This window comes from Talpa occidentalis, unplaced genomic scaffold, assembly GCF_014898055.3.
Source record: "Talpa occidentalis isolate TD23 unplaced genomic scaffold, MPIMG_talOcc4v2.1 talOcc4.17, whole genome shotgun sequence".
Lineage (NCBI taxonomy): Eukaryota > Metazoa > Chordata > Mammalia > Eulipotyphla > Talpidae > Talpa > Talpa occidentalis.
This window is the reverse complement of record NW_023601754.1, coordinates 50362613-50431616: the sequence shown is the minus strand read 5'-3', so window position 1 is coordinate 50431616 and position 69004 is coordinate 50362613. Positions and strand designations below refer to the sequence as shown.

Here is a 69004-nt window from a genome sequence, read left to right as displayed (position 1 = left end):
GCGCCCGGCTGGCGTGGAGCGAGGAGGAGGAGGCTCGGGAGGAGCGCGCGTGGAGAGGCCAGCAGAAGCCCTGCAGGAGCCAGAGGTCCGCGGAGGACGGCCAACCGGGGGTGACGAGGTCCCATTTGCAGACGCTTCGGCGACTGGGGAGCTGATGGGACGGAGTCTCAAAGCCATCGCAGTTCCGCGCACGGTGGACCGTCGCCACCCGTGGGTGAGCGTCATGAACTGAAGTTCAGATGCTCGCGCTCAGCAACACGCCACGTCTGGAAAGGGCTCGACTTTGTGAACGTTCTGTTTTTTAGGACTTGGGAGGGCAAGAGAATGACTTCTCTAAGAGACCGTTAGCTGCAGCGGCCTGGGGTTCAGGCGGAGGCTGTGGCAGGAGGCTGGGGTTTGAGGCCAGCCCTCTTGGCATTCGGAGGCTGGTGGAGTCACAGGCGCAGGCTGCACTGAGAGCTCGTGCGGAAGCCGTGTGTGCCTTTGGGGTCGGAAAGTCCTTGCAGGGTATGTGCACCCTAGGAAATGTCTCACATTGGGGCCTGTGGCACGTAAAACATCTTGCTGCCCCCCCAAAATCTGTGACCTGCCACAGACTCCCCTTCACTCAGAGATGTCCTGCCCCCTCCTTGACCCTGAGGCAGCCCCGGAGCTCTGGGTCCACAGCTGAGCAGTGACGTGGCTCCGAGGCTGAGGTGTTTGCAACATGGCCAGACGGGCGTCATCGCAGGAAGAGGTAAAGGCTCCTAGCCGGTTCCTGGGGAACCTTGTCACAAGGGGCTGGGGAGCAGCTGTCAGACTCCCTGCTCTGACTGAGCCTCGGGTCAGGGTTCTGGCAGCCCACTTGGCTCCCACAAGAAGCCTTAATTGGCTACCACTAACGAGACTTCAGTAGGGAGACCTTGGCACGCGCGCACACAGCTCTTGAGCCCACAGGGAGCCCTGCCTGCCCCTCTGGACATGAGTCTCAAAGGCAGCCTGGGAGGAAAGCTGTGCTTCCTTTTGTCTTTTTTTTTTTTTAAAGATTTATTTATTCGCACAAGAACTGGGGTACAGGCCAGAGATGTGGGGGTGAGAGGATTCACCAGAGACAGAGCGGGGAGCGGAACAGGCAGACCTCCTGAAATCCACTGCTGAGGGGAGCAGCGGGGAGACAGGAGGGGTCTGCTGCGCCTGGGCGGGGATGGAACTCGTGCTGCAGAGGCTGCGGACAGCTTCATAGCTTGCGTCTTAACCCCTTGCGCCACCAGGGAGGCCCCTGTCTTTTTTTTTTTTTAATGATTTATTTATTCATGCATGCAAGAGCCAGGGTAGGGCCAGATGTGCGGGAGGGTGAGAGGATTCACCAGAGACACAGTGGGGAACAGAACAGGCAGACTGACTGAAATCCACTGCTGAGGGGAGCGGTGGGCGAGACAGGAGAGGTCTGCCGCGCCATGTGGGTATCTCGCCAGCCGGTCAGGATTGAACCCGTGCTGCAGAGGCTGCGGACAGCTCCACAGCGCAGCGCTCAACTGCCTGCGCCACCGGGGAGGCCCTTTTGTCTTGCGAAAAGCCCACCCTCCCTCCTGGCCTTCCTGTCTTCTCCTTTTTCTCAGATTTCTCTGAACATCTCTCCATGTCTCTGAAGATCTCCTCTGTCCTGACCCCTCAGCTACGTAAGGCTACAAATGGAATAAACACCTAAGCAGATCCTACGCGTGACTGGAGGCCATCCTGGCCCCAACTCGGGGCCTTTTCTCCTCTTTTAGGAAACAGTGAAGTTTGGCCGCACTTTATTCGTTGAGGTCTCCTTGGCTCGGGGTGGTTAGCGTCTCCTGAGAGGTCATCGAGTCAATAATCCCGCCTGGGGTCAGCACCATGGACAGGTCTGAGTCACGGGGAGGCTTCGTGGGCGTGCTGTGACTGCAGCACCGTGGACAGGTCTAGCCTGGGCTGGTCCATCAGGAAAACACCAACGTGACGGGGGCGAAGCATTAACCTTTTCCATGGCGATGACCCCTAAGGTGTGGACGTGGAAGTGATGCATTGAAGGGTTTTTACATGTGACTGAGGCTTTTCACAATCTCTGAAGATGGGGAATGGCACCTCCCTGGTGGGGGATAACACAGAATCAGCCGGGCCAGACATCAGGGACCACCTGAACCGAGGACTGGCATCAGCACCGACGCAGAGGGGCGCCGCAGAGCTGAGCCGACCTCCACCTTGCGGGGCCGGTCTCTGCTTTCGTCTTTTCCCGACCCCTTGCTCTCTCCGTGTTCTGCCCGTCAGCAAGAGCATCTCGTGTTCGTCTTTTCTCCCTCGTTTTGCTTAGATCAGCCCTTCCGGCTCCATCCATGTTGCTGCCAAGGGCATGACGGCAAGTGGGATTCCACTGGTGGACACCGCGTCTCCTTGGCCCACTCGTCTGCTTGGGGGCACTCGGGAGCTTTCCATCGCTTCGCCACGCGCGTTCTTGCTGGAAGCCTGAGGAAGGCGCCCCGCGGCCAGCCGTGCAGGGCTGGTGCAGCGTGCGCCTCACAGCAGGAACCTCCTCTCACAGGGAGCACCTTGTTTCCACGCGCCCCGTGAGTGGGGGCCCTCCAGGCTCAGCACCCCGCTCCTGCACGCAGCCCCCGTGCGCCATCTTCACGTGACCCAGAAGCCGCGCGTCTCCGCGGGGTAGTTTAGGTCGTACGTAGGAAAAACCAAGTGTTTCACAGTCCTGGACAGAGACACTGCCGGGCAGACCACAGATGTCGCGAGGCGGCCACACCAGCGCCTGCCACACACCGCCCGCAAGGGAGCCGTGGAGGGGCAGGCGGCTCCAGGCCTCTGGGGCCTGGGCAGCGGGCCCGAGCACAGCATGCGTGGAGTCGAGTGTGTGCGTGTGTGCACGTGTGTGTGCACGAGTGTGTGCTGCCCTCCACAGACGCAGAGGATGGACTCACAGCTCACAGCCCGGACTCGGCCCTCGGGGGGACTTACCGTCTCTCCCCACGGAACCTCCCCCTGGGGCTTCTCCCCGCTGCCGCCCGAGGCCCCTCCGTGTCCGCGCTCCTCAGGCTGCGGGCGGGCCCGCGTGAGGCGAGGACACTGGGGGACGGAGACGCTCTCGGCGTGCAGGGCTCACCCTGAGGCACCGTGTGCGTGGGCAGGGCCGCTGCCGCCAGAGACACCTGCGTGGCCGCCCCCCGCCCTCCGCCGCCGCGTGGCAGCTCAGCCCCCGGGTCCCGGCACAAGAGACCACGACGGGCCCCGGGGGCTGAGTGCCAGGCCGGCGTCGCCCCCCAGAGTGCCACGCAGCGAGGGGAATCCTGGTCGCCGGAGCTCCCCGCTGGCCAGTCTGGACACCCGCGCGCTCTGTGGAGCCACGGAGAAGGCACCTGCTGTCCTCCCCGGCTGGCCGTGCAGGCGGCGTCCCGGGGCCGTGCCCTCCTCGCGGCCTGAGCTCGCTCGGGTCTGGCTCTTGCTCCACAGCCTGCGGGTGTGGCCCTCTGGTGGAGGGCGGGGCGGGTGCGGCGGGAATCAAAGCCTCCCTCTGAGCGCAGCCCACCCCACACTCGCAGGGCGCTCCCGGGTGCCGCGCCGGAGCAGGCGCTCAGAGAGACGGTCGGGGAGCGCTACCTGCCGCGGGGCGAGAGGAAGGCGGAGGCCCGCGTCTTCGGGGAGCCCCACGCGGGGGCGAGGCGGGGGCGCGGCGCAGGCTGCGCCGGCCGGCCTCCTTACTGAGGGAACAATGGTCCGGCGGCCCTGGCGGGCGGAGGGCACAGGGACGGGGGAGGGGACCCGGGGGACGCGCTCTGCCATCCGCAGGGTCGGGCCGCCCCCGGCACCTCCCAGCCGCGCGCGACTCGGTGGCCCGGCTGCTGCTGTCCCCGAGGCCGCGCTCCGGGCCCCCCGTGCTTCGGTCTTAGCCACAGGCGCCCCCGGCTCAGCTTCTTGGGTCCCTGCTCGTCGGGGGGCCTCGGCCCCCGCGTGTTCCCGGCCCCACCTCGTGACACGTGGTTTTTGCGGCGCGACGCAGCTTCCCGCTCCCGGGGGATGTGAGCGGCGCCTGGAAGCTCCGGCTCCGCCCCGGCGACGCAAGGTCCCCACCTGGCGCGGGCGCGCAGACCCGCGGGCGGCACCGCTCGGGATGGGCAGGCCCACGGGGAAGGGGCCGCGGCCCAGGGCAGCCGCCAGCCGGTCCCGCGCCCTCGCCCACCGCCTCCGAAGTCCGTTGCCGGTGCCCGCCGGCCGTTCCCGGTGGGGGCCGGAGAGGGGCCGCCTCGGGGGGCTGGTGGGTCCAGGTCCTCGCTCCCCCGTCCTGGGCTTCCTTCCCCGGGGCGTCCGGGCAGCGTGTTCCCCGGCCCCCGCGGCGGCTGCACCTGGGGGTCAGCACAAGAGCGTGAGGCTCCCTGTGCATTCGCCGCCCCGTTTCTCCCTCCCCGGAGCGCCCCCTCCACGCCCCCTCCGCCCGGCGTCCGGCCTCCCTTCACACGAGCCCGGAGCCCTGCGCTGGACTCGGTCAGGAGCGAGAAGACGCCGGCAGAGGGGGACACGGCCTGCGCCGGGCCCTGCTCTCACCCCCTGGAGGTCGGAGACTTGGTGACAGACACAGGCGGGGAGGCCTGAGGGCCGGGCGGGTTGGGGGGAAGCCGGACTCTGGGTCCAGCTCGGGGTTCCTGGACAGTGGCTCACTGGGGTCATTTCTGCGATGGTGGCTGGGGTGGAAGCCCTGAGGGGCAACGTGGAGGGGAGTGAGGGTCAGAGGAGCTCAGACAAACCCTGGGGGCCTGACACTGTGTGAAGGGGGAGCCCCAAATGCGTCTGTGGGGGACCCGGCCCTGGCCGCTGGCCCGAGTGGCCGTGATGAAGACTCAGGTGCTTCTGTCTTTTCTTAAAGATTCATTTTATTTATGCGTCCAAGAGCTGGGGTGCCGGCCAGATGCGCAGGGGCGTGAGAGGATCCACCAGGGACAGAGCGGGGAGCAGAACAGGCAGACTGAGGAAACCCACCGCTGAGGGGAGCAGCGGGGAGACAGGAGAGGTCTGCAGCGCCCTGTGGGCATCGCCCTGGCCGGGGATGGAACTCGTGCTGCACGGCTGCGGACAGCTTCACAGCGCTGACACCCCCTGCGCCCCAGGGAGGCCCCTAATTCCTCATCTTTAGGCCAAATCCTTAAGGGACTTCCAGACCCTGGGCCAGCCCACCGCACCCGAGTCTCCAGCACCTCCTGCCCCCCCCCTTCCCCCCTGCGGCGCTGCCACTTCCTCTCTGCCAGGCGGGGGTGTCTCTGCCCCTCTCTGCTCACCCCCCTCCAGCCGAGCACCACCGCGGCCTCCCAGGGCACAGCCTCAGCCTCCATCCCCCCCGCCTCACATGGCGCCAGGGTGGGCTCTCCCTGAGATGTCACCTCGATCCCCGCACTGCCACAACACGCCCAGCCGCCCCACGCAGCTCCCCGCCCCCGCACGGGTCCCCAGTGACAGGTCCTCTCCTGTGGGGGCGCCCCAGCCGCTCCCCCACTGCAGCCTCCAGGCGGGAACTCGCTGCCCCAAGCCCTGGCCGCCCCAAGCCCTCGCCCTTCAGACGCTTCCGTTCTGGCATCACCCCCACTGGCCCTGGCACACAGTAGGTCCTCAGAAAACATCTGGGGAAATGAGGAAGTGGCCTGGCCCTGGTGCCCAGCAGGTCAGGAATCCTGGGGTTTGACTCTCCCCTGCACTCTGGATGTCACCCGGGCTTCAGCACACAGTGGGTCCTCAGGAAGAACAAGTCCTGGGGTGAAAGGATGCACGGTGAGCATCCACAGCACTAACCCTGGGGGGGCCTCCAAGTCAGAAACCAAGCCACCTGGTTCTTTCCTGTGCCATTGGCACACAGTAGGACCTCACGAAGCCCCCCCCACACACACACACAGCTGAATGCAAGTTCACGCAGCATCCACACCCTAGAGTCGTCGAAGGTGAGCAACAACGCACAGTTGTCTCCTCCCAGGGCCGCGGACACCATCTAGGTCTCAGCACACCTTCAGAAATGCTGGACGATGGAGCTGAACGCACCCAGGCCCCGAGCGCAGGGTCACAGCCGCAGTCCAGAGCCTCCTCTGGCCCACATTTCCCGCCCCTGCCTCCGCACACAGTGGGTGCTCAGGAAATGCCAGCTGGGTGGTGAATGGGTGAAATGAGACCCCCGTTTCCAGGGGCAGATTGCACTCCGGCGAGAGCCAGCGCCCTCTCCCGACGTGGGAAGGAGCTTTTCTCTCTCGGGCCGCCCCTCACTGCGGCGTCCGCCTGAAGCTCCTTCCCGGGGTGTTTTTCTCACATCGGCACCCGCGGGTCTGCGCCCGTCCCCCCGAGGGACCAGCGCAAACACCGACGGGCACGCGGCGGCCCACGGTCGCCCTCTCTCCCCCTTCCAGCCGTCACCGCCCTCGGTGCCGCGGAACCCCCGGGCCCTCCCGAGGCCGGCGCCGCGGGCTCCTGCGCGCTCCGACTGGGTGTGCTGGGCCGGACCGGGCCGCGCCGTCCCCGCCGCTCCTGAGCCCGCGGGGAGCGCCCGGAGGAGCCGCCCCGCCGTGGAGCCGCCCCGGGACCGTGCGCGCGGCTGCGAGGCTCGCGTCAGAGGGGGGTCCCGGCACCCCCAGCCGAGCGGACGCCGGCGGGCGCGGAGGGCGGCCCTGTCCCCAAAGGCGCGCGCAGGGGGGCGACCCCAGGGGAGGGCCCGAGGCCACCGCCCCGTGGTGCTCGGCAGGAGGCCTGACTTCGGGGCCCCACCTGCGCCCCCAGCCCCCAGGCGGGCGCCGGACACCCGCTCCCCAATTCCTGCCGTCGGGGAAGGGACGTACCGGCCGCCTCCGCCCCCGCCTCCCAGGCCCGGGGCCATTGGGTCGTGTCCCGCGTCCCCGCGTGGCTCGTGCTGGGGCGCGCCGACCCCCCTCGCCCCGGCCGCCGGGTCTCGGCGTCTCCCGCGAGCGCGGCCGCCCGGACCCGCCAGAGCCGCGCGCGAGGCGGAGCCGGGCGGGCGGGGGGCCCGTGGGCGCCCCCTGGCGGCCGCGCAGACGGCGCCTGCCGCCCCCGCGCCCACCCGCGAAGGGGGCGGATCTGGCGGCGGCGCCCGGCGCGCGGTTCCGGGAGGCCGGGGCGCGCGGGCGGGCCGGGCCGGTCGGGCGGGCTGTGCGCGGGGCGTCCGGCGCCGGGGGTTGTGGGCGCAGGTCAGTAGGGGCGCGGGCAGCGCTCGCGAGGGGGCTGGGGCTGCGCGCAGCGCGGGTCGACCAGCTCCCCGCGGGGGCCGCGCCTCCTCCCGCAGCCGCCGGGACCCCCCGCCCGGGACCCCCGCAGCCCACCCGAAGCCGGGGCGCCCAGCCCGCCCGGAGCCCCCGCGGCCCGCGGGCCCTGCCCGGAGCCGGCACCCTGCCCGGGCTGCATCTCCGCGGGCCCGACCGCCGCGCCCCGCCCCGGGGGAGGGAGCCCCGGGGTGCGCGGGACGAGGGTCCAGCCCGCTCCTGCCGCCGCCGCGCCCGGAGGCCGGAGGTGCCGCCGCTGCTCGCCCCAAGTCTCCGGCAGGAGCCGCGGGGTCGGGGGCCGCGAGCCCCGGGTGTCTGGAGCCGGAACCGGGCCGGGGGCCGAGTCGCGAACCCGGAGGCGCCGGCCGGGCCAGGGCGGCTGAGCCGGGCCGAGAACCTGGGGCGGGGGCGGCCGCGGGGGGCCGGGCGAGCCCCGCGAGGAGCGAGCTACGCGCCGAAGCCCGCGGAGGGGCCGAGGCCGCGAACCGGGGTGGGCGCCAGGGCTGAAGCCGGGCGCGCGGGGCCGGATCCCGGGATCCCGCAGCCGCAGGTCGCGCGTCTCCGGCGGGGTCGGGCCGGAGCCGCCCTCGGGAGGGTCGCGGGGGAGCCGGGCGGGCAACGCCCCCGGCGCGGAGAAGCCCCCCATGGCCGAAGCTGGACGGCCCCGCCGCGGGGTCCCGGCCCCCGCGCCGCCCCCCCCGCGGTCGACCAGCAGCCCCGGGGCGGGGAAAGGGGTCGCGCGGGGCGCCGGGGTCCGGGCGGCCGCTCCAGGGGCCCGCGGGGACCCGCGGCTCGGCCCCGCCCCTGGCGCTGAGGTTTTTCTGGCCCCAAATCTGCGCTCTCCGCCGCCAGCGTAGCGGTGGCGCCTCTTCCCGGGTGGAGCCCCGCGCGTTTCTGGCTGGCGCGTGCGTGTCCGGGGGCTCCGTGCTCTGCGCGCCAACGACAGCGCCCCAAGCCCCGCGCTGCGGGAACCAAGTCGTCTTCCTCCTGGGCAGCTGGGCCGAGCGCGCGCTGATGGAAGCGAGCCCGCGTCTGGGGAGACGGCCCTTGGCACGGCTGGGGCGGCCCGGCAAGGCCGTGGGGGCACTTGTGTCTGGGCGCAGTAGGGGTGCTGCTCGGAGGGCGCTGCTGGGGCAAGGCTCCGAGGCTTTTCTGGGGGTTCCCCCAAGGACCTGGAGCAGTTTGTTGTCCTGGTTGCAATCACCAGGTTCTCAAGGTGGCCCTGCGGGGGGCCTGGTGAGGGGGTGCGGGCCGCGAGTGGGGGTGGCGCCCTTGCTAAGGCTGGAATTAACCGGCAGGTTTTCTTGGAGCCTGGGCAGGAAATTGTCAGGAGCCCGAAGCTCGGTGGCCTCCACCAAATCTTTTCTAGAGAAGTGCCCTGGGGTGGGGCCTGCACCCGGGTCCTGCTCTAACAAAAGGCTGCATGGAGCCGGCTCCCCAGAGCCAGGGGCTGCCGCTGGGAAACCCCCACAGCTCATTCCCTGGAGGCTGCTCCCCGGGCTGTGAGGGGGAGCAGCAGGGCTGGGAGGAGGCAGGTGGGCCCGGGGCACCGTGGTGTGCTCTGTGGTGCTGCCTCGGGTGCCCAGGGCCCTTAACTCCCGCTGGTGGCCTTTGCCGTGAGCCCCCGTGGCACAGCCGCTCCCTCTCGTTTGCTGTATGGATGCCCCTGGCAGCAGCACCACGCCAGAGAAAGTTGCCGCGTGCCCTGTGACCCTCTGCAGGGGTCTGGCCTCAGGCCAAGCTGGGGTTGATCCAGTGCCCAGCACTTACGCACCTCGGTGCTGTGGCCCCCGGGCGGGCAGCCAGGGCGCACGAATGCCACGTGCTCTGACCCTGTGGTGCGGAGACAGCCTCGCGGAGTTGGGCCATCAAGGCCTCTGTGGTCGCCGCTGCCTGCTTGGGCACCTCCGGCCATGCTGTGAGCCCCCGGCCCCACCAAGCGCCTGTCCCCGGGCTTAAGCTGTGCTGGTGCTTTTGGGCTCCCCCTGGGATGCAGAGAAAGGGCCCCTTGTGTTCCTACAGCTCATGCCAGGTAGCCTGGGGTTGGTCTTCCTGGCTTTCAGGGCTTGGGGGGCACCCCTGGCTGTGGGTGGGGCTGGTGGATGCCCCCTTGTTCCCGTGGGAGTGTCCTGCAGCCATAGAGCTTTTTGTTGGAAAGAGCCAGTGCTTTGGACCACCCAGGCCCATGGGGCTGTTTGGGGGTCAGAGATGCTGTGGGTGTGTTATGGGAGACACCAGAGAAAAGAAGGGAGCCCCTTGTGTGCCAGCCCCAGCATGGAGGAGCCTGATGTGGGTCTGTAGGGGGTGCTGGTGGGGGCTCCAGGAGTGCCTAACCCTGGGCAGTGCCCAGGCTGCCTCTGCCTCATGGGGGCTACAACAGTGCATTTGGTTCCCCAGAGGCGCCAAGTGGGGGCCTGGGCTTGGTCCCTGCGCTGTGCCTGCAGGTGTCAGGCCTAGACCTGCTCTGAGTGGTGCCAGCAGTGCCCATCTCCCATGAGGGGTGCTTGCCCCTGGAGTTTTGGGTCCTGTGGGGCTGATTTTGGAGTGATGCCCCCAAGCTGGGACCCTATGGGGTGAGTGTGCCTGACTCGGGTGGGTGGTGCCCCATCATTGAGGTGCAGCCCCACAAGTGTGGGAGGCAGGGAGGGCGCCAGAACTGCTGAAGGGGTGGGTCTGAGATGATGGGCTTTGAATCTTCCCTCTACCTGTGGGGTCACCATGGCTGGTGGAAGAGTGGGGGCTGTTTAGTGAAGGGGATGAGAAAGCCCTGAACCCCCAGATAACTGTTCCCCTCTTTGATGCACCCAGGGTGGTCCTGTGTACAAGGGCTTAAGGGTGGCTTCTCCACTGGGGCTGCGGGGCTGCAGCTTAGAGAAGGGGAGTCTTGTCCTGGTCTCCAAGGGAGTTGGGGGGCCTGTGTTGTCCCAGAGCTCCTGGGGCTGGTTTCAGGCTTCCAGCCAGCTTTTGGCTGGGGGGGCCTTGCCGTGCTGGTGCTGCTGCAGCCTGCAGGAGACCAGTCTGGGCACTGAGGGATGAGGGCCCAGCTGGCCCACCTGCCCAGTGCTCAATGGTTCTGCCCCACGGTGCTGTGTGCCCCAGGGCTGTGCCACCTGTGGGGTCACCCTCTGAAAGGGTCTTGAGCTGCAGCCCCATCATGGTGAGGTGGGTGCTGGCCCAGGAGGAGAGCGGGCCCTTGAGTTGTGGTATGTCACGCCCTGGTCTTATTGCCAGGGCTGGGCTGTGAGGGGTGGTGGCTTTCCCCGCAGTGGGCCCCTGTGGGTGCTGCTGCCCCATTTGGGCCCTCAGAGCCGGTGCAGGCCCTCGGGTCTGCCATGGTGCTTTATCAAGTGCCTGTTTACTTGCTTTGGCGCCCGAAACACCACCCGTGGGGGCGGCAGGGCTGTGCCTCCGATGCCCCGGCTGTCCCCAAAGGGGCTGCCTTTGTGCCACAGTGCGGTGACTGCTGGTGGAGATGTGCCCACTGCAAGTGGGGAACAAGTGCCTGGGCAAGTGTGGTGGCGGTTCTGAGGGGCCCCCGGGGCTGCAGTGAGCATTTTGGGGGGAGCAGCATTTGGGGTGCGTGCTGGGGGGCTCTGGTGCCTGCAGACCCCCTCCCCCAGACCTGGTGCAGGCAGGGTGTTGTGCCCACCCCTGGAGGCCGGGAGGGGTGGCCATGTCAAGACAGTTTGAGCCATCTCTTTTCGGGAAGGGGCTGATCCGAGCACCAACTTGGGCGGGCCAAAGCTGGGGGGTCTGTACCATGGCCCGCCGGGAGGGTGCCCTGTCTTGGGTGGCCTGGCTGCGTGGGAGGCCCATTGTCCCCTGCTACAAGTCCGGGGTGGTGCAGCCTCCCGGCCAGGTGTGTACTGGAATGTCCTTGCGCCCCTTTCCTGGAGTGCGAGGTCCCCTCCGGGGTTCAGGCGCCCTGGTGGGTTCATGGTGGAACCGACGTGGGGTCCTGAGCTCCTCAGCTCCTCCTCCTCACTGGGTTGCCGGTGGGGAGGAGGGGCCGCAGCTGCTGGGCCCTGCTGAGGTCGACCAGTTGGCCGGCCCGGGGTGTTCAGCCAGGTCGACCAGATGGCCCGTTCCTGCCGCCACCAGGTGGCGCTGCAGGGTGGATGGGACGGATGGGTGGGATGGGCTGGACGGGACGGGACGGACAGGATGGGCTGGACGGGACAGGATGGGTGGGACGGGCTGGACGGGACAGGACGGACAGGATTGACCGGACAGACAGGATGGGCTGGACAGGACGGACGGGACAGGCTGGACGGGCTGGACGGGACGGACGGGATGGACAGGACGGGCAGGATGGGTGGGGTGGGATGTGCAAGGCAGGACAGACGGGAGACGGGACGGGCGGGCGGGATGGGACGGACGGGACAGGCGGGATGGGTGGGGTGGGATGTGTAAGCCAGGACAGACGGGACGGATGGGATGTGCAGGTCGGGACAGGCTGGACAGGACGGGCAGGGAAGTTCGGGTCAGGACTGGACGGGCTGGGCTGGATGGGGCGGGGGAGGATCGGGTCGGGATGGGGCAAGTTTGGGGGGACGGGGATACGACGCCCCCAGATTTGCATCCTTTCCCTTTAGATGCCTCTTGGGGTGCATTCCTCAGGGGCGCGAGGGGGAGAACCCCCCCATATCAAACCTGCATGTCCTCATTGCTCTTGCATATCAGGAAAAGTCCTTCGAATCCATTCAAGTGACACGAAGGGGACTCCTTTCACCATGTGCTTGGGGTTTCTGGCATGAACCCCATGTTCTCGGCAGAGCAACGCTCTATGTCACCTCCAGTCACAGCTGCTGCGCCCGGAGAGCAAGAATTAGGAAAATAGACTCGTCCTGGCAGGTTTCCCCGTAACCTTCACAGGCCTGGCACGGGCGGGCCAACATAAGACGCACGCAGGGTCAGAGCCGAGTTTGGGATTCGACACATGGAAAATCAGCCTCAAATGTCCACGAGACACACACACACACACACACACACACACACACACACCCGGTCGTGATCCAGGCAGGCCGCAGCCCAGGGCCGGAAAGCTCAGGAAAGCGGCGGAGACGCCACGTTCCCAACAGAGCCGGACATCAAGAAAATGACTTTTTGAGTCAGTCCAGCCCCTAAACACGGGGCGTCCAACTCCAGGACGCTGCCGAGGCTGGTTCCACCACGGGATCATGTGCCGTCAGAGAACACAAAGGCGTCACCTCCACAGTGACACGAGGAGTAGAAACACATTTTCTTCAAACCCAAGACCTAATGAAGGGAAACATCTCAAAGCTGGAGGGAAATGGATGGACCCATCCTGGTGCTTTCTTTGGAGAAGCGAGAGGAAACGGGTCCGACGCTCACAAATGGACCAGAAAGGGAAGGGGACATGCGGACACGAAGGGGAGGATGTTCTAGCCCCAAAACCCATCCTCGGGAGGAATAAAAAACTACCACAGATGCCTGAGCCAAGAGTCGGCCGCCCTCGCCCCAGGACGTGGTCCCTCCACGGCGGCCTCTTCCCAAACGTCAAGGAACCGACCCCTTACAAGCAGGTGAAAGGGAGCGAGTCCTCAGCCGGGACCCCGAACTCCACACACACGAGACTCCTCCGGAAACAAGATGGGGTCCTACGCCCCAAGGACACAGGTCAGGAAGTGACTTTCACTGTGCACCCCCCGAGCTCCCTCCGTCCACCTTCTGCGAGGTCGGGCTGCACCTCCGGCTGGGGGGCACCGGTGACTCCCCGCCCCCCTCCCGGTGGACAGAAAACAGTTGCATCGAGGATGACTGCGTGCAGGGACACAGGGGCAAGGCCTCCCCAAAAGGTTAAACTCAACAAATGTCCCGACGGGTGCTGGGAGGGCACTTGGCCTCAGTGGCCTGTCCTGCTGCTGGCCCGGCCCCTTCCTTGCGGACGTGCAGAACCCTCGACGGCGGCGGCGCCGTGGTCAGAGGACAAGCGCCAGGGGCCTCCCGGTCACCACCAGGAACAGGGGGAGCACACACACCACCAGGACGACGGCCGTCTGCCGGGGCGCTCTGGGGCACTCCAGGAAGCCCCGAGACAGAAGAGGGGGTGACAACGGCGGTTCCCCCCCTTGCAGGACGAGGGTTAGGCCCAGGGATGGCTCGGCCAGGCACGTGCCAAGCTGTTGCGATGCCAGCAGGACCCGACCTGGTGACAGATAAATACACGAGCCGCGTCCAGGGGGCCCGGCAGAGGGCGCGGCCACACGGTCCTGCCACACCCACGCTGCCTGGGGGGCCGAGGGCCACCCCATCGCCCGCGGAGGGAAGGGGAGCTCTCCCTGAGAGGCGGCTCCGCGTGTTCCCCACAGCAAGGCTCGCGGGGCGAGAGGCCGGTCTGACCCAGGTTTCTCCACCCAACCCTCCTCTCCTGAGCCCCGACTGGCGCCCGTCCCCCCGGGGAGGGCGTGGGCCTCTTGCGTTGACTTAGCCCTGGTAGCCCAAAATCCCTGCACCCCACCCCAAAAGCTCCCCGCAACGTCCCCTCGTCTCTGCTTCGGGCCCTTCCGGGCTGCGCGCCACCTGTCGCCGCCCCCCACACACCCCCCGAGGCGGCCCAGCGCCCCCACTCTCAACGCCGTGTTCTGCTCCCGCCCGAGGCCTCTCCCCGTCACCGTCACAGGAAACTCGCCTGAGCTCCGCGGCCTGACAGCGCCTGTCCCGGGGACTCAGCGGGGAGCCGCGAGCGGAGGGGCTCGGCTCCCCGTGGGGAGAGAGGGGTCCGCTTTCCCGCCACTGGCCTCGCGGCCACCCCTCGCATGTGTGGGCGCGGGCGCGGCTGGTGGTGTCGCCCCGGGTGTGGGGGGCGGCCGGGTGGGCGCCTGGGCCCGTGGGCGGGGACACTGGGCGGCCACGAGTGGCCACGAGAGGGCGGGGTGCAGACCGCGGGGAGCCCCTGCCGGCCTCTGTCCCTGCCTGAACCCACGAAGAACCCACCCGCCTGGGACGGCCGCAGATCCCCCATTTCTTGGAAGGAGGCCGCGGGGGGGTGGCTGCGCCTTGGGAGGGGCCGGGGGCCGGAGCGGGGACCCACTTCAAGGCCGGCACAGGCCCTGGCGCGCCCCGCTGTGCGGGGTGGGGTGCCCCGGGGCCGCTCGCCCGCAGTCCCTCTCCCTCCACCTCGTCCAGCCCTCGCGCCTCCCCGCCAGCCGCCCCGGCCCCCTCCGTGCCCCCCACACGCACAGGAGGCAGCGAGGGGCCGTGGACGCGGCGGCCAGGACAACCCTCGTCGACGGCCCCCGGGGCCCCGGCAGCAAAGGCCGCGGCTGCAGCGCCAGAGACACCCGCCCCCGGCAGCCCCCGCCCCCGCCCCCTCCAGCCCGCGGCGCCCGCACTTCTGCCTGCGCCCCCCACCCCGCGCCTGCCCTGGTCGCTCCGGGGGGCCCCAGAACAAGCCCACGGCCCGGAGCTGCCCCTGGAGTCATCTCTGCCCGCACCCCGGGCCGGCCTCTCCCCGCCCCCAAGTCCCTTTCTGACTTGACCCCCCAGAGCCGGGTCCAGCAAAGGCCCGGGACGCCTGCGCGGGGCGAGCGCCCCGGCCTCCGGGGCAGGGGGGACCCGCGCCTGCGGGCAGCCCGTCCCGCCTCACGCCCAGGGCTCGTGCCCCCAAGACAGTCTTGAGGACGTGCTCGGCGGCGCCTCCCCACAGTCAGCAGGGGTGCACGGAGAGTGGGGGGCGGGCGGGGGCGGGTGAGAGCCCGTGACCAGGGGGCAGCTGACGAAGGAAAACTGGATCCACACGGGGGGGGGCGCGGGGAGCACAAGGTTGGGGTGCGGGGGCGGGGAGGGCGGTGGCGATGGGCGAGGGAAGGCGGGTGCAGAGAGGAGGGGCTGGGGGTGGGGGCTGCTGTGCGGGGCCCTCGGGCGTGGGGGCTGCGGGAGCGCAGAGGCCGCTGCGTCCGCCACGGGCGACCGGAGCCGGCGCCTGACCCGCGGGGCCTCCTGGGCCAGCCCTGGGCAGACGGGGCGGGGTTCCCAGGGCGGGGCGTCCGCGGAGGGGAGGGCGCCCCCTTACCTGGGGGTCGTGGGGCCGGGCCTGGCGTCTTCCTCCGCGGAGCTCCGGGCCTGGGGAACGCGGCGTCCAGAGCAGGCAGGTCTGGGGGCGCAGAGAGTGGCCGTGAGGGACCAGGCGGCTGGCGGCGCTCGGCCTCGCCCTCCCCTGCTGCCCCCCGAAAGTTTCAGGCTGGGAGGAGTGGGGGGCCTGGGTGTCCTCGTGCCTGCCCCTCACCTCCGGGGACGGCCCCTCCAGGCCGCGCCGCGCCGCGCCCCCAGCCCACCCGACCAGCAGAAGGAGGCCTCGGGGGCCTCCCGGCTCCCGGAGACGCCCCCAGCCCGAGCCTGTGACCCCGCAGGCCTGCGCGGGACGGGGTCGGGCCGCGGGGACACCCCACGCTCACCCCGCCTGAGATGGACGCCGCCGCCCCCGCGGCTGACGGGCCCGCGCGGCGCAAACGGCGCTGCCCTCGGGGAGGGGGCGCCCCGCGAGCGGCCTCGGCCCGCAGGTCCGTCCGCGGATGGGGGGCCCCCCGCTTCTCGGGTCCACTTACCCGCCTCCCCCCCCCACCCCGGAGCCCGCGCTCCGCCACCCCCGACCGCCAGGGGGCAGCAGCGTCCCGCAGAGACGCGGACACAACCCCCGTCCGCAGAACCCCCAAAACTCCCCAGACGTCGCCCCGGTTCCGGGGAGGCTGTAATGGCGCCGCGGGGCGGCCCGGCCAGAGTCTGAAACAGGGGAGCCCGTTCCTCCCTCAGACGCCCCGGGGTTCCCGGCGCAAACCAGACCTCGGGCGGCCGCAGACCCCGCCCCTCCGCGCCCCCCCCGCCCCCGCGCCCCGCCCCGGGCCGCCGGCCCCGCCCGCGAGGCAGCAGCGTGCGCAGCCCCGTGGGCCCGGCAGGCCCGGCCGCGTCGCGGGCGCGGGGGGCCCGGGGGGGCGGGGTCCGGGGGGCGCTGCTGGCTGGAGCCGTGGGTGAGCGCGGCCCGGAACTGCCAGGGGTGCCGGGAACCCCGCCGTGCGCCCCGCGGCACGAGGGCCGGGGGCTGGCCCCCCATGGCCGGCAGACACGGGAGCGGGGCGCTGCTCGAAGCCACCGGCTGTGGGGTGACTCCCTCCACAGCGGGGCTGCCCGACTCGGCCCGCACCACGTTCGCGCCCTGGGCCGTGGGGGACCCGCCCTCCTCGCGCCCCGCGGCCTCCTCACCTGTCTCCTCGCCTGCGTCGCCCGGGCCGCCGCCTCCACGGCCCCTGGTCCCGGCCGGGGCGCCCAGCTGCTCCCGGGCCCTGCCGTCGCGGGGCGGCGGCGTCCGGGCGCGCTCGGGCTCCAGCAGCGCCGCGGGGCGGGCCGCGGCTCTGCACGGCGGGCGGGCGCCCGAGCCGGCACCCCGGCCCCGGGGCGGGCCCCGAACCTGAGGACCGAGCGACATTTAGTCTTTCGGCAAACGCTCGCCGGGCCCCCGCGGCCGCACCTCCAGGGGCCAGAGACGCGGCCCTGCTCTCCTGGGGTCCCCTCCGGGGGCGCCCACAGACGCCAGGGGTGTCAGGCGCTCGGGGCTCCTCAGGCAGGGAGGGGGCCCTGGGGGGCGGGGGGCGGGGCGCGCGCAGGGCCACGCGGGCAGGTGCCAGGAACCCGCCGTGGGAAGCGTCTCCAGGCGGCGCCCGTCGAGGGACGCGGGTCCCGCGGGCGGAGGCGGACACGGCCTCGCGGACCCGAGAAACAGCCGCTTTTGCTGGCAACGGCTGTTGGGGCCCGTCGGTTCCGTGGACGAAACGGCCGAGAGCGGCGTGGAACAGTCTGGGGGCCCCCCAGCAGACAGCCCGGGGCGCCCCAGATTCCGCGGCGTTTCCTGTCGCCGGCCCGTCCGCCCCTGACGCGGCTCCTCCCCGGGCTGACTCGGGCGGGGGCCGCGGGGGGCCGCGGTAGCAGCGCCCCCGTCCCGCTGCCGGACGGTGCCGCGAGGGGGAGCCCGACCCCAGACCCGCCCGGGGTCTCAGCCGCGCCCGCCCGGGCTGTTGGCGCAGCCGGACGCCCCTCCCCCCGACGCAGGGGCCCCCCGCAGCTCGAGGCTAAGCGCGGGCGCCGCGGGGCGTCGCCGTCTGGGTGAAAGGGAAAAGCCTGAGCCGGGGCGACGGGACGGGCGCGGGCAGGGGGCGCTCAGCGGCTGGAGGGGCGGTGCCCATGCGAAGGGGGGGCTCGGCCTCCCCCGGCCTGGGGGCGTCTCAGGGGGGCCCCTGCGGGGCCACGACTCGGCCTCCGCTGACCGGACCCGCGCCCGCCAGGAGAAATGGCCGCACGTCGGGGGCCGGCCCCGCAGCTCCGCCCCCGTGTGGCCGCGGCTTGTTCCGCCGCGTGGGCCGAGCGTGGGGCTCGGGGAGTCCCCAAAGGGGCTCGTGGCACATCCCCAGAGGGCGGGGAAGGGCGGGCCTGGAGGGGGGTCGGCGCCGGGGCGGGGCGGGGCGGGGCGGGGCGGGTGGGGCCCCGCCCACAGACGGCTTCGCGCTCCGCACCCCGACCCCACGGTCAGGGAAGGCCCCGCCCCGGCGCCGGCTCTGCAACCCCGTCTGGGACCCCGAGCTCCAGGCGCGCGCTCGGCGCACACGCCGCGGGCAGGGACAGCAAAGACCCGACGCGGGCCGGGGGCGCCCGCAGCCCGCATGCACGCCCCCGGGGCGCTGCCACCACAGCCCGCGCCCCCGCCCCCGTCCGCGGAGCGGGCGCCCTCGGGGCGGAGCGGGCGCGGGGACGGCGGGGCCTTCCGGTCCGCGGCTCCGTTTGGGGGTGCGGTCCCCCAAACCGGCGCGCGGGTGCTGGGGCCACACTGGGGCGCGGCGCCCACCCGAGGGGCGCGCCGGCGAGCGCCAGGATCGCGCGTGGTCGCGCAGGGGCCGGACGTCGTCGACACCCGCCCGCCCGGGGCGGCTCTGGGGGGGCCGCAGCTGGGGGGCAGGAGCAGGGGTGCGGCAGGCGGCCCGCAAGGGGGCGCCGACCGCCGGGTCAGGGGCCGGCTTCGCCCATTGTTACTACCGCGCCCTCCCCGGGCCTCAGTTTCCCGTCCTGATGGGGGAGCCACGGCGCCCACCGCGCCCGCGCCGGGAGAGCGAGAGCCGCGGAGCCGGGTCCTGCGCGCGCCGTCACCGCCCTTCGCTTCTCCCGGCGCCGCCAGAGTCCCACAAGCCACCCACGGCGGGGAGCCCCCCTTTCCTTGTGGCTGGTGAAGTGGAGCGGCTCCTCCCGCGTCCCCGCCCCTACCGCCTCCCCGCGCCCAGGGGCTCCGCGGGGCCTCCGGGCTGCCGGCCCCGCCAGGGCTCGGGTCTGGGGCCTTGGCCGAGGCCAAGCGCTGATCTCTTGGGCTCCCCCCGCAGCCCCAGGTGCCCCCGTTCCCGTGCCGCCGCCTACGTCCCAGCCTTGTGTTTAGGGGCTCGGCCCTTCCGGACTTATTTCAGTGGTTTGAGGCGAGGATGGAACTTTTTTCTGCAAATGGATAAACACTTGAGCCGTCCCAGTGACCCAGACAAGCAGCACAACTGGCCCACCGGCAGGGTCCAGCGCACGCCCCCGCGGGCATCTCGGGGAGCCCCAACAGCCCAAGGGCAGATGCCGCGGAAGGAGAAGGGATCGAGGCCTAAAGGGCTTCCCTGTCCTGCTGGGGGGACACGGGCCAGGAAAGTGGGAGCCCGAGACCAGAGCTTAGGGGTGCGCCCATCGTACTGTCGGACCCAAACCCCTTTGTTGAGAGGCGTCTCCATACCTGGACCTGCCGGTTTGGGGCGGTGTGCAGCCAGGAGGAGCCTCCAGGAATGTTGCGTCCGGAATGTTCTAGAAGGAGAAGACCCGTTAGGAGGCTGCTGCAACAAGCCAGGTGGGAGAGGACACGTCTGCAGCGAGGAGGTGGCGAGGATGGAGCTCAGGGGACACATTCGGACTCGCCTCGGAGACGGAGCTGAGGATGCCCTCCCGGAGGAGATGGCAGTGGGGAGGGGAGGGCAGGGGCTGTGGGACGCGTTTGCACTTCTGAGTCCCAGCATCTGTGTGTCCTGCAGGGCCCTGTGTGGGGTGCAGATACATTTTTTAAAGATTTATTTATGCATCCAAGAGCTGGGGTGCAGGCCAGAGGTGTGGGGGTGAGAGGATTCACCAGAGACAAAGCAACAGAACAGGCAGATCTACCGAAATCCACCGCTGAGGGGAGCAGCGGGGAGACAGGAGGGGTCTGCTGCGCCCTGCGGGGAGCTCCCTGGCAGGGGATGGAACTCGTGCTGCAGCGGCTGCGGCCGCTTCATGGTGCTGAGACTTAGCCACTTGCACCACCAGGGAGGCCCTGGAGATATTTTGCGCTGGGAGAAAATCCAGACTCCCTTTGGGGCGTGTTAAACATTTGATGCCCCCCTCTCTCGAAGCTACCAGGCGAGCCTGGTCTACGCAGAGGTAAGTGTTCGGGGTCTTTGGGGGTGGGGGGGGCGGGTGAGCTTAGAAATCTGCCCAGAGGAGCACATGCCTTGAGGCAAGGGCTGCGCTCTGGGAACTGTCCGCGGTGCTGACCCCACGAGGCGCTGTCCGCGCCTCTGTGGTGCTGAATCCCGGGAGCGGCCTTTGCCCAGAACAGGAACTATTCGTGATCCTGAACCCCGGGAAACTGCGCGTGGTCCTGCGCCGTAGGGCGCTGTCCACGCGCCCTGGTGCTGGACATCGGGAACTGGACTTCTCGCGGAGCCGGAACTGTCCGAGGTGCTGAACCATGTGCGGACCCGCGTCCCGGTGCGGCATAGCGGGCGCTGTCCGTGGTCCCGAACAGGCACTATCCTGTTCCGTGGTCCTGAGCCCATGATGCCCCCGCAAAACGGGGTCTGTCCGCGGTGACGAACATCAGGCCGAGTTGCTGGCCGGCATGAACTGCTTATGCTGTCTTTGTACTTTCTCAAAGAACACCTCCCTCAGAAAAACCCGCTGTTGCCTGGAAACAAAGCTCACTAGGATGCGCAGAGCGTGAGATGAAAGCAAATGAGACCAAAACTGCATGTTTTGGCTTTGAGGCCAGGAAGGCCTGGCTACTGCCTGACTGAGACGTAACACAGCCTCCAGGACACCTTTGAGGGGGGCGAGGGACAGAAGGAAGGAGGGAGCTGTGTGCAGGCTTCAGGCTGCTGGTTCTCGGGCTGGGGGAAGCAGGGGTGATGCGGGGTGACATAGAGGTATAGGTGGGATGGCAGGGGATGTAATTGTCAGGCCCTGGCTTTTATGTTGTGAGGTGGGGTAACAAGAAGGATATTACAGAAATGCCCACAAATAGAGAATGGCTGTGTTATGCACTCATTGGAATTATAAACACTTGAAAAAGTGATCCTGTTTTTAAATAAAAGAACAAAGTAAGAATGAACATCAGAGCAAACGCTTGGAGTCTGGGGTGCTCGGTTCGGCTGGGGCCACAGGGACTCCCACATGGGGGACTCAGTGCCCGGGTGCCCACCCCACGGCCTGGAAGCAAGTCCTGCTCCGAGGGGAGACAAATGTTCCCCTGAACCACCAGCCCCGGGCCCCTGGGCCGCCCGGTGCGCATACAAACCCCAGGCCGCCTGCGAGGCATCGCTGGGAGGAGCGGGAGGAGCGGGAGGAACCGGAGGAGCAGGAGCAGCGCCGCCTCCACCGCGCCCTGAAGTCCCGGGAAAAGAAACCGGCGCGGGTGCGTGTGTGTGCACGTGTGTGCGTGAGTGTGTGCACACGCGTGACCCAGCGCGCACACCCCTGCGCCTCAGGAGCGGGCGGGCACCCCGGGGGCCCTGCGGGGGCGGCCGCTCTCTCGGTCGCATGTCCCCGGGCAGGGGCTGCCCCGCGACAGTGTGTGCGTCGTCCCCAGCTGGGGCCTCTGCCGGGGGCCCCGCGCCCCCGCATCTGCTGCCCCACCAACACGGGCGGCGCCCTGGCCGCGCGGGCCAGGGCCGCTCGGCCTCCCCGGCAGGAGCACAGACCCGCGCCGCCGCAGCCGGGGTGACCTGACGTCATCCCAAGAGGGTCAGGCTGTGACGTCACTTTAACAGGAGGAGGGCCGAGGAGGCAGAGACTTGACCGGTGACCCCTGACTGCTCTCGGTGGTTACTTCGTTCCATGGTTCCTGAGATCCTTTGCGGATCTCAGGCCCCCCAAACTGCCTCCCCCGGACTTCCCGTCTGCCTCGCGCTAAGCTGGGGGTTCTGGGGCCCAGACGCCTGGGCGGAGCGTCCGCGGATTCACGTCCAGAGTCTCAGCCTGTTTCCCCGCCTGAAACATGGGGCTGGTCAGGTCACTGTCCTTCCTAGCAGTGGCCGCGAGCCCCTAAACGAGGCGGCCCCACAAAGTGCCCGGAACCGCAATTTGCACAAGGGGCTCTGACGCCCTCCGAGCAGGCCCACGGGAGGGGACAGACGGCCGTCTCCCCCAGCCTGCCCCCACGCCGACCCGTCCCCCCCGGCCACTCCCGCCAGGGCCTACACAGCTTGGGGGAGGGCACCCCGAGCCCCCGCGCCACACTCCGGGAGCACCCAAGCGGGACTCGGTGCACCGAGGCAGAGGCGCAGGGGACACCGTGGGCGGAAAAGGCCGCGGACACGGTCAGGGCGCCAGAGACGCCGCGGCGGGCACCGGAGCCAGTCCACGGGCGCACACGCGCACCCACGCCCTCGTGCGCACACGCGCGCACTCACATGCGCACCCACCCGCGCGCGAAGCAAGGACACGCGGCCACTCAGTCACAACGCGACGGCCAAGCTTCCGCCCGCGCGGGGTGACCGCACCCCCCCAGCCGTCAGTGGCCCCTCTGCACCCCCCAGCCCGGCCCCCCGCCGGAGCTCAGCAGACGCCCCTTAGGTGCGGCGCGCCGGCCCCCCGTCGGGCTTGCACGCCCTGTGCCCGCACACGCTCCGGCCCGCGCGCCCCCGCCCACCCCACGCCTCCCCGGCCGCACGGGGGCGTCGGCCCGCCCTGCCCCTCCTCCCCGCCCGCGACTCACCGCGCGGCTCCGCCGGGACAGTGACCGGTCGCCAGCCCGCCGCTGCAGTGCGCCTGCGCGCCGCCGCCGCCGGACTACACTTCCCAGAAGCCCGCGCGCCCGCCTCGCCCGAGCCCCGCGGCTTCGAGCCGACCACGCCCCCAGCTCCCAGAGGCCTCCGCGGCTCCGCGCCCCAGAGGGCGGCCTGGGGAGGGGCCGGGTCGGCGGGGGCGGGGGCGGGGGCGGGGGCGGGCGGCCGGGAGGAGGGGCGCAGGGAGGGGAGGCGGCAGACGCGCCCGCGGGCGTCCAGGGCGTGTCCCCCGGGCCGGCGTCCCGCGCGCGGACACCCTGCGCGGCCGGGGCGGGAAACCCCGCGTGTGCGGCCTCCCCGGCCCGGCCCGGCCCGCGGGGGTGACCCGCAGGCGCCCCCCCAGGGCACGGGCGACACCGGGGGCGCGAGGGGGCGCCGTCCCCCCAGCTGTCTGGGCCGCCAGGGGCGTCTTGAAGAGACGGCCCCGTGTGCGCGCGCCGGGCCCCAGCCCGAGTCTCTCTGCAGCCCCCCAAGGCCCGGGCCGCCGCCCCGCGGGCCGCCAGCTGGGGCCGGGGCGCGCGGGCGCGGGCGGGGCGCGGACGGGCGTCCGGGCGACGAGGCGGCCCCCGGTGTCTGGAGAGGAGAATCGCGCTTCCCGCCTCAGAAGCGCAAACCGAGGGCCTGGCGGGGCCCGCTGGGAACGCGGACGGCGGCGGACACAGCGGACTCCTCGCTCGAGTCTGAAGCTTCACCCCATTCTGCGACAGCCAGGGGGGCAGCCCGAGGGCGAGGCTCGCTGCCTGAGAACGCGCCCACCCCGCTCCCCTCGCACGCCGCACAGCAGCGCGCCGGTCCCCAAGATCTGACACGACTTACCACAGGGGGTTGGAGCTTTGGGGTGCGAGTGCACAACTTTGAACGCTCTCAGACATCCCCTTTCCAGTAGTTACGATGCTGGCGGGGGGTTTCTTACTCCATTTCTACTCCTCCAGAAGTCTCACCACACCCCACTTCACCTCGGAGAGCCCCTCAACACTGATGCCCAGGGCCTGCTCAGTCCCTCTTTCGCGGTCAAAGACGTCCAGTTCAGACAATAAATTACATGGCCTGTGTTAGCTCAGGCTGCCATGACTGAGGCCCCTGCTGGGCAGCTCCGGCAACAGTTTAGGTCCTCGGGTTCTGGGGTGACAGGTCCGCGGTGCCCACAGAGCGGGGGTCTGGGGCGCCCTCGCCGTACTGTGTCCTCACACCGCCTTCCCCCGCGAGCCTTAACCAGTGGCTTCAGTGTAAAATTCTTTCAACAGCCGCACATATTTTTCCGTGAACAATTCTGGCCCCAATGCTCGAATTTCCAGCTCTGAGTTCTAACTCCCAGAGCGGTGAGAGCCTCACACACACCCTGGACCTGGCGTTCCCTCCCTCCGCCCGCGGTCATCCGGGCCCTGGAGCGCTGGTCACCTCCCAGCAATGCCCCTGGGCGTTTGCCCAGTCACGTCGTCGTACATTCAGAAAATGAAGAGGCGTCTCACTTGCCCTTTCTCGCCTAAACTCAATCTCTTATACCTCAAAAATGTCAAAGATTCTATTTCCTACCAAATTCGGCATTGGCTACATTTCCTTAATTGCAAGTAAAATGAGCAACAGAAGCCAAAAATGCAGCCTTGGAAGGGTAGTGGCAGTTTGAAGAATTACCTTAGGACATTAAAAAACTGGGTGACTCCAAATACGGCAACCAAAAGCCCATCACGCCTTCTGGGAGCTGCTGAGGACAGCCCCGAGGGCCTTTCAAACCCCAAGAGCATTAGGCTGTATAGTGCCGACAGAACCCCATGGGCTAGAGTAAGTACGGCCAGTTGTCAAAGCAGAAATGATGTAGCCAAAACCCGGAAAAGCAGGCAGAGGAAAATAATAGGCTATTTTAGGCTTTATTTTCGGTATTACAATGACTGACTTTATCCTAGAATACAGGTCTGACAACATTCTCCTTTAGCTACACAGAGTTCTTTGTCCCACAGCTGCACAGAACTTTCCTGAATGAACACACCATCCTTAACTTCCCCACAGACCCATTACCCTAATAGTTTCTGTTTAAAAAAAATTTTTTTTTTTGTGGCCATATACACTCACCCACCTTTGCACACTCTGGGCTCTCAGGGATACTAATTTCAGTGGTGGACGCACACAGCAGTTTCTATGACGGGCAATGGAACGGTCATTTTCTACACACTGGATAGCACCAAAATTGGATCGGATCACTCCTCTATGATCTAAAAATTAATCTACTGGTAAAAGTAGACACATCATTTCCAAATCTAGCTTTTCCTGGATTACTAGTGCTACTGGGTAGTTCTAACTGCTTTGTTTCCTCTTCTTCGAGTTGGTCATCAGCTTTGCCCATTCGCAGTGCGCTGCAGGTGTCACCGACTGGTAATAGTGCTAGAATTATGAGGGGTTGTGGCTCTTTGTTACATTCGTTGCAAATTTTCTTTCAGTGTCTCACTTGCCTATAAATGTCAATGAGTCTAAAGTCTACTCCTGGGTGATGCGTACCTTACACCAACAGGACGGAAATAGGTTTTCTTTCATCTTTTAATATTTTAGATATAGACCTCCATTGTTTCACAGTGTGCAAGGTGTAGGTCTCGGTCTTTCCGGAGAGTTGTGTCCCAATGGCATTTGAGCAACCCACGCTGCAATGTAAAATGCTTTCTATCACACATAAGAGGAGCCCCAAAGGCTCCACATGCTCTGCAAAGATCTCCTATTCCCTAGTTTCTAGGCCTCTGTCATCAGACGAGTCCCCAAAGCTCCATTTTCCAGCAGCCAGTGACCTTTAGGAAAGAGCTCCCTTCCCTGAGCAGCAGTTGGGCCTTGGGTACCCCGGGTAACGGGTCTCTTCCAGGGGTGGCGTACCTGCTCAAGGCCAGGGATTTCTCTCACGGTGATGAAAATGTTCTAAAATGAACTGTGGTGATGGCTGCGCGCCTCTGAAAAAACTAAAACACACTCAGCTGCAGTCTTCAAATGGGTGAATTGGGCGGTACATGAATTCTCTCAGTGAGACTGTTACCAATCTCCAAACAGCAGAACTAACAAAATCCCCACTACCCTTTAAATCACTATTGCTAGAACCCCCGTGGCCCTTGCTGAACCAGCAGCTTGACCGTCCTGCCACATCCACAGCATCTTGACTAGCTACCTCAGCAGGATCAAGACTGTCTCCTACCTTCTGTGCCTGATGACTGGCCCTACCTCCGGTCTCACTCCCTGCCTCTAGCGCCACATGCCCTGAGGGTAGGGAGCCCTTCCCGGGGCTCCCGGGCTGCCTCTTTAGAGCATTTCTCAGCCCAGCGCAGGTTACACCTCATCCCGCCCCAGTCTGTCCTTCCACAAGACCCGCGGGAGCAACAGCTTTTGTTCACTTGACATCCTGCTCCATCCCCAGCATCTAAAACAGTCCCTGGCACATTAGTAAATGCTCAGGAAATGTTAACTGGGTGAGCTTCGCACGCCCACTGTGGCACCGCATTCCTTGTTACACCACTGCTCTATGGAGGGTCAGAATCAGCTTCTCTACTAAGAAATTGTGGCATTTTTATGGGAATGCTCAGGAATTTACATCTGGGGGGAGATTTATCTTCACCAGATTGTTCTTTCTATGCAAAGACACACCTAACTTCCCACTTACTCCATTTTCAGTATTGAAGTCTACATTCGTGAGCTGACTGCAGTTTTCCTGTTTCAGAGGTGATCTTATCAGCTTCATGAAACAAGATGGTGCAGTTTGACTCTATTTTATGCTCGAGAACAATGTTCCACAGGGATTGTCTGTGGTGCTTTTTCACAAGCAGAAGTGTCCATTAACTACCCTTTGCCTTTTTTTTCATGTTTATAAATCTGCCAGTTATCTAGCCTAATTTTTGTCTGTTGTTCATCTTCTCCCTTGGCCAACCCTCCAGTCTACCAAATGCTTTTGTTCGAACCGACCTCTTTTCACCTGTAAGCACCAGGCAAGAAGTTCCTCATCAGTAACGCTACATGTCCTCAGAGTCTAAGAGTGTCGAGTCACCGGATACCTTGCTACATCACAGAATCTTTGTGGGAAGGCCCACACTTTCCGTTCGAAGTCTGTTCTTCTTTCCCACCTCACAGGAGAGTCAGAAAGCCTCTGTCGGCTACACCACCGGAGGTTTCTTCGTCTTGACTCACTGCTTCATTTTATCTGCAGCCATAGCTTTACCTTATTGGCACCAATCATATGCCGAGGATTGTGTGCTAAGCCCTTTAACAGCATTACCTAATACGTTCTTCAAGCGTTTGAAATGGGAAAGTAACATGAATATTTATTTTTATTTTTAAAAAATTGAAATGGCTAGTGTTAAAAATACACCTGAAAAGAGTAGGAGGGAAAATGATTACAACATCCCAATGAAATGGTGATGACCTGGACTATGATGATGGGAAATGGACTGGATGGCTTCTAGAAGCTACTTAAGAGTCCTGAATCTACAGGACCTGGTGGCGTGGAGGTGAGGAGGAAGCAATAATCACAGACGACTCTGCAGTATGAACTCGCTGGTGATGAGCAAGGTGTACACTCTGCCTGAAGGCTTTTCCACACTGTCTACACTCGTAGGGCCTTTCTCCAGTATGAATTCTCTTGTGTAGCGTCAGATGGGCGATTTGGCTGAAGGCTTTGCTACACTCCTTGCACTCGTAAGGTTTCTCCCCGGTATGAATTCTTTGATGTAGCGTGAGGGATTTACGATGGCTAAAGGCTTTCCCACAAACATTACATTCGTAAGGTTTCTCGCCTGTGTGACACCTTTGGTGACAAATCAGGGAGGCCCTCTGTCTAAATGCCTTCCCACACTCCAGACATTCATAAGGCCTTTTCCCAGTGTGCAGTCTCTGGTGGTGAACAAGGTAGGAGCCGTCGCTGAAGGCCTTCCCACAGTCGATACACTCGTAAGGCTTCTCACCTGTATGGACTCTCTGGTGTTGAACAAGGTGTGCAATTTGACTGAAGGCTTTCCCGCACTCGTTACATTCGTAAGGTTTCTCTCCAGTATGTATTTTCTGATGCTGCGCCAGGTGTGCGTTCTGGCTGAAGGCTTTGCTGCACTCCTTACACTCGTAGGGCTTCTCCCCGGTATGAACTCTTTGATGGTGAGCAAGGTGTGTGCTCTGCCGAAAAGCTTTCCCACACTCCCTACATTCGTAGGGTTTCTCTCCCGTGTGAACTCTCTGATGAAGAGTAAGTGAGCCACGGTGGCTAAAGGCCTTCCTGCAGATCGTACATTCGTAAGGCTTCTCTCCTGTGTGAGTTCTCTGGTGGACGGTCAGGGATGAGCCGTGACTAAAAGCCTTCCCGCACACGTCACACTGGTACGGTCTCTCTCCAGTGTGAATTCGCTTATGTTGAATAAGTCCTATGTGGTCAGTGAAGGCCTTCCCGCAGTCGATGCAGTCAAAGGGCTTCTCTCCGGTGTGATAGTACCTCCGATGACGTATGAGAGAAGCATTCTGCCTGAAGGCCTTCCCGCAGTCGATACATTCATAGGGTCTTTTCCCGGTGTGAATCCTTCGATGGTGAGCTAGGGATGAACAGTCGCTGAAGGCCTTCCCACATTCAGTACATTCGTAGGGCTTCTCTCCAGTGTGAACGCGCTGGTGCTGGGCGAGGTGTGCAAGCTGGCTGAAGGCTTTGCGACACTGCTTACACTGGTAAGGCTTCTCCCCAGTATGAACTCGCTGGTGTTGAATAAGATGAGCATTCTGGCTGAAGGCCTTCCCGCACTCAGTACATTCGAAGGGCTTTTCTCCTGTGTGCGTTCTCTGGTGTTGGGCGAGGTGGGCACTCTGGCTAAAGGCTTTCCCGCACTCGGTGCACTCGTAGGGTTTCTCTCCAGTGTGAATTCTCTGGTGAAGAGTAAGCGTCGAGATCTTGCTGAACGTTTTCTCACAGTCGTTACATTTCAAAAGTCTCTTCTCTCCACACATGTACTTGTGTTTCTCTACAAAGGAATGTGCTCTCAAGCTTTCCTTGTCTGTGTCCACGTCATATACTCGCACTGCCATGGGAAATGCCTGTTTTGTAGAAGACAACGTATTCAGATGGAAAGCTCTCCCAGATTCGTTAGAGTTGTCTAATTTGTCAATCAGGGTATCTAGATGAGTGATTGTTTCTTGCCTAAAGTGTGCCCTCTGGCTTACCAACTCCCTCTCAAACAGGGCTTCACAATTCCAATTTTCCGCTAATGCAGAACATTCCAGGTCACAGCTTCCAAGTCTTCTCCTTATCACAGCCTGGGATAATTTTTCTTCAGAATCGTCCTGCTTTGGAGTGAATTCTTTGGGTATCTGTACATGCTCCAAGTCTGAAAGATAATAGCAAGACGAGTACTTCCATTATCAGTGTTAGAAAAAATGGAAATTTACAAAATGAAACCATGTGACTCAAACAGATCCAAAGCAGAAAAAGAAAGATATTTTTGACAGTTCTTAAACCTAGGCAGTCAACCGTGCATTTCTGAAACAAACCCTCCTTGGCTGTAATAATACTACCACGTGGCTTTCTATGAAGGTTTTTGTTTTGCGATGTGTCTGTAACTTCCTTTTCGGGTGCTATTTTGGTAGCAAATGTTAGGCTCCTTCATAAACACATTCTTTAAAAGTTCTTTTTGTTCAATATTGGAACAATATTGGAGATATTTTTCCTTAAAGGTTCTATCAAATTTATTTGTGGAACTATTTGGGGATGGTGCTTCTTTTCTTGGGGGAGGCAGTTTTTAGGTAATTTTCTGTATTTCTTCTATGGTAACTGGTCTGCTTAAATTTTCTCTCTCTTCTGCTGTCAAGTGTAATTTATATTCTCCTCAGACAGCCATTTCATGCAGGTTTTCAAATTATTTACATAAAGTTGAGGAAAAGTCATGATTCTTTTATATACAGTGTGGTAAGTCACCTTTATTTGCTTTTTAGTGTTTTCTCTGCCGTGTCCTGGCAGCTCATATATTTTGCTTGCTTTCTAAAGAAGTACTTACTTTTATTAGAACTATTTCCTAAAATTCATTTACTCCTACTTTTATCTCTAAAAGTATAAATCACTATACATAACTCATATAGTTTTTCCTTAGATTAATTTTGTTCTAATTCTAATACTTTGAAGTGGATGCTTAATTTTTTTTATTTCATATTTACTACTGTGTATCATTAGGACTGTAAATGACCTCTAACAAGTCTCTCATTGAAACTGAGAAACGAAAGCAGGAAAAGGCCACACAACATGTCTCCAAATAACCTGTAAGCATCTCACTAGAGGTTCATTTCCCTGCAACATGTATCTAGACTTTTTTTTTTAAAGAATTGTCACTCACTTTTTTTTTATAAGATTTATTTTATTTATTTGTGCATACAAAAGCTGGGGTGCAGGCCAGAGGTGCAGGGGGTGTGTGTGTGAGAGAGAGAGGATTCACCAGAGACAGAGTGGGGAACAGAACAGGCAGACTAAAAAAATACACTGCTGAGGAGAGTAGCGGGGAGACAGGAGAGGTCTACTGCACCATGTGGGTCAGCTCCATGGCCAGCCAGGGGATCGGACTCGTGCTGCAGTGGATAGCTTCACGGAGCTGAGACTTAACTCCTGCGCCCCCAGGGAGGCCCTGCATCTATAGGCACTTACCTAGTTTTCTAAACTAGATAAAGAGCTCTCTAGAAAGGAAGGAAAAAACTACAAATAAATAAATTTGAAGAACATAAACTTCCCAAATCCCAATGGGTACAATAGAGACGAGACGATGGAAGACAGAGGTGGTAAGTGCGGGAACCTGGATTAACGTGAGCCTCAACTATTCTGTCTTTGCCTTGATTATTCTTTGCTTTGACTATTCTGTGCCCCTCAGTGCAGAATCAGGGAAAATTGACAAGGAGCCTCTGAGGATAAAAGTCCTGGGGTGAGGATCTCTACATGGTGAAAACAGCGTGTGCAGAAAGGAGCAAAAACACTGAGACTTTCCTTGACTTTCTGGCATTTCCCAACCGTGGCTGGGGCCGCTGGTGACGTGTCCTCCACACACAGGCATTCCCCATTTCCAGCTTGCTTCTTTCATCTTTTTATTTTCTGATTCTAAATAAAAATGAGATGGCCCCTGGGCTGGGCTGCACCTTCGTGCTATAGTCCTGCTAGGCTTCTCATTGTTCTGCACATGGACTCCGACTAACCCTCTTTCATCCCACCGCCACACATCATACGGACACAGGAAACATTAGTACACTAATTGTTTTCACCTTTCCTATGGGAATCTAAAAAGCATATCTTGGGCCTCCCAGGTGGCGCAGCAGTTGAGCGCTGGGTTGCGAAGCTGCCCGCGGCCTCTGCAGCATCGGTTCAATCCCCGGCTGCTCCCCGGCCACCGGAGGAGGGTCCCACATGGCGTGCAGACCTCTCCTGCCGCCCGCTGCTCCCCTTAGCAGTGGACTTCGGTCCTTCTGCCTGCTCTGCTCCCCGCTCTGGCTCTGGTGAATTCTCTCACCCTCCCGCGCTTCTGACTGTACCCAGTGCTTGTATAAATAAATAAATAAATCTTAAAAAAAATAAATAAATAGGGCCTCCCCAGTGGCGCAGCGGTTGAGCGCTGGGTTGCGAAGCTGCCCTCAGCCTCTGCAGCAATGGTTCGATTCCCGGCTGCTCCCCGGCCACCGGAGGAGGGTCCCACATGGCGCGCGGACCTCTCCTGCCGCCCGCTGCTCCCCTCAGCAGTGTACTTCGGTCCTTCTGCCTGCTCTGCTCCCCACTCTGGCTCTGGTGAATTCTCTCGCCCTCCCGCGCTTCTGACTGTACCCAGTGCTTATATGTATGTATCAATCAATCAATAAATAAACGTTTAAAAAATAAATAAATAAATAAATAAATAAATAAATAAATAAAAAGCATATCTTAAATTCCAAGAGGAGGAATTCTGGTTTTGTCTTTTTTCAGTTTTGGGGTTTTATTTGTACTTCATATAAGTAGATGAATTTTGAAATGCAAATTTAAAGCTATATAGCAAGATAAATGTGTCAACTTACAGAACTAAAAACCTTTTCAACTCAAGGTGTGGGAGGACTTGAAGGGGAAAGACAAAAAAGACATAAATTACAAAACAAGAAAAAAGGAAAAATAATTAAAAGCAGAGGGAGGACTGTAGCTGCAACAGTTGTCGATCTGATAAAATTGCTGTGTAAGGAAAAAAAATATTTTAACTAGTTCAAAAAACTAAATACAAATTTGTCTAGAGAAGTGAAAAATACTGAAAGCCAGGGATGCTTAAAACAGTAAGATACTTGAGCAGACCTAGGCAGACATCAGTGGGACAGAGTTCAGAAAAAGACCACGGACTTGGAGGCCACCAACCAAGATAAAAGTGGTACCTCATACCAGCGAGGAAGAGAAGAACTATTCAAGAAATGGTGCCAGAACAAGTTTCAAATAGGGAGGGATTATGAGAGGCGTCTTTCCAAAAAGCATCACAAGGAAGAAATATCTGCAGTCGAGTCCCCCCAGCTCTAGTTAGCCTGCACTGACCTGGGCACATCTTTCCTTTCGTGGTCCAGGGCTCTTGACCTCGCTCCAAGAAGGAGATCACATCTGGTTTAGAAATGCAAAGACCTGAAAGGAAAGAAAAGAAAATGGGCTGTGCTGGGGGCATTCCAGACCATGACCCTGTTAAGCAGCAGTGAGAGAAGAGGGACGCGGCAGGTAAAAGCCTGAAAAGCTGCCTCGGGAGAGAACCTAGGGAAGGCAGACTGAAAAGGAAACTCTTACCCATGGAAACCAGGTTCCTGTAGTTGTCCAGCATCACCGTCTTATACAGCGTTCTCTGCGCGAGAGTCAGCCCTTGCCACTCATCCCGGGAGAAGTCTATGGCCACATCTGCAAACGTCACTGCATCCTGAATGACACAAATACACAGAGCCACACAGAATTTGTACCAGGCGGCCTGGCTCTAGAGTCCATGTTATTGACCGTTCTGTCACTCTCGGCCACGCACGGAATGTTTCTCTGACAGACAATAATGCGTCTACTTAGAATGTTTAAAAGTTCTAAAAATCAAGTTCCAATGACAGCGCAGGCCTGATGGCGTTCTATCCGACAGCAAAGGTGTTTTGCTTTGACAACTGCTCATTGTGTCTTTGCTATAAAATAAAAAATTTAGCTATTCTAAGTTGTTTTTTACTTGTTCAGTTATTTATGTGTATGAATCAAATTTGGTAATTTCTTACAATAACTAGTTTGCTGGTCACTAGTTTTCTCTAATCAGAACATGAATTATAGCTCTTAAGCTTCCACTGTTAGTCATATAAATAGTAAAAGTATGAATGTCCTAGAGCAGAGTTAGGATTGAGTAACAATCCACAGGGAATGAAAAAACTAGGAACGTAGTCAAAGAAAATAATGAGACAGGAAGGCAAAAACTCAACCACAATGATGATCATTGCAGCCTTATTAACTAAAAACATTGGGGGCCTCCCTGGTGGCCCAAGGGGTTAGGACGCAACCTATGAAGCTGTCCGCAGCCTCTGCAGCGCAAGTTTGATCCCCAGCCATGGAGCTGCCCACATGGCGCAGCAGACCTCTCCTGTCTCCCTCAGCAGTGGATTTCAGTAGATCCGCCTGTTCTGTTCCCCACTCTGTCTCTGGTCAATCCTCTCACTCCCCCTACACACCTCTGGACTGTACTTGTATGCAGAAATAAATTGTATACATAAATACTTGTACTTGTATGCATAAATAAATAAACCTTTGAAGAAAAAAAAAAGACATTGGCAACAACTTCTCTTTGGAAAACAAGGGGTTGAGTACAGCAATTATGTTATCACCCTAAACAGACAAAAGAATGTAGAACGTTCCCTGGCATCTTAAGATGCTCACGGCTCTGCAGTCATGTAAGGAGAGGAAACTTTCGTATTCTGACCAAAATGCTACCCAGGCCTGAAATCTCCTCCACTTCTTTCAAGAAGTAACTCAGCAATTGTTTCACTTCCTCAATGAAACCCTCCTGACCCCTCCTCCATCCGGCAATAAGTATGATCGTGCAGGTTTTATCATGCACAAAAGGATCTCTCACCAAGGAGGCAAAGAGCTAAAATAAAGAGCAATCCTCTTGTCAGATCGCGCAGTCCATCAGAGACCTTTACAGGAAGGGGCAGTTTTATCATCCACTCAACCTACATGGGGAACTAATGGCCCTTCCCCGCTGCTCACCACCTGCACCATCTGTCACTTTATATAAGCACACAGTCGCTGCCTTTCTACTCTCCAACGTAGTATAAGTTTTTTGCAAGCCAGGACTGGAACTTCGTGACTAGCAAGAGCGGCTCTCAAGTTTTCTCTAAGGACTACATTTCCATGTTGTCAGGTGTGTATGAAAAACACCAAGCACATGGAAAAGTTCAGCCTACATCATGTCTTTCTTTCTTTCTTTTTAAAGATTTATTTATACAAGACCTGGGGTAGAGATCAGAGGTGCGGGTGGATGAGAGGATTCACCAGAGAGAGTGGGAGAGACCAAAGAGACAGCTCAGGAGAGCAGTGGGCGAGGCAGGAGAGGTCTGCTGCGCCATGTGGGTTTCTCCCTGGCCGGCCGGGATCAAACCTGCACTGCAGAGTCTGTGGACAGCTTCACAGTGCTGTGCTCAACCCGCTGTGCCACTGGGGAGGCCCCCTAGATCATTTCTTTTTTTTTTTTTTTGGTGCTGCAGAGGCTGCGGGCAGCCTCGCAGCCCAGCGCTCAACCGCTATGCCACCAGGGGAGGCCCTCTTTTTTTCTTTTAAGATTTATTTTATTTATTTATGCATTCAAGAACAGGGGTGCAGGCCAGAGGTGCGGGGGTGAGATGATTTACCAGAGACAGAGTGAGGAGCAGAACAGGGGGAGCCACTGAAATCCACTGCTGAGGGGAGCAGCGGGGAGGCAGGAGAGGTCTGCTGCGCCATGTGGGTAGCTCCCTGGTCGGGGATGGAACTCGTGCTGCAGTGGCTGCTGACAGCTTCACAGTGCTGAGACTTAACCCCTTGTGCCACCAGGGGAGGCCCCCTAGATCATTTCTTAATGAAGAATAAACACTGAGTAGCAAGAAGCTGAAGCTTCAAGAGGGCACTCAGCTTTTTCAATCTATCCTCACCCATCATTCAAAAGGGAGGAAACAGATCCACGTCACAGGGTGGAGCTTTAAAGTAGTGAATTTTCAGCAACAAACTACTAAATCTTGAAAATAAAGACTATTTCAGGGAGAAGAAAAAGAATACTAACTCACCGGGGGCATGGCTTTTAGAGGTTCAATTCCTGTCACCACCTCTTTGCGGCTCCTCATTTGGAGAAGGGTTTTATCCAGAGAAGGCAGTGCTGGGAGAGGAGAAAGTGTTGAGTTACTGAGTAGTTTTAATCATCATAACCTAGGGGCTCCCTGGTGGCGCAGGGGTTAAGTCTCAGCACTATCAAACTATGGCCAGCCACTGCAGCATGAGTTCGATCCCAGCCAGGGAGGTGACCCACACGGCACAGCAGACCTCTCCTGTCTCCCGGCTGCTCCCCTCAGCAGTGTATTTCAGTGGATCCACCTGTTCTGCTCCCCATTCTGTCTCTGGTGAATCCTGTCACCCCCCACAACTCTGGCCTATACCCCAGCTCTTGTACGCATAATTTTTTTTTTTTTTGTGGGACCCTCGCCGGCAGCCGGGGAACAAACCGGCGCTGCAGGGGCTGTGGGCAGCCTCGCAGCCCAGCGCTCAACCGCTGCACCTCCAGGGGAGGCCCAATAAATAAATCTTTTTAAAAAAAAAATCAGATCCTAGAAATTTAATCCTCCCCTTCAGTTCCCTGTTTAATTCCCCCAGATCCACTGTACCCTCCCCTCATAGTCCAGGCACTGGGTGGGAGATGTGTAATTTGTAGCTGGGGTTTTCAAAGAAGCACAAAACCTCTCTCTCAAAGTCACCCATTCATTAACAACAGAGATGCACTAGGCGTGCTGCATGTATTAATAGCCTTGACTTAACTTTCACAATTTTCAATGAAAATAGAGAACACTGTGCCCATTCTTGAGAAGTGAAGTCTTTTGCTCTATTCACACAGCTGATTAATGGAACCCAGTCACCAACATCTACCTGACTCAACCACCCAAGTTATTTACTCAAGCAGACACAAGAATACAATAGAAAATATGCCCTCTGTGCAACTAACCAGTCAGAATGAGGCAACTTCCTGGGAAAAAGCCATCTATCCCAGAGAGAGGCATTATTTTTGTTACAACTGAGGCCATGTGACTTGCAAATTAATGACCTGCATCCAAAGACCCAGGTGGCTATTTTATTTTGTGACAAACTATATTTTGAGGTCCTTTCTGCTCTGACCCAGGTTTTCTGGATCTGGAAAGGATACAAATATTCAATTTCAATCCAGTTTCTTTCCTCTAAGCTCCACTGTTTTCTCAAAATATTATTATTATAGTATAATAAGTACAAACGCTGAGCACTTGCTATGTGGCAGGGTCCACATGAGTGCTTCACAGGTGTGATCTCACCTCATCCTGTCAGTTTTGTAAACATGTAATACTGTCATTCCTTTTCCATGAGAAAGTGAACTGTGTTCGGTGGAGGTTTCGGGATCTGAACTACTGAAATTACTGAAGTCATGCAGAGTGGGTTTCTTCAACCCTGAGAAGAGGCGAAGGTCACGTACCTTACCCAGTTGCTGAGGGGATGACATGAGAACAGCACAGAGGAGGACTCTAGAGTCGGCCTGGCTCCTCGCCCAGAAGGATTCCTTGTCCTCCCCTGTAAAAGGGAGATAAGTTCCTGCTTCTCAGTGTTGGTAGGTTGGTTGGTGACATCTTGAATGGCCTCAGGACCATGGCTGGCACACAGGAAGACTGTGAGCACCGGTCATTGTTACCCCACACAGAGGAAAACCTATAGCGATGCAAGAGCTTCTCCCTAGCCCCTTCCTTGTTACTGGTGTGGGGAGAAGTGGGGTGGAGGAGTGAGGTATGGAAACGTTTTCCTTCTTGTTTTTCCTTTTAAAGACTATGGGTGTCCCCAGTGGCGCAGCAGGTTGAGCCACTGCAGTGGTTCAGCCACTGCAGCCTCTGCAGTGCGGATTCGATCCTGGCAGGCCAGGGAGATACTGACATGGCAGAGCAGACCTCTCCTATCTCCCCGCTGCTCCCCTCAGCAGTGCATTTCAGTCAGTCTGCCTGTTCTGTTCCCCGCTGTCTCTGTGGAGTCTCTTTTTTTTTTTTAATTTATTTATGCAAGAACAGGGGTACAGGCCAGAGGCGTGGGAGGGTGAGACGACTCCCCAGAGACAGAGTGGGGAACAGAACAGGCAGACTGACTGAAATGCACTGCTGAGGGGAGCAGCGGGTGAGACAGGAGAGGTCTGCTGCGCTCTGTGGGTCACTCCCTGGCCGGGGATCGAACTCAGGCAGTGGTGGTGACAGCCCGAGACTAGCCCCAGGCCAGCAGGGAGTCTCATTCAGAGACTCGGGTAAGAGGCCACAGCGAGTCTGGGATCCCTCAGCACATTCGGATGAGATTGAGTCTCCCTCTCCCCCGGGGCCACCCCAGTGACACATGGGCCAGGGAAACGCTCCATCTTGGGGTCCTCCCTGGGGAGCAGCGGGGCACCCCGAGGTCGCGTCCTAGCGGGAGTGTCGTCCCGGACTGGGGACCCCAGAGGACCGGGGAAGGGGAGGGGGCGGGATCGGCGACGCCGGCAAGGCAAGGGCCCTCCCGGGGCCGCACGCTCGGCCGCCGACCGCGCCCCCAGACCTCCCTCAGCACTCGGGCGCGCGGGGGCACCCCCAGGTCCTCCGCGCCGGCCGCCGCGAGCTCACCCGCGTCTCCGATCCCGCCGGCCCCGCCGCGCGCCCGCGGCCCCGCCGGAAGTGTGCAGCCCGCCCCGAGTCGCCGCCGGAAGTGCGCAGCCCGCCCGCCGCAGGGGCCGCTGGGAAATGTAGTCCCCACCGGCGGGGAGCCGGCGGAGTCGGGCGACGAGGCTGCCGGGCTCAGCGTGGCTCCCGCCGCCCTCGGCCCGCCCGGAGGGAACGGAGCCGCCGAGAGAGCGCAACCCGCGCGGAAGCACAGGCCGCCTGCGGGAAGCGAGCCGCGCCCCGAGGGCTCTGAGAGCCGTCGCGGGCACAAAGTACGCAGGCGCAGATGGGCGGGCAGACTACTGGGCGGAGCGCGCAGGCGCGCTGGACCAGGGGCGGGGCCTCTAGGGGGCGTGGCTTCCTGGGCGTGGTCAGAGGGCCAGGGCGGGGCCTCCTGGGCGGGGCCTGCGTGGCGGGGCCTCCTGGGCGGGGCGGGGCCGGCGGTGAAGCTCGGGGTTCGCCCGATGTGCGCCCCGGCGCCCGCCTGCCGGGTCCCGGCGCCACTGCCCACTCGCCCTGGCCCCTGGCCCCCCTGCTCGAGCAAGGCCCGCGGGGACGCCCCTTCCCGGCGGCCGCCGCCCCGCGGCCAGTCCAGGGCGCAGACACGGGGGCCCGCGGGGCCCGGGCCACCACGGAGCCCGCGGGGCCGCTGCGCCCTTGGCCCGCCCGAGCCGCCCGGGCCGCGTCCCGCAAGGCGGCTGTGGGGCGCCCGGCGTCGCGGCCACTCGGGGCCGCCCAGCCTCCCTTGCAGCGACCAGGCCCCGCGGCTGGAGCCCGGCCGGCCATGGCGCGCTTACCTAAGACACCCCAGGCGGCTCCCAGGCCAGGCAGTGACTGAACCGCGACCCCTCGGGGGCCGGGACAGCCGCGCCTGCGGGCGCTTTTGGGACCATTTTGCTGCAGCCGAGCTCCCGGCCGTACTGGGCCCCGCAGCACCACGCTCACCTGGACCTGCGGGAGCGCGGGGAGCATCCCAGGGCGCCCGCACATCCGGCAGGGGCCTTGCAGAGGCCAGTGAGGGCATAAAAGACATGACGCGGCCCAGCACTTTAAAACGCCGGAATTCCGGCCTCCGCGCTATGAAACTAGAGACCTCTCCTGTCTCCCCGCTGCTCCCCTCAGCAGTGCGTCTCAGTGGATCTGTTCCCCACTCTCTCTGGTGAATCCTCTCACCCTCCCGCACATCTGGCCTGTACCCCGGTTCTTGTATAAAAATAAATAAAATCTTAAAAAATAATTTAAAAAATGACCCTTCATACTCTGTTCCAAGGTCTCATCATTCTCTAGTGGCAGCTTCTACACTGATTAGGTTTCTCTGGCGGACAACAAAAGATGACCTGAAATTAGAGCTGAGATTTACCTGAAAGAAGTGCACCAGACAAGGGCGTGGGAAAGCAGGAACTGGTTTAATGGCTCGGAGCGCAGGCAGAGACGCAGCACTGCAGGGAGGCGGCCAGCCCCGGAGCCACAACCCGAAGACTGAACGGCCGGTGCAACCAGGGCCCGCGCGGTGGACACGGACACGATGGAAAGACACCTGGCGCGGCCACACACAGCCGGACGCTGGTCCCCGGGTCCAGCGCCTGTGTCCCCGTCAAAGCACAAAGAGCAAGAGTGGGGACAGCGGCTCCCCAGGCCAGGCGGAAGGCAGGCCAGCGCAGCCCACCAGGAGCCGGGGCGCACACAAGACAAGAGCACACCCGCTGTGCCACGCGCGCCCCGTGGACATCGCCCCAGACACCAACCTACAGCGAGGGTCGTTCCCACCGTATGAGGCACGCTCATGGCACACGCGCGCGGCTGCGCGGCTCATATTCAGTGCGCGTTGGCAACCCCAGCAGCGCCCGGCCTGCCCTCCAGTGACCGGACACCGCGGTACTGAGCGGCCACGGTTTAATGGGCCCGCCCGCAGGACGCGGCCATCCCGCTTGTCGTAACTGAAACCACGATGCGGTTAACGTGACTGACATCTGCTTCCCCCAACAGGATAAAACCTCCGGGTCAAGAGCTGGTTCTGGAAGGCGCGCACACTGGGCTGGCTGGGGGAGGCAGGAGACAGCAGGCTTGCTGGCGGAGGCGCCGGTCCTCCCCCGTCCCCGGCGCCGCCCCACTCTGCTGAGCCACTGAGGCAAAGTCTAACTCGCCCTTTTGAGATGAAGGAGGCTCCAAAACGTCACCGTCTTCTTGACTCACCTGAAGCCTTCGACCCTGGCGCCTGTCGGGCATGGCCGCGGTCTCTGGCTGTTCCGCGGGTGTCAGGGCACTTTGTTCCCAGACACCCCAGACGGCCGCCCGTGTGGGGGGACGAGCCTGCCAACAAGGGGCGGTGCGCCGACACCACTGGCTCTCCCAACGCGTCTCCCGGGACCCCACGTCCAGCTAGCAAGGGTCCCCCTCCCGCGGCCCCTCCACAGCACAGCGCATGCCCCGGCACCGCACTTCTCTGCGGGCAAGCGCGCCTCCCGTGTTTTCTGGCTCGTCTTCGGAGCATGGGTGACCGTCCACCCCGTGCTCCCTCCCAGAAGGAAACCCGCTGCCCTTGGAAGGCGCCTGGCCTCACACGCGAGGGACTAAGGCTGCACCGGTCTGCCTGCCAAAAGGGCTTCCCATCGTGTCAAACCAACCGTGGCAGCAAGTCCTGCCGGGGAGTGCCCGTGGCCGACGCTCCCCCCGCCCCTTGCTGAGTTTTATCCGGGGGAAACGCCTCCCTCGACACCGTGCAGTGACCCCCTTCCACCGCTCATCGTTCACCTGCGGCTTGTCCTGGACGGGAGTTGCAGCCCCCGCGCGGGCAAGGGAGCGCACCTTTCGTGTGTTCTGCGCGAGCGCACGGGCTGCAGACGTCTGCCCCAAGGGCTCGGGCGGAAACACCCGCGGCCTCGCCGGCCACACGCTCTGTGCGGTCGGGGCCACGCAGCTCTGCCCAGGATGAGAGAGCCGCCGCAGGCAACGTGGAACACACGAGTGCGCCCGGGAGCCCACCAGGCTTTCCCACCGACACCGACGCGTCCTTCTCCACCATTTTGTGCGGCCACGGGACGTCATTCTTTTCCCCTGTTCGTGAGGTCACAGGCCACCAAGGCCCGCGAGCGGGACTCTGGCCGTGCATTGGATTTCTGAGCCCGACCTTCAGTCAGTCACCTCAGGGACCATGGCTCCCTAGACGTTACTAGAATTCACGCGTAACCAGGGGACTTTGAATCAACCACCTCCTGGCCAACTGTCCAGTCCTGCTATGAAACGCCAGCAGCGCCAGCTCTGCGCGCACACCCTGCAGCTTCTGATGGTTGCGGCTCCCTTGTTCCAGGAGGACTCATCCATCCACGTGCCCCCCACCCTTCCTAGGCTGCTGTCAGGCGTGCAGCTGAGCCCTCGCACCGACTGGGCCTCGCCGCAGGCAGATGCCTCAACACCACGTGACATCAGGAGGCACGTTATACCAAGACAGGCAGCGGCTCGGGGACCACCTTCAGCTCCTGCTGCCGACCCGAACTCTCGTCTCGTCAAGCCTTGTCCTGGGCGCCATTTTTACTCAGCGTTGACTAGCGTGCCTTGTCCGTGTCCCAGGTTTTTTAAAAAATTAGGATTAACCCGTTTAAAGGATCTCAGCCCACATTTTACATGAGGAGCGAATTACATTTACACTGAAAGTCACTCCGCCTCACGGGGGACAAAATCGAGGGCAGAAGGCAGTTTTCACGGCTGGGGCAGTCTGGGGGAGCGACGGGCGTGGCTGAGACTAGGGCGACGCGAGTGAAGATGGACTCCAGAGGAACCTGGGGAGTGGAGCGGCGGGGCCGGACGCGGAGGCCTCCGCGCTGTGGGTCCTCGGGTGCGCAAAGAGCACGGGCTGCCTGAAGCCCTTCCTGCTTCGCCTGCAGCCGTAGGCGCGCTCTCCCGTGTGCACGCGCTTGTGCTGGTTGAGGTGCCCGATCTGGACGAAGGTCTTCCTGCACTCCTTGCACTCGTACGGCTTCTTTCCAGAGTGAATTCTCTGGTGGACGCTCAGCGACTGGCGGTGGCTGAAGGCTTTGCCACACGCGCCGCACTCGTAAGGCTTCTCCCCGGTGTGGCTTCGCCGGTGACAGATGAGGGACGACTTGGTCTTGAAGGCCTTCCCGCACTCGAGGCACTCGTAGGGTCTCTGGCCGGTGTGCAGCCTCTGGTGCTGGCTGCAGGAGGAGTTATCACCAAAGGCCTTCCCGCACTCGGCGCACTTGTAGGGCTTCTCCCCGGTGTGCACCCGCTGGTGCTGGGCGAGGTGTGTGGTCTGGCTGAAGGCCTTCCCGCACTCCTTACACTCGTACGGCTTCTCGCCCGTGTGCGTCTTCTGGTGCTGCGCGAGGTGAGCCTTCTGGGTGAAGGCTTTGCCGCACACCTTGCACGCGTAGGGCTTCTCGCCCGTGTGGATGCGCTGGTGCGTGGCCAGCTGGGAGCTGATGCTGAAGGACTTCCCACACTGCGCACACGCAAAGGGCTTCTCTCCAGTGTGGATCCTCAGGTGACTGGCAAGATGTATGTTCTGCCGGAAGGCCTTCCCGCACTCCTGACACTGGAACGGCTTCTCCCCCGAGTGCACTCTCTGATGCTGCGTGAGGGAGGCGTGGTGGCTGAAGGCTTTCCTGCAGACCTCGCATTCGTAAGGTTTTTCTCCAGTGTGAATCCTCTGGTGCACAGTGAGGGACGAGCCATACCTGAAGGATTTGTCGCACACGTCACATTTGTAGGGTTTCTCCCCAGTGTGAATTCTCCTGTGTTGGTTCAGCCCGATGTGGTCGCTGAAGGCTTTCCCGCAGTCGATGCAATCAAAGGGCTTCTCCCCGGTGTGGTAGTAGCGCCAGTGGCGGATGAGGGACGTGTTCTGGATGAAGGCCTTGCCACACTCCACGCACTCATACGGCTTCTTTCCCGTGTGGCATCGCTGATGGCGCGCAAACGACGAGCCATCGCTGAAGGCCTTCCCGCACTCGCCACACTTGTAGGGCTTCTCCCCGGTGTGGATTCTTTGATGAACAGTCAGGGAGGAGCTCTGAGTAAAAGTCTTCTTACATTCGTTACATTTGAAAAGTTTTTTTCCAGCATAGAGACCCGTGTGTTTTATTGCCACCGAATTCGGGGGGAAGTTTTTCTTCAGGGACTCCCGACTGTGAGCTCTCTCTTCTGAGCTGCCCAGGCGCAGCCACCTGGCGGGCTTGCTGTGCATGCGCCCTCCGTCCTTGGAGAGGGGTGTGCTGTGAGTGACCGTCTCTGGCCTGAACTGGGTGCCCTGACCTACCAGCTTCTGGTCAAACACGCCCACAGATTCCCAATTTTCTCTGAAAGTGGAACACGTCAGCTCAGTGTTTGCAGTTCTGCCCATTACCACGTCAGCAAACGAATCCTGCTTTGGGCAGAGTTCTTGGGTCTCATGCACCGATTGTGGGTCTGAAAGATACCAAGAAAAGAAATATTTCACTTACTGTGCACTAGAGAAAAAGGAGCCTGCTAAATGGAAAACTGAAACAGAATTCACTATCTGGTGAGTTTAACCGTATAATGAAATCACATAAATCATGTGCCTCTAAGAGCCATGACATTTAAACACACAATACATATAAGAAGAACCCACAGACTGGGCCTCCCTGATGATGCAAGGGGTTAAGATGCAGCACTATGAGGCTGTCAGCAGCCACTGTAGCAACAGTTAGATGGCCGGCCGGGGAGCTACCCACATGGCGCAGCAGACCTCTCCTGTCTCCCCACTGCTCCCCTCAGCAGTGGATTTCAGTAGATCTGCCTGTTCTGTTCCCCACTCTGTCTCTGGTGAATCCTCTCACCACCCCTACACCTCTGGCCTGTACCCCAGATCTTGTATGCATAAAAAATAAATATAAAAAAAAGAAGACACCCCACAGACAATTCATTTTCTTTCAGGGACCTAGGAGAGACAAATAGAAAAAAGTGAAATACGTGTGACATCAGTACATATCAGAGAGTGTGAGCAGGGAGCATTCCTCGGTCACACCACCTAGAATCATAGCCTTGCCCACTCGTCGCCTTAACTCTCTGTCTTCACGTGCCACAGCACTCATCACACCAACCAAAGTTGCTCTGAGAAACTTGCCAAAGCACCAAAAAGACAAAGTTTTAATAACATTCATTAAAATTACCTGACAGTTTATACATATGCACATATAGCCCTACAACCAGAAAGTGGCGTTTCTATTAATCTTACCTGAAAATTTCGATAAATGCTACATTGCCAGCTGATGACTGAAGCTGAGCAGGTCACAGAAAATCAATTTTATATTTACCTGCCTGCTTCCACCTAGGGACAAAATTCACTCTTCAGCTCTGGACCCTTCTTAAGATCAGACACTGCAGTGCATTTCTCATCTCGAAGAGACTTTTCATAATACTTTGAGCACAAATGGTTTTCTCTCAGTGTAGACTAGATAAGATAGACACGCACAGATGAAACTGCTACCGGGGAGACGACTCGGAGACTCACAGGGCTGGGAAAAGAGTGAAAACCTTGTTTTTTTAAAAGACATCTGAAGGGCTTCCCCGGTGGCGCAGCGGTTGAGCGCTGGGTTGCGAAGCTGCCCGCGGCCTCTGCAGCGCCGGTTTGATCCCCGGCTGCTCCCCGGCCACCGGAGGAGGGTCCCACATGGCGCGCAGACCTCTCCTGCCGCTCGCTGCTCTCCTCAGCAGTTTATTTCGGTCCACCTGCCTGCTCTGCTCCCTGCTCTGGCTCTGGTGAATTCTCTCACCCTCCCGTGCTTCTGACTGTACCCAGTGCTTGTATAAATAAATAACTAAATCTTTAAAAAAAATTTTTTAAATAAATAAAAAGAAAATTAAGAAAACAACCCCAGGGCCTCCCTGGTGGCGCAGCGGTTGAGCGCTGGGTTGCGAAGCTGCCTGCAGCCTCTGCAGCCGGTTCGATCCCCGGCTGCTCCCCGGCCACCGGAGGAGGGTCCCCCATGGTGAGCAGACCTCTCCTGCCGCCCGCTGCTCCCCTCAGCAGTGTCCTTCGGTCCTTCTGCCTGCTCTGCTCCCCGCTCTGGCTCTGGTGAATTCTCTCACCCTCCCGCGCTTCTGACTGTATCCAGTGCTTATATGTATAAATAAATAAATAAATCTTTAAAAAAAAAAAAAAAAAGACATCTGAAACACTGCAAGCTTTCCCTCTGCCAGGGACGAGGAGGGTGCCTGCTTTCATGTCCATTCACCACCACACTGGAAGTTCCAGCAAGCACAATGAGAAAGAGAAAGAAAGGCATTCAAATATAAAAGTAAAACTCTACTTGAGAAGACATGATTCCATACAAAGAAAATCCTACAAGAATCCACCAGAAAATATCAGAGCCAATAAATTAATTTAGCAAAACTATAGGATATAAACAACACACAAATATCAGATTATTTCTATACACTAAATATGAACATTCAGAAAAGGAAATTATGAAAACAATTCCAGGAAAAACAGCAATAAATGAAAAATTACTTAGAAATAAAGTCACCCAAGGATTATACACTGAAAACTACAACTAGTGCTGAATGGGATTATGAAGACCTAAGTATTCATGGACAGTGAGACTTAACATTAATTACAATGCTAAGAGCCCCCAGTGATTGCTAGATTCAATCCAGCATCGCATTACTGTCAGGGGACTTTTCTCCAGAAATAGGAAAGTTGAACCAAAAATTGACATGACATCACAAGGATCCCCTACTAGCCAAAGCAATCTGGAAGAGGAACGTTGAAGGACTACACTTCCCGATGACGAAACCTACCACAATGCCACAGCGATCGAAATGGTGAGAGAGCAGCATGAAGGGAATAAACAAACACAAACACACACACACGTACATGTATCAAAGGACTGAGAGTCCAGAAACAAACCCACACCTCTGTGGCCTACTGATTTTCAACAATGGCGCCAAGACCATTCAGTGGGGTAAGAAGAGTCTCTTCAATTCATGATGCCAGGACAACTGGCTATCACATGCAAAAGGAGGAACTGCAGGGGCCTCCCTGATGGCGCAGGGGTTAAGTCTTAGTGCTGTCAAGCTATCTCCAGCCACTGAGGCCTGAGTTCAATCCCAGGCCAGGGAGCTACCTCATGGCACAGCAGACCTCTCCTGTCTCCCCGCTGCTCCCCTCAGCAGTGGATCTCAGCTAATTCACCTGTTCTGCTCCCCACTCTGTCTCTGGTGAATCTTCTCACCCCCCACACCTCTGGCCTGCACCCCAGCTCTTGTATGCGTAAATGAAAAAAAAACTTTAAAAAAAAAAAAAAAGAGGAACTGAGGAACTGTACTCACCTCATACCACACAACAGAAGTTGACTCAAAGTGGGTCAAAGACCCAAGTGTAAAAGCTAAAACTCTTATAAGAAAAGACATGACCTTTGACCTGGCAATGGATTCTCAGATATGACAAAAGTATGAGCAACAAAAGAAAGAATAAACTGGACTTTATCAAATTAGAAACTATTCTATATCAAGGAACGCTATTATCAACGAAAACGACAAGACACAGAAAGGGAAAGACAGTTGTGGATCATATTTGCAATAAAGTTCCAATTTCAAGAAAACAGAAAGCGCTCTGTTCACTCAACAACAAAAAGACTCGGATTCAAAGAACAGACAACAGGACCGGACGGACACTCCACAGAGAAATGCAGGAACGGCCACCACGCTCGGGAGAGACACGCCCCTGCTGTTCCTGGAGAGCTGCAGGCCACACGCGTGTGCTGCCCCTGCCCACCCACAAAGGCTGTAGCTGCACCAAGTCAACGGAGTACCAGGAGGATGGGCCGCCACCAGCCTGCAGCCCGTTGCCCGCGAGAACGCAGGAGGCCAGACGCCCGTGCCGTGCCAGCGGGGGTCACCAGATGACCCAGCAGCCGCAACCCCCAAGACTTGGCCACTGTTCACTGCACCACCAGGCGCGGCGGCCAAGAGGAGGATCCAGCGTCCACCAGCGCAGAGAGGATGCACCACAAGGGGCACAGCGGACAGTAGGGCCACCCAGCCATCAGCAGGGATGGTCACACATGCACGCTCTGTACGGTGACCCTTGCCAACGTGTGCCCAGTGGAGGCCACCATACGGGGAGCGGGTGGGGTCAGGAGAAAAAGAAAGGGGCTGATTAAGGAATACAAGGTGATTCCTTCGATCTGATGAAGAAGGTTTGGAAGTGGAGGCGGGTGCCGGCTGCACGTGATGGGAATGTACTTCCTACGCCTACATTATGCACTGTGTTTATTTATTTATGCATACCAGAGGGGTGCAGGCCAGAGGTGGGGGGTGAGAGGACTCCCCAGAGACAGAGCGGGGAGCAGAGCAGGCAGAGCCACTGAAACACACTGCTGAGGGGAGCAGCGGGGAGACAGGAAAGGTCTGCCGCGCCCTGCGGGCAGCTCCCTGGTGGGGGACTGAACTCAGTAGTGACAGTGCTGAGACTCCACCCCAGGCCTCCAGGGAGGCCCTAAGTTGTGCACTTTGAAACAGCCGGATTTTACGCGCATGTTCCGTGACAGACATTCAGGAGGAAAGCAGGCTCTTAAAAGCGTCACAACAAGACAGGCTACGTGGGAAGGAGGAGAGAGGAGAAAGGAGAACGAGTGAAAGAGAACGAAGTGACGGGAACGACCTCGCATCTGTTACGCCGCACAAACGGGAATGAACCTGTTCAGGGAAAAACCCGCGAGAGGATCAACAGCCAACAGAACACAGGCCTCCGCGAGGGACGCTCAGCTCCAGCTCCAGCTCCTGCACAGCAGCGCGTCCTGTGCCGGCGGGAATGGGGAAAGCGAGTCCCAGAGCCCTCCGCGAGAACCCAGCCCTCCCGCCACCCCGCGCTCACCTGGGGGCAGGCCTCCCGCCTGCTCTCTCCTCAGCAGCCAGGCTTCCCGCCCTCGCGCCAGCAAAGGGGCCGTGGCTGGCTTGGAGACACAGCGTCCTGTGGGGGGGAAAGCAGAGGGTTCCGTCACGCTCTGGGCATCCTTAAAGTGGCAAGTGGCTCCTTAATTTCGAATTTTGATTTTTTTCTTTTAAAAAGCGTTTTCAGGGCCTCCCCGGTGGCGCAGCGGTGGAGCGCTGGGTTGTGAAGCTGCCCGCAGCCTCTGCGGCGCCGGTTCGACCCCTGGCTGCTCCCCGGCCACAGGAGGAGGGTCCCGCATGGCGCGCAGACCTCTCCTGCCACCTGCTGCTCCCCTCAGCAGTGTCCTTCGGTCCTTCTGCCTGCTCTGCTCCCCGCTCTGGCTCTGGTGAATTCTCTCACCCTCCCGCGCTTCTGACTGTGCCCAGTGCTTGTATGAATAAATAAATTTTTTAAAAAAAACAAACAAACTGTTTTCACAGGAAGACTCAGCAAAGAAACCGAGACGTGCAGAGAAGACATCAGAGATGATGTTCGGGCATCTGTCAGCTGTCGAGAACCTGAGCTCGTGCTTAGGAGTCGGGGGCGAGGCTCTACCCTCCAGAAGGCTGGGCCCCTCCCACCACCCAAAGCCAAGAACGGAAACCAGGCACCCCTGCAGGCTGGTTCAGACTTGGGAGAGACATGTCCTTACCGACTGCCCCCAGGTCACTGCGTGCATCCCACACCACACTCTGACGACACGGACTCCGCGGGGCTGGGTCCAGCCGCTGGGAGAAGTCCACGGCCAGACTCGTGATGGTCACCAAGCCCTGAAATGGTGCAGACATGGTTTCTGGACGGAACCACACTGTGCCCACCCAGCGCGCAACTGCACTGAGTCCTCCCTTAGGTTCTGCAGGCCCCATCGTGACCAGGCCTGGATGGATGTGTGTGTCTGAGGAGGAAACACAAGCGAGAGAAGAGGAACTGTCTCCGCCTGGAGAAGCTGTAATTCGTAGAAGGGATGAACTTACAGGCAGCTGGAATGATCTAATATTCAACACACGTTCAAGGAGGCTACAGGGTTTTCTCTCACGTCACCCTCGGAGGAGAAGGGCTGGGGGCCTGCTCAGGGGGACTCACACTCACCACACGGCAACGGACCCAGTGCAGACCAGTGCAGGGCTGCCTGTGGTGTGTCAGGTGAGATTTCCCCTTGCTTAACGCTCTGTCTCTTAGACGTGCTGCAGTCAAGTGGAAGCCCCCACGGTCACGGCGGTGCCTTTCCTCAGGGTTTTATCTCGTCCAGAGAGCGCCTGCTGACTTACCGGCCACCTCTCAAACAGGGCGTCATAACCCCAGCCGCCCCCCAGCAGGGAGCACTCCAGGCCGCAGTGTGGGAGTCTCTCCATTATCTCTGCGGGGGGTGACGTCTCCTCACGGAAGCCCTTCTGCGGTGGTGGCTCCTTGGTCTCCCGCACGGTCTTCAAGTCTGAAAGACAGCAAGAAATTTCCTCTTTTATTGTATGTCAGTACAGAGAAAACCTCCAAAAGGTAACCAGGTGAATTAGAATCCTCCACAAAGCAAACTGTCCTGCCAGCCTTTCCGTGTGACCAGCCAACCTGACATCCCAAATCGGCCGAGCTAGCACCCCAACACCACAACGGGAGCTTTCGTATCTGGAAAGTGAATAAGCAGTGGACGCAGACTGGAAAGAGATGGACGGAAGATCAGGAGATAAAGGGCCCCCACCAACTTAAATCTCAGATAAAATGTCACCAGAACAGCCCCCGGAGGAGGAGGGAGCCTTATGCCAGCTGGAGGGAAACTCACTCTGACTCTCCCTCCATCCTGTTTGATTATTTTAGCAAAATACATTCCCCCCGCTTTCCAGGTCGTGTTACTCGTGGCACTGCTGACTAACAAAAGCTCAGGTCTGACCTCAGAGCGCCGGTGCGGAGATGGAGCGGCAGAGGCAAAGCAGCTGACTCAGACCAGCCAGGCGCCCGCACCTCCCCAGGTGGCGGCTGCAGAGCTCAGACACCATCCTCCCCTCACACGGTGACACGTCGCTGGCCTGTCACTCGAGCGCCCAGGCTGGGCCTGTCGACACACATTCCCCGTGAGGCGTGAGTGGAACAAAGAGGCCTCGCAGGATTCTCAGCCCTCCACGAAGGGCAGCCTTTTCCTTTCCCAAGGAGACCTGTCCTGACGCCCGTGTCACTAGCTCCATGTGCCGGCCCAGAAACAGCGCTGTGGTAGAAAGCTCTGTGTTCCCAAGCGGCATAACCTCACGCACATCTGCAGAACATTCTAGCAAGCCGGAGTCCATGTTCTTCCCTCCTGAGAGTCAGTGACCCAGCCACTGCCTGCCGGGCCGGCCCACCCACCCCGCCCTCTTCTCCGCCTCTGCGGTTCTGCTGACGGCTCTAGTCCTGCCTCCCAGCTCAGGGGAATGAGTTTTCTTCCCCTCAGGTCTCCACTCCCAGCGCTCACGCATGGACAGAGCATCTGCTCCATCCAACTCACACGCAGAGGCCTCGTCTCTAGGGCTGGCAAGCGCTTCGCCGCCTTGTGCTCTCCTTGCCAGCCCACCCCTGGGGCCTACTCAAAGCTGATGCCTGTGGGCGTCAGCATCAGGGGACGCGGATGGACAGGGCATCCGATCAGGGAGGAGCAAGGCGGTGAGCACTACCTCAGACACAGCCACGGCCTTTAAAGGACAGAGATGGCTGCACGGGTGTGAACAACAAAGGGACAACAGCAGGAATGTGAGGAGCGGCGCCCAGAGTCACCGCCAGGAGGTAACCTGTAGAGGATGGGGAGCAGACAAGGGGGACGCGAGACCGTGGGAAGCCCACGTTCTGGAGGCCTCTGCTGTCCGCCTGGCCCAGGCCACAGGAAGAGCCTGAGGAACCATGTGTTTGAGGTGACAGAGGAGCGACGGGCAGTGACACCCCCACCCCTGACCCCACTCACCTGGGCACCAGCCTCGCGTCATCTTTCTCTCCACCGTCCAGGGCTCTTTCCTCTGTTCCAAGGAGGAGATCACATCGGGCTTAGAAACGCAGAGCCCTGAGTTTGCAAGAAGAGACAGGACGTGGTCACACCAGGGGCTGCCTGGACAGCAATTGCAGCCGCCTTGGCTGAAGGAAGCGGGCACGGGAGGCGCTGATGGAGGGGTGGGCTCCTGGGTCAGCTCAGCGGGCATGGGCAAGGAGCCGGGGGCACTCACCCAGCGCCGCCAGGTTCCGGTAGTTCTCCAGCATCACCCTCCGGTACAGGCCCCTCTGCGCGGGGCTCAGCCACTCCCACTCCTCCCGGGAGAAGTCCACAGCCACGTCCCCGAAGGTCACCAAGCTCTGAAAAGACACAGCGCACCCTGCTCGGCCAGCGCTCCGACTCGCCCGTGGGGCAGCACCGGGCACAGGCACTGGCGACGCGGTGCCTCATTGCTTGGTATCCAGCGAGGGACACCAAAGAGGCCAGCGCAGCAAGGCCCCTCCCGGGAAGACACTGTCCGGCTTCACGGGGGAATGAGAGACCAGCGTTCCCAGGACGAGGCCGAGGAGCGGCCGGCCCCGGACAGGCCCGAGCTCGCTCAGCGGTCACGGGACAGACACTCCGACGGGCCGCGCTGGACTACGCCGCCCTCCCTCCTCTGCCCGCGGCCCGTCTCCGCCCAGAAGCTGCTACAAACGCCCAGACTGTGGGCCCAGGGGCGGCCCGTCCACCCGGGCGTCGCCCGCCACCAGCGGCAGGGCGCCCAGAGCCCCCTCCCGGGAGGTCGCGGGGAGAGGCGCCCGCGCCGGGCCGGGCGTCTGGGGGCGGGAGGCCACTCACCGGGGGCTTGGCCGTGGGCTCCGCGCCCGCCGCGTCCCGCTCGCGCCTCCTCCCCGCGGCCCGGGCGGCGCCCCCCGACGGCGGAGCTGCGGGACAGGAAAGGGGGCGGCGCTGAGGGGCCGGGCGGGCCCCCGCCGAGACCTCCCCGGGACTGGGCGCCGGGGCCGGCGCGGGGCGGCGCCGGGGAGACGGGGGCGCCCGGGGGGCGCGCCGTCGGGGGGGACCCCCCGCCCGGGCCCCCGCGCCCGGCCCCTCACCTCCGCGCTCCGGCGCCGCGGCCCGCGGGCCCTGGGGCGCGGGGACGCTCCGCGCGCGTGGCCGTCCCCGGGCCGGGCGGCCGAGAGGGGCCGCGGGCTTCGTGCGGGGGACGCCCCGCCGCGGCGGGGACCCCGGCCCGTGGGCCCGAGCGCCCCCGCGCCCCGGCATGTCACCGGCGCGCCCGCCCCGCCCGCCGGAAGTGGGTGTGAGCAATACCGGAAGTAGAGGCCCGCCGCGGCGCCTCCTGGGAAGTGTAGTCCGCGGGTCCGGCGGCGCGGGGAGGCCGGCGGGAGAGGCCGCTCCTGTCGGCTGCGGCCGTCCGGGGAGCCGTGGTCACGGGGCCTGGGGCCGCTCCTAGGGAGGGCGGCGCGCCCGACGGGTTTCGGGAGGCGCCGCCGCCTTTGGAGCGCGCAGGCGCAGGTGCCAGTGGGCGGGCGAGGGTGAGGGGCGGGGCCGCCGGACGTCTGAGGAGGCTGCGCCGGCGGGGCGGGGCGGGGCGGGGCGGGGCGAAGGATGAAGAGTAGAGGGGGCGTGGTGGAGGGGCGTGGCTCGCGGGCGGGGAGGGCGGGGCCACGCTAGGCTAAGAGGGCGGGGCTACGGGGCTAGTGGGCGGGGCGGCGCACAAATGGACCGCGGGGCGGGGGGAAGGGCGGAGCCGCGTGGGGGCGGGGCGGCGGCTTCCAAGCGGGGGGCGGGGCGCCGGGGGGCGCGGGGCGGGGCGCGGGGGGCGCCGCGCGGGGCACCGGGGAGGCTGCGACTGTCCGGCCGCCCCGGACAACCGCCGCCGCCCGCGCGCCCCGCGCTCTTCCGATGGGGGCCCCGCGCTCGGGGCGCTCCGGGGAGACCCGCGCAGGCCCGGGCGGGGCGGGGCCTCCGGCGGGCGGCGGCCGGGCTCGGGCTCGGAGGCGAACGAGGCCAAGCCCGGGGCCCCCGTCGCCGTCGGGAGCGCGCGGCGGCGGGCGGCGGGCGGCGGCCGCCCGGGGCTGGGGCTTCTCGCGCGCCGGGGCCGCCGCCGGGCGCGGGCGGGAGCGGGCGCCGGAGGCCCCGCGGCACCGGGCGACGGCCCCCGAGGACCCGGAAACTGTCCCGCCGCTTTCTGGGCAACGCACAGCGGGAGGACACGCGTCCCTGGTCCACGTCCCGTCCCTGCCACGTGCTCCAGCCGACAGGCCCCGACCCGCAGGCTCCGCCGCTGCAGCCTCAGCCCGGCCGGGCGGCGGGTGGGCAGGAAGGACGCGCGGAACCAGCCCCCACGTGGCACTCCCGGAAAGGCCAGGCATGAAACGCAGCGAATGAATGTTCGAGTTCACTGTTTCCAAACTGTTGTCGTCTTTAATATGGCTTATTTGCCGGTTATAGTGTGTGTGTGTGCACTGCATGTGTGCCACACGCTACATGTGCACGGTAGAGGTCATGTATGATGGAGACACGTACAGGTATCTGCTCCCCGACTTGTGATGGTTGCACTTCGCAAGTTTACCTCGCCACGGTGTTGGCAGAGGCACCGTTCGGCCGGAACTACCCACCATGCTCTATTTTTAACTGGAAATGTTTGCGGTAGAATGGCTTTCTGGGATGTAACGCAGCCAGGGTCTGTGTGCACTTGCACACACACACACACACAGACACGTGTAACACGGCTCGTAACATTTCCGAAGATGAGCCTGCCCGAGCACTACTGAGTGAACTGCTTGGCTTCTGGGGAGCCTGCCTGGGGTCGTCGAGGGCTGGAGATCAGAAACCCCTCTCAAGAACTGCCGCTGGGCGAGCCCGGCCTCGGGACGCGCGTAGGCACCAGGCCGCGCCACGCTCCCACACCATGCCCAGGTTTAAGAGAAGGCAGGTTGCCCTGTCTCGGGAGCCTCACAAGAGCACCGAGAGAAACTCCGACATGACAAAGTACGTCCTGCACCCCAGTTCCCCCAACTCCTTGTGTATCAGGCAAGACCATTTTGGGGACCGCAGCGGCACTGGGTGCCAGTCAGGCCGAGAGACCCGCACTCCCTCCACCAGAACCGGGGGGGGGGGTGGGGGGTGGGGGGGACGCGCGCAGGGGTGGGGCGGGGCGGTGGGTGAGAAGCCACACGCGTGAGCACGTGGAGCACCTGATGTGCGCATTTGCCGATTCTGGTTACAGTTCTGTCCCAGCTTCTGAGGTCACACAGGTTTAAAACCCCATCCTGCTGCCATTTTCAAGATGCTGATATAAATTTGATAAACACTTCGGGGCTTGTCGTCCCTCCCTGATGGCTTTCTTACATCAGCCTCTGGCCACTTTAGAACCAGATTTGTTTCCAATCAGCAAAGCTGCAACACTGGTCAGCCGGAAGGACACTGTGAGGCCTCCTGTGTGGGGATCTCAAGTGAAGGGAAGCACGTGGGTGTGGTCACAGGGCTCCTAGGGGCTCAGGAGTTTCAAATTCCCCAAATGCACCATGAACACTCATTCCAATAACCAGGATATCAACTGTTCCCAATGTCAAACATTTCACTTAAGAAACACGCAAGAATCATGAATTTGGCTGGCACCGTCGCTCAGCAAGCCACAGGCTCATTCTGGCACTTGGCAGCCTCAGCCCTGTAGCTACCAGGGAGAAGTCTTTCCATTACGCTACACTAATGGCTGGTTGCAGACCGCGCCTTCACGCAACCATTTCAAGAAGTGCTTTTTCTTGCTCTGTTACCCAACTCCATCGCCCACAGCATCACACATACCCACATACCTCTCAAGCTGGCATTTCTCCCTCTTTCAATTGGTCAACGGCAACAGAGGTGGCGACCACGGCCGACCGGCTGCCTTCCCCCCAGGCAGCACGGTGGTCCACGTTCACGGCACAGAATAGGACTTTGCTCCGTACCACCCAGTAAGCGAATTTAAAAAATAATCCACCTTTGTGGAGGCTCTTTGGCCTGAAACCCACTCAAGGCTACCGATTTCTGTGCTGGCTGATTTCTTTGGTTGACAGCAAAATAATCTAATTTTAAAATGAACACCGGGATACACAAGGACGCGACCTGGAAAGGGAGGGGGGCAGTCGCGACTTAGCACCACGTGGACGCCCTGCCAGAGGCCCGTCCTATTCCAGTCCCTCCAGTGTCCAAGGAGGGACCATCTCACGGGATTGAAGGGAACCGCGCACAAACGGCAGCACAAAGCATCCCTCGCGAAATAGCGTCAGAGCCCAGAGAAGGTCAGCGCAGGAGAGTGCGTGTGGAAAGAAAACATTTGTGCGTATTTGTACTGTAGGCCCCCAAATGAAAGCCATCCGCTAAGCCTGCCTTTTTATATTGCTAAAGTTGTAACGTTCATGTCTTTGTAACTGCGAGCATATTACATAATTGAGAAAATTAGTTTCCATCGGTGAACTACAAGAGAACAGAGTCACCTCGTTCTGTTTTCAGCATTGCACAGCTATCTACTAAACTGATTTGTGTAATTTAAGTCATCCATTCACTAGTCATGGACATTTAAGCTATTCCAATTTCTTTTTAACAATCGTATAATAAATGTTCTTATGGACCTATAATTCTGCATTTGTATTTCCAGGAAAAAAGATGGGCAACTATAGCAAAGAGTGACCCATGCATTTAAAATTTGGACAGCATTTAAAATTTTGGACATGGCTTTTAAGGCTTGCAACCAATTTAACCCTCCCCAGCCTATAAAACTGTTTTCTTTTTCACACTTGCCACAGTCCTGGGTAATTGAAAAAGCAGCCAACCTTTACATTTCAAACTATTTGTTGCAGTTTGTGTTGGTGGTAAGGACTTTTAAAATTCGCACTTATCTTTTTGCTAGTGAGCTTAAGGACTACACTTGTCTTACTTCATCTAAGAGTTGCGTGTTGATATGCTTTGTCAGAGTGTATATTTTATCTCATCCTTGTTGTTTTCCACTGGAACTTCTTATAATGGCTATATCCTTTGTAATGTTTAAAGTCTCTCTCAGCCTGTTGCATGCCTTTAACTTGCATACAGCATCTTCTACCATGGGAACGGTTTAAACTTTTTACGTGGTCTGCCACTTCTCATGGCTCCAGACTCTGTGGCCTGTATACAAAGTCCTCCTGGGTCCCATTCTGCTTTAGAACCGCAGTACTGTGTTCTCTACTCCATCTTTAATCTATACCGGATGAACCTCTCCGTAAGAGGTGAAATGTGGACCTCACTTTATTTCCAGTGGGGTAACTAATCATAAAGCACCATTTAAATAATCCATCTCTCCCACTGGCAGATCCAAAATACTACTTTTTGCAAGAAACTAAATTCGTGCATATGTCATCTTTTGAAAAACTGTCTATGTGATGCTTGCCTATTTACTGTTCGACATGATCTTCAGAACTAAACTGTCGATGTAAAATTATCCTGTAGAGACCATAACTGGATGTGAGTACACAAACCTCCATCTAGAAACGTGTGTGTATCATCACTTTTTCAGAACCTCTTTTCTCCTTCAGTAAAGGTGAGTAATTTCCTTTCTATATAAAACCATGGGTAAATTCACCTATGATTTAATTGTTTTTCTTGGCTTGATATCTAGGTTGAATTAGCCTCATGAAAATACTACCCCATACACTTGAAAGTCCTCCATTTTATTTATTTTCCCTATACTCTAGAATAGCTTAATTAGTGGCTCACTGAAAGAATTTTTAGAATCTGTGAACCATCCCAGTGTCTTACAATAGGGCTGGAATATTCAAGTTCTCTATTTCTTGAGTTTTAAATATTAGTAATTTTTTTCTCTCACTGAAGTCTTACATTCTTCCCAGTAAATTCTAATTCTTTTGTTCCTAGGGCGTGCCCTGAGCTCTAAACATCTTCCTGAAATATACTCTACGTATCAGGTCACAGTGAATTTCTTATCAACAAAGGAACACAGCCGTGGAGTCATGAAAAAGCCCCTACATTCTTTCGTTATGACATCAAGCTTTAAACATACCACACACGCTAACCCTCATCACCCACCTTAAGAGTTTCAGTTCCAAAACTGCCAAGATTTCCTATCAATTACCTGAGCACATGGTTTACAAATGCTTTTCAACCAAGAATAATATTGACCTAACAATGACTGAGCGCCAGCCTGGGCAGAGACAACGCCAAGAACATTATATGCATCAAGTAGCTGAAAATTTCATAACCATGGTTTTAAGAGTAACAGAATCATATTCACGTTTAAAAGAGCACAGCGGTGTTAATGTGAAATACGAACCAGAAGGGAACAACGGAGGACGCGAGGAAACCAGTTCTTAGACGAAGGGAAGGGTCCAGGTAAAAAGATTCTGTTTTGAACCCGGGCAATGAGAACTGAAAGCAGCAGGCGAATTCCAAGCGCACTTCTCAGCTGCAGTCACAGGATGTGGTGACACCGGGGATGAGGCAGAGCCGGACACACGAGATGACTCTGCGACATGAACTTTCTGGTGATGAGCAAGATGTGCGCTCTGCCTGAAGACCCTTCCACACTCCGTACATTCGTAAGACCTCTCTCCAGTATGAATTCGCCTGTGTAGGTTAAGGTGTCCAATCTGGCTAAAGGCTTTCCTGCACTCCTTACATTCGTATGGTTTCTCTCCAGAATGAATTCTCTGGTGAACAGTAAGGGACTGCCGATGGCTGAAGGCTTTACCACACGCACCGCACTCGTAAGGCTTCTCCCCAGTATGGCATCTCTGATGACAAATGAGGGAAGATTTTGTCCTAAAGGCCTTCTCACATTCAACACATTCATAGGGTCTCTGGCCAGTGTGAAGTCTCCGATGCTGAGCACGGGATGAGCTGTCACTAAAGGCCTTTCCACACTCCGTGCATTTATAGGGCTTCTCTCCAGTGTGAACTCTCTGATGTTGAATAAGGCGGGTAGTCTGGCTGAAGGCCTTGCCACATTCGTTACACTCGTAAGGTTTTTCTCCAGTATGAATCTTATTATGTTGGGCCAGGTGTGCCCTCTGGCTGAAAGCTTTCCCACACTCCCGACATTCGTAAGGCTTCTCTCCAGTATGGATTCTCTGATGCGTGGCCAGCTGCGAACTAATGCTAAAAGCTTTTCCACATTCCTTACACTCATAGGGCTTCTCGCCAGTATGGATTCGCTGATGACTAGCAAGGTGTATACTCTGCCTAAAGGCTTTCCCACACTCATTACACTCATAAGGTTTCTCCCCAGAATGTACTCTCTGATGTTGGGTGAGCGAAGCATGATGACTAAAGGCTTTGCCACACATATCACATTCGTAAGGTTTCTCCCCTGTGTGAATTCTCTGATGCACAGTAAGAGATGAGCCATAGCTAAAGGTTTTCCCACACACATTACATTTGTAGGGTTTCTCCCCAGTATGAATTCTCCTGTGCTGGATAAGCCCGATGTGGTCGCTGAAGGCTTTCCCACAGTCGATGCAATCAAAGGGCTTCTCCCCTGTGTGGTAGTAGCGCCAGTGACGAATAAGGGACGTGTTCTGTCTAAAGGCCTTCCCACACTCAATGCACTCGTAGGGTCTTTTGCCGGTGTGACATCTCTGATGCCGAGCAAAAGAGGAGCCATCACTGAACGCTTTCTCGCATTCCTTACATTTATAGGGCTTCTCCCCGGTGTGAATTCTGTGATGCTGAGCAAGGTGCGCAGGTTGGCTGAAGGCTTTTCTGCATTCCTTACATTTATATGGTTTTTCTCCAGTATGAATTCTTTGATGCTGAATAAGGTGGACGTTTTGGCTGAAGGCCTTCCTGCATTCTTTACATTCGAAGAGCTTCTCTCCGGTGTGTGTTCTGTAGTGCTGGGCGAGGTGCTGGCTCTGGTTGAAGGCTTTCCCGCATTCCTTACACTCATAGGGTTTCTCACCAGTGTGTATTCTCTGATGAACAGTAAGGGATGAGCTCTGGGTGAAGGTCTTCTCACATTCATTGCATTTGAAAATTTTCTTTCCTGCATAAACTTTCTTGGGTTTTATCACCACAGCATTTTTGGATAAGCTTTTTTTATCTGATTTGTAATAACAAACATTCTCTTCCACATTGTCCACAGGGACACATTTTCCAGATCTGTTGTATTTGTGATCTATTTCCTCAGTAAATGTTTCTTTATGAATGGATGTCTTTTGCCTCAAAAATGTCTCTTGACTTACCAGCTGTCTTTCAAAAAGATCTTCACATTTCAAATTTTCTCTGAAAGTAGAACACTCAAGTCCATAGCTTGTAATTCTCTCTATTAACATGTCATCATACATGTACTGCTTCAGAGATAATTCCTGTGTCTCATAAATAGACTCCCAATCTGAAACACATTAAAAAAGTTCCTTTATCATGGATTATAAAAAGGGAAACATTTATTATGGAAAAAGCGATTCAGAAATGACAAACCCCACAAAATCTATTACATACAGGCATGTCAACTGAAATACTATGCAAGAAGACCACAGAGTATGAAAGCTCACAGAAGAACATGAAAAGGCAATTAAGAAATGTCAATGTAGGATCATGAGATGCTGGAGTAGTCTGCCATGGCGCTAATGTTTTACATCTTCACTAGCATAACAGACCATAATCATGCTCCCCCTACTCTCTCCCACGTCTAGTTCATTTGCATATATACTAGGATAGCTGAAACACCATTATCATAATATTACTAATGCTGCTCAAAAATATCTTCAGATTCCCAGCAACCACAATATCTAATGCGTTGTGACTCCCCTTGAAATTATCTTTTTCATAACCAGAAACAAGGGTCCCATGCACGACCTCCATAGGTTTTAGTACCATGAACTCTCTGTTTCTCATACATCACTGAACTTCTGTCTCGTAATAAGGGGTTTTTCCATTCTTTCTTTCATCAGCCTAGAAAAAGGACCTCGTCTTGGGCCCCATCTTAATGGGATTTTGCTATGTGGGATTTTGGAGAAACTAGTTTAATAATGATATGTATGGGGGGGGCCTCCCTGGTGGTGCAAGGGGTTAAGACACAACCTATGAAGCCATCCGCAGCCACTGCAGCACAAGTTTGATCCCCCCGGCCAGGGAGCAACCCACATGGCGCAGTAGACCTCTCCTGGTTCCCCCACTGCTCCTCTCAGCAGTGTGTTTCAATCAATCTGCCTGTTTTGTTCCCCACTCTGTCTCTGGTGAATTCTCTCACCCACCATACCTCTGGCCTGTACCCCATTTCTTTTTTTTTTTTTTAAATTTTTTTTTTTTTAATAGAGGCATGTTTTATTTATTTATTTATTTGTTTGTTTGTTTGTTTTGTTTATACATGCACTGGGTACAGTCAGAAGCGCGGGAGGGTGAGAGAATTCACCAGAGCCAGAGCAGAGAACAGAGCAGGCAGAAGGACCGAAGTACACTGCTGAGGGGAGCAGCGGGCGGCAGGAGAGGTCTGCGCGCCATGTGGGACCCTCCTCCGGTGGCCGGGGAGCAGCCGGGGATCGAACCGGCGCTGCAGAGGCCGCGGGCAGCTTCGCAACCCAGCGCTCAACCGCTGCGCCACCGGGGAGGCCCTGTACCCCATTTCTTGTATGCATAAATACATAAATCTTTAATGTATGGGGCCTCCCTGGTGGTACAAGGGGTTAAGCACAACACTGTGAAGCTATCTGCAGCCTCTGCAGCACAAGTTCCATCCCCGGCCAGGGAGCTACCCACATGTCACAGCAGGCCTCTCCTGTCTCCCCGCTGCTCTCCTCAGCAGTGTATTTCAGTGGATCTGCCTGTTCTGTTCCCCACTCTGTCTCTGGTGAGTCCTCTCACCCTCTGCACCTCTGGTCTACGCCCCAGTTCTTGTATGCGTAAATAAATAAATCTTTAACAACAACAAAAAAAACGGTATGTATGCTGGTATCACTATTATTAATCATGTTCTTATTTAATATTGCAGAAGTACCCTTCTTGCCTTGTCAGCTAGAATATAATCTTTGTTGAAGAAATAAATGTGCCTTAAACACTGATCCCATTTGGTTTCCCAAGGCTAAGAGTCTTGTGTCTTGGCATACCTGTAATGTACAGTAAGTATACCTGCATTTCTTCCCAAATTTAGAAAATTCTGGAATTAAGTACAGTGAAAAAGCTAAAAAGTGATGGAGAATAAGGTTGAAGAAGTAGGAAGGAGCTAATTACATGGCGGCTGGAAGGGTTTAATTTTTTTCCTATTTACAAAAGGAAACCAAAAAAAAAAAAAAAAAAAAAAGACTTAAAGCGACAGAATATTCTATGATTTGCAAGCAGCACCTAACTTTGGAGTTGAGAAAAGACATAAGAAACAGAGAAGCTTGGGCCTCCCTGGTGGCGCAAGGGGTTAAGCACTGCACTATGAAGCAATTCGCAGCCTCTGCAGCACGAGTTCAATTCCCAGCCAGCCAGGAAGCAACCCACATGGCAAGGCAGACCTCTCCTGTCTCCCCGCTGCTCCCCTCAGCAGTGCACTTCGGTCAATCTGCCTGTTCTGTTCCCCGCTCTGTCTCTGGTGAGTCCTTTCACCCCCTGCATCTCTGGCCTGTACCCGATCTCTTGTATGCATAAATAAATAAATAAAACTTTAAAAAAGAAAAGAAACAGAGACGCTTATACAATTCTATATGGCAAAAGGAAGGAAGGGATGAGGGCAGTTCTGGGTTAAAGTTTTTGTAAAGTGAGTGAGCAGAAAAAAGATGCCAATATAAGAGACGACGGCAGGTAGGGGGCAGAGAGCCCATGCTACATGGCAAAGTTATAGTTTCCTCCGCAGGCTTTGAAGGCTTAGAAGAATTTCTAAGATGCACAAATGAAGATGTATCACCTCTGAAAATGGCTGAGCCATTACCTAAAGATGACTGTCTTCAGTAGTTGTCCACTCACCTGGGAATGGGCTTCTTGGTATCTCACTCTTTAGCTCCCAAGGCTCCTTCCCTTGCTCCAGTAAAGAGATCACATATGGCTTAGAGATGCAAAGTCCTGCATACAAAAAAGACATGTGAATTGGCCATGTGTTGGCTACTTCAGAGCTGTAAGTCGGTTCCTTCATTCTGATGAACTGACGTTAGAGGAATGAGATCAAGGGGTAGCGCACATGTTAAGGGTGGGACTGCCAGCAGTCAACGCTGGGAAGTTCAACAATTTTCTAAAGAATTAGGGGCAGAAGTTCAGCCCAGCATTTTCAGATGATCTGATAACAGCAAGTGAGGTGTGGTGAAGGGTTCCTAGAGAGAGTCTGGAATCTGAGTCAGGTTAACCCTCTGGTTAAAACAAAAAAAGAAAAAGCAGCAGCAGCAAATACTTTTTATGGGAATAAAACAGAATTCAGAGTCTCTACTTGAATTATTTACAATCTCCAGGATAAAATGCAAAATACTAAGCATAAGAAGGCAAAGGAAACAGTTAAGCATATTCAAAAAAGAATGTAATGAATGACATCACCTGCAATAACACAGATGCTGCACTGAGTAAACCTGGATTTTACAACCCCTACTATGTCTACACTTAAGAAGGTAAATATGCTTAATTTTCAGCAGATACGCAATATTATAAAAAAAGAAAAATACAGTATCTAAAACCTTACATCCACTCGATGGGCTTAACAAGACATATAAGAGAACAAGGAAAGACGGAGTGAACTTGAAGATCAATCAAGAGACATTATCTAATCTGAAAAACAGCCAAAAAAAGATTTAAAAGCGTGAACAGATCTTCAGTTCCTAGGGCACACTATCAAAAGTTCTAACATATTTATAGCCGAAGTCCCAGGAGAAGAAGAGAGAGAGCACAAAATAAGAGTTGAAGAAATAATGACGAAACATTTCTCCATTTGGTAAAAGACATAGTTTCAAAAAACTCAGTTACCCAAAGCAGGATAAAAGAGGTCTCTAGAGGGCAGAAAGGTCGTTGACCCGATGACAAGTCCCCAGAGCTGAAAAGAAGGGTCCATGTTAGTTTCCCTAGTAACATTCTAATAAAGCCATTTCCATTGCTGTGTACCTTAACTGTTTCACGTAATCCAAGTTAATTAAAAAAAAAAAACCCCACAGAGGTTGAAAGCAATATTCTGAATTTACAATAACGCAGCTATCTTATTAGTAAAGCTTATGAGCACCCAGAACCATCATGACAATACTACAGGACAGAGGGAACAAGACAGCACAGGAGACCTGTGAGAGCCACATCAGTCTAAAGGGCAGACCCAAGGAGAAGCTGATCCTCGTCAAACTCACCGACTCTGCATCTGAAATGGCCATCACCCCCTGGAGATCATGTTTCCCAGATTCCACTGCGTGTGTCTCTCACACTCACACACACACACGCACACACACACACACACACACTTTAGCGAATACACATGTAAAGAGTCCTTAAGGAAGGACTGTAAATTGCCCACAGGGCGCGCCTCACCCAGAGACACGAGGCTGCGGTAGTTCTCCAGCATCATGCTCCTGTACAAGCGCCTCTGCGCGGGGTCCAGCCACTCCCATTCCTCCTGGGAAAAGTCCACCGCCACATCCTTGAACGTGACCAAGTCCTGAAATGATACCGAAACATTTCTGATGAACAAGTGCTCCTGTCTACGCATGATCACAAGCTCGAGCTGAGGCTCCCTGACATGAGAACAGTGCTTGGAGGAGACAAGCACATTATACAAGGAAGCGCCAACTGAACAGAATATTTACTGAAGTACTAAGTTGCAGTGTATGCAACGGTGCAAAGCCATTTCTCTGCAGGGAAAAATACAAGAGGCAGAGACAGGGCAGTAACAAGGGTTTTAAGGAAGGACCTGCACTTGTGGTTGAATCTTCAAAATCAACACGGGAGACCCCTGGGTCAAAAACTGTTTAAAGTCCATTCTGACATGAAGCAAATGAAACCTAATATAAAATTTCTAATACAATGATTTTTGAAAAGCACATGCGATAAAAAGATTTCTTACTGATCTGTTTATAAAAGAACTCACATAAACATATAAAGTAAACAAATCCATGAAAATGGACTAAGTCTAATAAACTATTCAGAATCAGACACAGGAGACAAAACCCAAGAAAGACATAACAGAACTGAGGAAGATTAGCAATTGTCATTTAATTTATATTAAACTTTATGCCACTCTCTTTGGTGCACGTGTGGAACATAAGCTGAAAGTGAAGACACTGGGTAGCTACCTCTTTTCTGCAAAGACAGAAGCATAGACCTAAAATAGGGCCACTGAGTCACACGATCCCAGAATGCATCCGCATCAAAGTCTACGTGAACGTCGAAGGCTGACAGAGTCAGGCAAGCGTCCTTGCCCTGAGGAGCGAGTTAAAAACAAAATATAAAAACCATGCAATACAACTAAAATTAAAAAAAAAAAAAAAAAAAAAAAAAAACTGTGAAGAACTTAGGAAAGGTACTTGGGCATAATATAATACACATATTCAATAAAATTTTCCCCTTTCCTTCGCAACATGCCAGTGGAGATGAAAGTGGGAGAATCCTGCATTCACGACCGTGATGTAGCTCGTAGCTCGTTAAAACAGAGAGAAGTAGCAAATGCATGAGTCGGAAGAAGTACAGCCTTTCCCCAAAGGCAAGAAAACAAACAGGAACACAGAAAGCCTATTACCGTGCAACACAAACAACAAACGTAGGTATTTTCCACTGTAGGTTCAGCACACTCCAGTTTTCCAGGCTCGGTAACTGATGCACGGAACAGGCCCCTCATCGCAGGCCTGCCATGCTCTCTCACACCTTGCTGCTTCTGTCCTTGCACCCCTACTCTATTTTCAGCTCAGCAGCTAGAGGACTCCTGGTGTCTCATCTCTGCTGAAAATCTCCCCCAGTCTTCCCGTCCCACGCAGAGAAGAAAGCCTACATCCTTCGCCCGGCTCTGAGACTCAACTGGACTGGCGCCTGGGATGTCTCGGAGCCATCTGTATTCCTCTCTCGTGTGCCCCGTCAGCCTTGCTCCTCCTGGGCACACTGAAGGTGTTTCTGACTCTGGCCCTTGTATTTCTGCTGTCTCCTCTGCGGCAGTGAGTCTTCCACAGGTGTTCATGTACTGCCGTCTTGTTTTCCTTAGGTCTCTATTCAAACATCAGGAGGCCCTTCATGATCACGCTATCATAAACAACGAACTCCAGACTTCCCTTTACCCCGCATTCCCTCCCCATACCCTGCTTTGCCCTTTTCCATTGTACTTGTTAACATCAGATGTATGCAAACTTACTTCTTTATACCTATCTTCCCTCTCTAGAAAGTGTTCACAAGGGAAGATACACTGTTTTTTATTCATTGCCGGGCCTCCAGAATCTAAAGACCCACCATGTAGAAGGACCGCAAAAGATATTTGTTGAATACATGAACCTCTGTTTAAAATAAGTAGCGGGCCTCCCTGGTGGTGCAGTGGTTGAGCGCTGGGTTGCGAGGCTGCCCGCAGCCTCTGCAGCACTGGTTCGATCCCCGGCAGCCCGGCGAGGGTCCCACATGGCGTGCAGACCTCTCCTGCCGCCCGCTGCTCCCCTCAGCAGTGTACTTCATCAGTCTGTTCTGCTCTCCGCCCTGGCTCTGGTGAATTCTCTCACCCTCCCGTGCCTCTGACTGTACCCAGTGCTTGTGTAAATAAATAAATAAATCCTTAAAAAAATAAATAAATAAATAAAATAAAATAAAATAAGTAGCAATGGGTCTCCCTGGTGGCGCAGGGGTTAAATCTCAGCACTATGAAGCTATCACCAGCCACTGAGGCCTCAGTTCGATCCCCGGCTAGGGAGCTACCCACAGGGTGCAGCAGACCTCTCCTGTCTCCCAGCTGCTCCCCTCAGCAGTGTATGTCAGTAGATCTGCCTGTTCTGTTGCCTACTCTGTCTCTGGTGAGTCCTCTCACCCCCCACACCTCTGGCCTGTACCCCAATTCTTGTATACGTAAATAAAAATAAACCTTAGAAAAAAAAAAAAAGAAAGTAAGTATTGATGTTTTTAAAAAACGGCCTGATTCTAAAATCTGTAGGAAAAATGAATGTATAAGAGCCAGGAGAATTCTGGAAAAGATAGATAACATTTTAAGTGCTCAAACCCAAGGCAAAGATTTCCCCAAACATGCTTTATACCATGAATTACTTCCAGGGTCCCCCAAGTGAGGAGATTCGCACTGTGATGTTACGCAGAGTTCACAGCAGGACACTGATGGAAAGTCTCCCTGTTGACGAGGTGAGGACTGTCTGGCCAGTGTGAGGGGTGCCATGTTAGGAGAAACAACACCAACACACGCTAACATAGACTGTTTCCCGATTACCATCATCTGCCAGAGCTACGTCCACGTAAACATGCCGGACTTCTGGTTGAGGCCCACAACCCAGGACCAACCCAGCCCTCACCAGGATTGGGGCCTCTAAACATTTTAGCTCCCGATTAGAAGATTTGTTCCTGGTATTTTTTTCTGTTGGCCAAGCAGCTCCCCTGCGCACCTATGACTGCAGGTGCCTCCTTTTCTTTCCCCCTGTCCCACAGCCCTGTGCCTTTGAAATTGGGGGTGGGGGGGGGTGGAGAGGTCTGTCTACCTGAAGCAAAAGTACACCCTCTATAGTATGGAGAAATGGCCAATTCCGGCACTAGAGCAGACCATACACTGGATAATCCGCCTGGATCTGCTTTGTCAGAAAGTCAGCACTAAACAAAAAACTTAGACCCCACCATGATGGAGAGTTGAGAGGTGTCAACAGAACACAGGAGTTGCCGCAAGAGCTCCTGATGACCAAAGCTAGAACAATCTGAGCAGTAAAATAAAGCAGCACCAGATTATAACCTAAAGAAGGCCGACAAACACTCACTACCTCAACCGAGCAAGCGTGGCCCAGCCTCAGCCCCGCTGGCCAAATGCGCCCTGGGTACAAAATGAGACGAACTTTGCCTCAGTATCTTCCTTTCAAAAGCTGAGACTCCAGTTAAGGCATGAAAAAAACATCAGATGTGAAAGCTGTTCTCCTGAGTGCTGCTCAAAAATGACAAGATCATGACAAAGAAGGAAAGTAAGAGAAACCGGCACAGCCAGGAGGAGCCTGAGGAGACAGAACTACTAAACGCAACGCGCTATCGTGGGTAGGGCCCCCAGCAAACACGAACACCGAGAGAAAACTAAGGAAATCTGAACAAAGCATGGACTTCAGTTACTAAGAGTGTATCAATATTGATTGGTTACTGACATGCCAATGTAAGATGTTCATAGAAGGTGAAGGGAGTGGGGTGTCTGTGGGAGCTCTGTACTATCTTTACCCTTCTCCTCAAATATAAAACTGTTATAAACAATACTGTTTAAAATAAACTAAAACATAAACCTTCCTAATAGAAAGAACATTAAGGCTTCAATTTACCCCTAAAAATTTTTTTTAAAGATTTTATTTTATTTATACAAGAACTGGGGTACAGGCCAGAGGTGTGGGGGGTGAGAGGATTCCCCACAGACAGAGCAGGGAACAGAACAGGCAGACTGCTGAAGGGAGTGAAATACACTGAAATACACTGCTGAAGGGAGCAGCGGGCAAGAGAGGAGAGGTCCGCTTGCCATGTCTGAGGCTGGCGGGGATCAAACCTGCGCTGCAGAGGCTGCAGACAGTTTCACAGCACTGCGCTCAACCACCTGCACACCAGGGAGGCCCTACCTCTAAGATTTTTTTAATACACGAAGTCCAGCACTTGGGGCCTCCCTGGTGGATTACAGGTGAAGTCTCAGCACTATCACTGCTATGGTCTGAGTTCCATCCCTAGCCAGGGAGTCACCAGGGAGGCACAGCAGACCTCTCCTGTCTCCCCACTGCTCCCCTCAGCAGTGGATTTTAGTAGATCGGCCTGTTCTGCTTCCCACTCTGCCTCTGGTGAATCCTCTCACCCACCCTGCACTGTCCTGGCCCATACCCCAGTTCTTGTATGCGTAAATAAATCAATCTTTAAAAAATAAAAATTAAGAATAAAAAAAAAAATTGAGACTTACCTTCATAGGAAAGTCACAGAAATTAAGGTTGAATTTGTCAGAAACTTAACCAATGAAAAAAGCAAATCTCTCAGAATATCTACATGTTCTAAAGGTAAAGATTTCTTAAACAGGATACCCAAAAAAACACTAAATATGAAGGAGAGAGAATATGTGTGTGTGTAACAGTCCTAAATGAAATATAAGAAGCTGGGCCTCCCTGATGGTACAAGGGGGTAAGCACCGTACTATGAAGCAATCCACAGCTTCTGCAGCACAAGTTCCATCCTCGGCTGGCCAGGGAGAAACCCACATGGTGCAGCAGACCTCTCCTGTCTCACCACTGCTCCCTCAGCAGTGTACTTTAATCTGCCTGTTCTGTTCCCCGCTCTATCTCTGGTGAATCCTCTCACCACCACCACCCCCCCCATCTCTGGCTTGTAACCCAGCTCTTGTATGCATAAATCAATCAATCAATCAAAAAAAAAAAAAAAGAAATATAAGAAGCTGAGAACAGTCACTCTATTAAAAGAAGAATTGGAAAGCGAGGTCTATGTATTTTGCAATCTGTACTATGTGCGCATCACGCTCTAATTTAAACATTTGTAAAAGTTAAGTAGAATAAAATTTTAGGTGAATAAATAAGTTTGGGAATTCATATATTAAAATAAAAAGAGCTTTTTAAAGAATGTAAGGGTAATACTATAGAGATTCAGATAAAATTCAGCTAGAGATGATTCCTGATGCATTCAACGAACAGGCGAGGGCTATGGGATGCCCATTTAACTTGGGATCCAGCTCCCAGGTACTGTTACCTCTTAGCTATGTAACAGACACCATACCTTTTCACAAGTGTTAACAATGAACTAAAAATGTGGGAAGAAGAGGGTCTATGCCTCACTACCCTCAGTATTATGCACCCTACAGGCAGTTTTGAATTAGGAAAAATGCCCTCTGAAGAGCTGAAACCAGGCCCTGAGGCGTTCCTTGGGGAATTTTCAAATGAAAGGAAGCATCACTAAGGCCCAGATGAGACTTACACAAGGAGAGACCAACCTGGGGCATGGTTTTCATGAGCTCAACTGTCATTTTCACTTTCTCTCGAGGCTTCTCTCCCGCCAGCGGTAGTGCCTGGGGAGGGCAAGGCTGGAAGAAGAGAAAGGGGAGGGAGAAATGAGGCCTGCCCTGCGCGAGCAGAATCACCAGCCTGAAAACCACCCTCCCCTCTCCCTCGCCTCCCTCTGTCCCAGGCCCACGTAACAGGGAGACAGCGGGCAAGCTCTGGTCCCTGGCAGATTTCAAGTGAAAACCGTTTCTCTTGGGCTTGGCATCCTAAATTCAAGCCTCTTTTCCTAAAAGTTGCCTTCCCATTCTTTGCTTTTAGAGTACAAATGAGATGTCCCGGGTTCTGAATATTACGTTATCGCCTTATCTTTCAGAGCCTGGCAGGGAGGACATCCTCTGTTTCACCCCCTCCCGCACCCGGGTCGTGCTCCTCCCTCGAGAGCCTGAAGCTGGCCGCCTCGGTGCCCGGGGCCGCCAGGCGGGCCCGCCCCCAGCAGCCGCCCCAGTCCCTCACGGAGGGGCCGAGGGTCTGCCCCTTCGCCCTCCCCAGCTCTCGGCCCCGCGGCCCGTCCTCCCTGCCCTCCAGGGGAGGCACCTCCTGCTCGGCGCCCCGCTTCTGGCTTCTCTGGAGCGGGTGGGAAGTCGACGCCCGGGGTCCCCCGGGCCGCACGCGCTCCGCCGGCCACGCAGAGCCGCGCGCCTCGAGCACCAGGCGCCGGGCCGGGCCCAGCAGCGGGACGCGCGGCCCGGAGGGACAGCGAGTGCGGTCGCGCCCCGGGGACGGGCCTCGGGTCCCCGCACACCCCGGGGCGGCCTCGCGGCCCCGCGGGGCTCCCGCCGGCCGAGCCCGGGGCCCGGCCGCCCTCGGGCCCGCGAGGGTCCCCCCGCCCGGCTCCAGCCGCGGCCTCGGCACCGCCCCCGACCGAG

The 69004-nt window shown here is 57.9% G+C and overlaps 1 protein-coding gene and 1 long non-coding RNA gene across 6 annotated transcripts; both read right to left on the bottom strand.

Moving 5' to 3' along the window:
- Positions 1 to 10850: 10850 nt before the first annotated feature.
- Positions 10851 to 15314, bottom strand: LOC119248751 (uncharacterized). Its single transcript, XR_008552588.1, has 3 exons — positions 15286 to 15314; positions 11904 to 12055; positions 10851 to 11175 (listed from the first exon to the last, which is right to left on the bottom strand). It is a non-coding gene; the product is annotated as an uncharacterized LOC119248751 (long non-coding RNA).
- Positions 15315 to 23514: 8200 nt separating this feature from the next.
- LOC119249764 (zinc finger protein 470-like) lies at positions 23515 to 50330 on the bottom strand. 5 transcript variants are annotated; one of them, XM_054697394.1, is made up of 8 exons: positions 50258 to 50330; positions 50002 to 50097; positions 48350 to 48513; positions 47734 to 47851; positions 47025 to 47120; positions 41076 to 42592; positions 27756 to 28177; positions 23521 to 27584 (listed from the first exon to the last, which is right to left on the bottom strand). In XM_054697394.1, the coding sequence occupies exons 1-8, from the start codon at positions 50289 to 50291 to the stop codon at positions 26762 to 26764; spliced, it is 3270 nt and encodes a 1089-aa protein (XP_054553369.1). In that variant the 5' UTR covers positions 50292 to 50330; the 3' UTR covers positions 23521 to 26761. The 5 variants fall into 5 exon arrangements, with proteins under 5 accessions (XP_037373131.1, XP_037373130.1, XP_054553368.1 ...); XM_037517234.2 differs by lacking the exons at positions 41076 to 42592; positions 47025 to 47120; positions 47734 to 47851; ... (1 more) ...; positions 50002 to 50097; positions 50258 to 50330 and adding exons at positions 28472 to 28635; positions 31821 to 31904; positions 32061 to 32187; positions 34553 to 34641; positions 35977 to 36016 and having other exon boundaries at positions 23515 to 28345; XM_037517233.2 differs by lacking the exons at positions 41076 to 42592; positions 47025 to 47120; positions 47734 to 47851; ... (1 more) ...; positions 50002 to 50097; positions 50258 to 50330 and adding exons at positions 31821 to 31904; positions 32061 to 32187; positions 35977 to 36071; positions 37133 to 37165 and having other exon boundaries at positions 23515 to 28635.
- Between the last annotated feature and the right edge of the window lie 18674 nt (positions 50331 to 69004).

Excerpts from the sequence above, each read along its gene's own strand:
- LOC119249764 (XM_054697394.1), bottom strand. The coding sequence starts at position 50,291 with ATGCTGGAGAACTACCGGAACCTGGCGGCGCTGG. Across the intron at positions 42,593-47,024 it reads GGCGGGAGGCCTGCCCCCAG|ACCCACAATCGGTGCATGAG; the intron begins GTGAGCGCGGGG and ends GGTATCTTTCAG. Across the intron at positions 28,178-41,075 it reads ACCTCAACCAGCACAAGCGC|AGAATTCACACTGGAGAGAA; the intron begins GTGCACACGGGA and ends ACTCTTCACCAG.